Source organism: Gossypium hirsutum, chromosome A07, assembly GCF_007990345.1.
Source record: "Gossypium hirsutum isolate 1008001.06 chromosome A07, Gossypium_hirsutum_v2.1, whole genome shotgun sequence".
NCBI classification, from domain to species: Eukaryota; Viridiplantae; Streptophyta; class Magnoliopsida; order Malvales; family Malvaceae; genus Gossypium; species Gossypium hirsutum.
In genome coordinates, this window is record NC_053430.1 from 38,669,761 (window position 1) to 38,741,849 (window position 72,089).

Below are 72,089 nucleotides of genomic sequence, written 5' to 3' on the forward strand. Positions count from 1 at the left end.
ATGTTTGTCAAACATCTTTTCCTAGGTGATTTTCATGAAAAACCCCAAAAGGGACCTTTTTGCAAAAGTTGTAAAATGTGAGGTAGAAATGTGAAAATAATGGAAAATGTGGGCTACCATAAGAGAGAAAAATTTTCGGCTAGGCTTGGGTAAGATAGAAACTGCATGTGTTTCATTATATGAGCCTAGGGACTAAATCGTAAAAATGTTAAAGGTTAGGGCAAAACGGTCATTCGGACGGGGTAATTTAGACTTGAGATATATAATGTGAAGTGTTAATGATTTAATTTTATTGTTATAGACCCCGAGGAACAAATTTCGGAGGTCGATCGAGGAAAACGAAAGGTTTCGAAATAACCGAAACACAACACCGAAACGAATACCAAGTAAGTTCGGATAACTCAAAGTAAACTCCTAATATGGCTAAATATATGATTTATTAATGAATGATGATTGCATTTATTGATGGCATGAGATTTCATGAAATGCATTCCTAATAATGGTACGTTGAAAAATTGTCTCGGTTGAGGTTAAAAAAGGGAATTCGATGGATAAACCATGTTTTACATGTGTAATGAGATCCTAGATGTGTTGCAGTAAGGATTTAGCCCGGACGGGTAATCCGTCGATCTCAATTATGAAAAGGATCTAGCCCGGATGGGTGTTCCTTAGATGAATGAGCCTCTTGAAGAATATATGTGCATTATGGATTTAGCTCGGACGAGTAATCCTATCAGGGTCTAAAATTTAGCCTGGACTGGTAATTCAAATCCAAGCTCATTAAAGGTGTTTGCCGCGATAAGGGATTTAGCCTGGACTGGTAATCCCGACATCACCTTATGAGTTTACGATATGGGGGATTTAGCCTGAACTGGTAATCCTGCCATAAGACATGAGGTTCGCGAAAGTGCACACCTGAAATGATCATCCTTATGAATTGACGGTTAATGGATATTCCATCGAGATTTCCTAGACACTCAACGGGATTAACATGAAATACAAGTAAAAAATGAAATGTTGAATGATGAACTCATCTAAGATAAATTACATGGTGCTTTGTTATGTGACTAACTCATTGGTTGAGTGCATGTAATAAGGAACCATTTCATACTTGTTGGTTTCCTTATCTATTATGGATGTATGCTAATTACTTGGTAAGTTTACTTTTCGGTTATTTGAGCTTACTAAGCATGTAAATGCTTACTCCTCTCTTTTCCCTGCTTTTCAGAGCTCAATGACTCGTAAGGATTGGAAAACGGTTGAAGAGCCAGCATACTATCAAATAGACCAGCTGTGGTATGAAGACATTTCTATTTTGTTCAATGGCATGTATAGGACCTTTGAGTATTTTGTTATATGTGTCATTTGATTTGCCAAATGTAGGCATGTAAAGATATACCTATCTTTTTGTATATGGCCATGGGAATTGGCTTATTTTGAAGTAAGCAATGACCTACAATTCTATGTATGTTTATATACATATGTGATAGTTTGTTTATAATTGGCAATGAGTCACAAGAACGAGCCAATTTTGAATGTGTTATAGTCACATGGAAAACCATAAATACAATATGGAAAATAATATAGCATGGATGAAACCAATGATATGAGGTTTCCATGCAATAAGTTTTGCCAAGATCATTTATAAGAGTATAATCACGTTTTGCCTTGTATTTGCTAACTATTAAGTAATAGTGGTGAAAAGGGTGACCAAAGGCTTTGAAAATAGCCTATTAGGGTCCACATAGTTGAACACACGGGCGTGTGCCATGGCCGTGTTTTAAAGTCAGTGTTATACACGGGCAAGTCACACGGACATGTGCTATGGTCGTGTTTAAAAGACAGTATTGAACATGGGTAGACCACACGGGCATGTGCCATGGCCATGTTTTAAATCCAGTGTTGCACACGGACTAAGGGCACGGGCGTGTCCCAAGCCACACAGGCATGTAGAGTCTTGAAGCATGAATTTTCCAAGTTTTTCTTAAATTCTCGGTTTAGACTCGAACCATTTCTAATGTATTTTTTGGGCCTCGTGAACCTATTCAAAGGACATAATGCATGTGAACAAAAATTTTCAAGTTAAAAGAAATTTATGGTCTGGTTTTATATGTCTATGCTTGAGTTAAGTCTGGTAGCACCTCGAACCCTGTCCCGACGTCGAATACAGGCGAAGGGTGTTACAAGGTGTGTCAGTGTAAGACCTGTCTGGGACATGGCATCGACACAGATAAGTGAGAGCCAGTGTAACACCTGTCTGGGACATGGCATCGACTTAGATATGAGAGTCAGTATAAGACCATGTTTGGAACATAGCATCGGCTTCGTACCTTTTGTCTTAGGCTTAGTGATTATCCTGTAGTATTCCAAATGGTTCAACAGGAAATTTATAGTTTATGTCAAAATGATAGAGCTTATGACCATGTTGTGAGTGGTACAGGTACTTATATGAAATTGATGATATGTGAACTCTATTCTTGTTATACAAATAGTGAGGAATGAACATGAATAAGTTGTGTTATGAACATTTACTCTTTTGTACGAGTTATGATATATTGGGAGTAGGATCACATGTGGTAACATGGTTGTTATTTCAATATTTACATGCAACTTACTATGCTTTGTGCTTACCCTTTTCCTTTCCATTTTCTTGTAGTGCCACCAAATTAGCCCGTGGATCAAATAACGTCAGAGGCATCGCTCACATTATCATTCGAAGGTTTTAGTATAGTTAGTTTTATTATCTTGAGAATGGAATGTAAAGGGATTGAGTCCTTTTGTTATGTGTCATATTGTTAAGTTAGCCAATTGTGTTGGCTTGGGACAAAAACCTTTTTTTTTTATGGCCATGGTTAATGGCTAATATTCATTATTGATAATTGCACATGATGATGCTTCCATGGATGAACAAAATGTATGAATGATCAAGTGCATGTTTGGTTTGTTAGAGTGTCATGAGGTTTGCATTTGAATGTCATGTTGTGGTTGATTGAGTCTTATATTGTTGTGTGGATAGGGATATTTGTTGTTGTGTAGGTTGGTACAAATAAGGGTGGCAAAAAGGCTTGGTAGATAGCCATGTTTTTCTCCACATGGGTAGACACACGAGCATGTGTCTAGGTCATGTACGACACACGATCAGCCCTATGGGTGTGTTCTCCAGCCGTATGTCCCATGCACCTTAAAATTTCAAGTCAATATGCATGGTAGTAAACACACGGGCAGAGACACAATCGTGTGTCTCAGCCGTGTGGAGGACATGACCTCTGGGCATAGGCATGTGCCCAGGCCATGTGAAGTCTGCACCTTAAATGTGGAATTAAATTCACCACACGACCTAGCATACGGGCGTGTGCCTTGGCCGTGTGCCCCTAAATGGTTGCTGACGTCAGAAATAGAATGTCAAGGTTTTTGGACATGGCTGAAACACGGGCGTATCATGGTCGTGTGAAAACCCCTGTAGGTTTGAATTATGAATTAATTTCACATGAGGTAGGGACACTGGCGTGTCCCGATGTGTTTAGGCTGTGTGAACTGCATGGGCCTTCAACACGACCATGTCAAGAAGGCCACACGGGCGTGTCGCCCCTTCCACATGGGTGTGTGCCTCTATTTCAAAAGTCTTTTTCTAGAGTTCTTTAAAGGACCCGGTTTGGTTCCAAATCGTCCTTAAAGCTTGTTTTGGGCCTCGTAGGCCCATAATAAAAAATCCTAGACAAGGTTTGAATAGTTTTAAATTTGATCAAGTTTTTATGATTTGTAAATGTTGGAATGCATGTGTTTAAGTTAGTAATGCCTCGTACTCACTTCCGACCTCGGACTCGGGTAAGGGGTGTTACATAAATAAAGTTAATTTCACATTTCACTATTATGTCTTTTTTATTTTCTGTCTTTTATAGTTTGCATGCATAGCGAAATTGTGACAAGCAAATATTAGTTCATTAATTGTGCAAAGTTCAAACTGAAGATAATTAGCATTGTAAAGAATATTTACATTGTGAGAAAGACAACTTACTTCAGTAGATGATCTAAATAAGTTCGTAATCCCGTAAAAGAATTAAAGTGAGCATTTGATTAAAATACTGAAAAGTATTATTATGTTGTCTACCATTCCAATTGAGGAGATGACTAGTCTTGGCTATCAGAGTAGTTGACTCCATGAGTAGAAACATAGTTGTATTCATTGGTAGAATGATACATTGGATTAGACCCAAGATGAATTAGTTCTGAATCCATTCGTGATTTAATTCACTTGTGATGTTCTTGGTGTGATTTACCTAAATCCCTAGTTAGCCACTGACCATACGTATGTAACTCATGTTCTTTGATATAAGTGGAGGCTTATGCTCTAAAGATGACCGAGCCCATAGCTGGTATATTGAGTACATGACTTGTGTATGGCATGGTTTTACTAGCAACAGTGGAATTCATAGCTCAATTAAAGAGTTAATGATATCCTCTCATTGGCATTGTGTGGATTGATAAATATGGAACGTGGCCACAGGTTGCTTGTTCTTGAATGATCAATTTTTCATATTCAGTAGTTAACAATGATCATATTAATCATTAAAAAGACACAATGGTGACAATGAGATAAAATAGGATTGTATTGAGTGAGCGGATTTAACTCAAAGGAATCAAGGATATCATATGAGGGTAACACACATATGACGAGGTCATTGGACAAAGAAATTGGAAGAATTGCTTTCATAAAGAGTACACAGTAAGGACTTTTCAAACATGGTACTTCTTGTGCACTGACTCCATGATTAAGTAATTGCGAATTATCAGAACGATGCGTCTGGACATAATTGCAGTCACTAGAGCCTAATTGTATATGTCCAATTGGTCCCTCCGCTATCTCAACAAAACCTCGATCTGACTACATTTGAATCAGAAGAAAATTCTACGACTTTGGGAATAATTTAATTGAATCGATTTATTCGGTGTTGAATTAAATTAGGTGGTCGTGATAATTGTTCAATTAGAGAGTTTGATTAAAGAATTTTCTTGAAAAATTAATTTGGAAAATCTAAGTGATTTTTGGAAAAATTAATTTTGATCAAGTAAAATTAAATTAATAAAATCAATTAAAATTAATATGATATTTTTAGAAGTTAATTTTCAAGTCAGACAATTGGGCCAATGGGTAATTGAACTTGAAAATTAGACTTGATATTGTAATTTGGGCCCAGGAGCACAAAGCCCAGACGAAGACCCAAACACTGGTCGGATCAGCTCTAGTATGTGAAATCGGGACTATAGTCCAACTAATGGCTAGATCAGACCGGTTGGATCGTCATTGACCCAGACCGAGTCTGCAATAGCCGAACTGGCTCGGAGTGCCGTAAGGGTGTCGCACCTACATCACCGGACACGGCGGTGTCGGTGGCTGCGACGACGGCATCCTGATGGCCGGCGGCAGTTGGTCATTGGTGGTTGAGCAATGAAAGAGTTACACTCATACTAGGACTCTACTAAAGAATTTGATTTCAGATTAATTATACCCAAAATAATATTATTTCCATAGTTTAATATTAAATTAAATTTAATATTAAAGTGGTTATCTTAATATTAAATTTAATTTAATGTTTATCTTGTAAATAAAAATTCTATTATTTTAATAAGATTTAATATTAAATTTAATCTAATATTTATCTTGATAAATATTATATTAATTTAATATTAAAATGATTAAGTTTAATCATAGTTGAACTCTCTAAGCTCTCCCTATATAAAGAGGGCCTTGGGTCATTATTTACACACATTTGAAATTCAAGAGAAAGTTGTAGAGAAAAAATTCTCTAAAGAGATTGTTTTAGAAAATTTCTAGAGATATTTTTTTGATTTACAACTTGACCCAAAAATTTAGAGAAATTGCAAAATTACCCCACTGGTAATTTTTGTGAATAATTTTCTGATTCAAATTGAGCCCACACTCGATAGATGTGAGCTTGAGGATAGCAAAGAATACTACTCAGTTAAAGCGCTCATCATAGACGAATTGAAAATGTACAATTTTGATTAAGTGTTTATTATTTTAGATATCACAATCAATATCTTGTTTTGAAAAAAAATTAAAACTCTGGTTTTTCCCAAAATTTATTTTTCATTGTGTTTTTTTATCTTGTTTTTCCAATACTCTGTAAAGTAAAGCCCTTGTGACAAATACAAAAAAAGCCTTTGCAGCTATTTAAATGAATGAATGCCTTCATGGCAAATTTTTAATGAATGGCATGTAAGGAATTAGCAAAGAATGATATGAAGAGTCCTCTAAAGGCAAAGTAAAGATGGGGCTTTAAAGGTATGGTAAGAGTAAGAGATAACATATGGGACTAGTAGGAAGAACTAATTTTTCAGCGAACTTTGAAAGAAGGGAACCGTATGTAAATGAATTGGCAAACCTTGCATAGTAACAAGAAATGAACAATGATGCTAAAGTGCACTAGAATAGGTAGCGGATCCGGGATATGTGTTATTGGCATGCATAATAGTATCTTAAAGAAAGGAAGATCTAGGCGAACTCTGTGTGAAGTAATGGGCGTAGTCTACCTTGCCCAAAGATAATGGTAAAATCAGGACGTATGAAATAAGATTTTAAGTTTGCTAATAAAGGAAAACGAAGTGGTTAAGGACTATGTAAAGATAGGATTTTAACAATGGACATTGAAAGTGATGGGGTTGTAAGTATAATATGCTCAAAGGAAAGAAACTGTCATTTGAGTTTGGATCTCAAATCTAGAGCCTAGTAGAGCGACGGCTTAATGAATATGAAAGGAAGATAAGTCCTTAAATACATTAAGAGGGAGACAAAGGTCTAAAATATAAAATAGTAATGTAACACCCCAAACCCGGCCCAGACGTTATTGCCAGATCTGACGTGTCACATGGACTTACGACTTAGTATGCATTCGTTGGTTTAAGTGATTGGGGTGGTATTCGTAAAAACAGCGGTTGAATGAAAAGCCGGTTTATCAATATTTAGGCTATCCATTTGTTGTGCTTGCTGAGTCCTGGAAAACGTTTATTAATTTTGAAAACCCGCGCAGCCTAACACTAGTAGTTTCGACATAGTATAAATATAATTAGAAAATAAAACCATAGCGGAAAAATAAATTTAAATAGCGGCCTTATTACAACTTAAAACCCAAAATTAAATCAGAATATAAAATAATAAAAATAAACTAACTTAGAAAAACCAACTTTGCAGATGATGTGGCCACTCCGAATCCCTCACAGCTCCAAGCCCGCTACGGTTGGGGATTTCCTGCAGAGATGAAAATAAAGGGTGAGTTTGGTAAACTCAGTGTGTAACATAACCCAACCATAGCCCAAAACAAATCAAACCTCAGAGTCAGACTTATCTGGGCCTTGGCCCAGTACAGAAATCAGAATGAAACCCATAGGTCCATAGCAGATATAGAACAAATATATCATGAATGCAGAAATCCCAACCCAGAGCCATCCATAACACCCCCGTACCAGCCTTACACCATGTGGGGAGACTACCGACCCACCCAACCGCTACACACCACAGAAATTGCAGCAAGGCTACCAGATATTGTGACAAAGTCACCAGATACAGATATTGTGGCTAGGCCACCAAAACAGATATATATGTGTGGCGAAGCCACCAGATTGCAGCGAGGCTGCCAGATATTGTGACGAAGTCACCAGAACAGGTATATGTGGCGAGGCCACCAGATTGCAACGAGGCTGCCAGAATGCTTCCTCCATCAATATAAACCCATGTCCCATGCAATAGAAATAATATGTCATGGCATACGTATATAGAAACAGAACATCATGCTTTTCAGAAAAAATATAACCCTAGGGGTAAAATCGTAATTTTGCATGCATAAGGGTATTTCAGTAATTATTACCTATTGCTAAGGTTTCATGCTCATTCTAATGTTTACCAAGTAATTAGAAGTACTTACCTCGTCTTTTTACCAAAGTGAGCCCGTTGGCCCATTGGCCCGTTTTCGGCCCATTAAGCCTACCGTTGTGTATGAAAATGCACACTCTGCACTCTAATCATCCAAATGCACCATATTCATTAACAACTATCTCACAAGCACTCACACGCTCGCGAGTTCACAAAATACCAACGTTTCGGTATTTCGGCTTTTACCGATTCAGTCTAAGGGAGGGTGTCGTTTACACACCTGGTTGATGACGATTGATGATGATATCTCCCACGCGATAATCCTACAATCGATCACTAACACATTAGATTTACGAATTAACGATAACTAACATAAATCCACGTCAATTAACCCAATCATCACACAAGTTAGTCATTTACGCACGAGGGGCAAAATAGTCATTTAACACCCTAGGGGCAAAATGGTAATTTTACCCCGCAAGGGTATCTCGGTAATTGTACCCTGCAGGGGTATTTCGATATTTCTACCCTACAAGGGTATTTCGGTAATTCTACCCAACAGGGGTATTTCAATAATTCTACCCTACAGGGGTATTTCGGTAATTCTACTTTACAAGGGTATTTCGATAATTCTACAACTTATCCACTTGGGCCTACGGACCCCTTGGGACCACATGGCCCATTTCAGTCCATCGCGGCCCGAAATAGCCATCCTACTGCTAGAGTAATGAGAAATACACACCTGTTAGGAGACTGCAGTTAATCCGCGCTCCAAACACTCTTAGCTGATGCCCAACCCAAATGAACACGTCACAAAGTGAAAGGGATTAGCCAAGAAGGGTATGCCTACTCTCCTCATGGTTTGCTCTATTTAAAGCCAGCTCTCCATCTACTCTTATGTTAGCTTCCCGATGTGGGATCCCTCCATCACCAGAGTTTAAAACCAACACTAACTCTTGCCGTCCCAACATAGCAAAATAATCAACCTTTGCGTGCCAAGGGATTCGAACCAAATTCCTCTCACATGCCAACTCACGCCACCACCACTAGGCCATTAACTCATTTGTGTCATAAATCCAACACATTAAACTTTAAAGCGCACCTACTTGCTTCCAGATTTATTGAAATGAAAAACCAAAATATATTGCAAGAGCCAGGACTTGAACCTTGGACCCCTTACTTCCTCTATGGCATCACTTCCTTGTCCCCTAAGTGGTGCCACCTTGCCACTACACCACACTCCTTTTTATGTCATCTTTTACCCCTTTACTCTTAAAAGCCCAAACACCAATTGCATCACCTGTTCATTAAATTAAAATTCCGAAGACTACCACGGATTTAACTTAAGTTTGGGCCTTCCAAAGGCCCACTAACCTACTAAAATATATATATTAACCAACTAGAACACATACAAATTTTAAAAATCACAAAAACACAGAAAACCCTAAAATTGGGGCGTTACAAGTAATTTCAGTCTGTTAAAAAGAATCTTAGTGAAGTAACCACCAGAAAAACTAATGAAAAGTCAAATGATACATGAAAAACATGTAAAGCATCTATCACACTTTTTTATAATGAATCAAGTATTTAAGGTTAAACTCACAAGTTCTTTTGAACTTATGAAGGTTATTTTATGTTTCAGGTTGCAAAGAAGTACGCGCGAGGAGAGACGACGCCAGAGCTACGCCAAAAGGAAGCGGCACGATGGACTATTATGCATACAGAGGAAGTTAAATGGCATGTTCAAGTTTGAGCACAAGTTTATTAAGTAGTATTCCAATATGTGAATAGTAGGCCGAGAGATAAAATAAAAGTTAATGGAAATTTTATTATCGTGAATTGTAAATATAACCATACAATGTACACTCATAAGAAACTCTATCACATTCATAGATAGAAATTTTACAAAGGAAAAAAGCTTAAGTTACATCTTTTATAGGACGTAACACCCAATACTCAGATCTGGTTCATTGGGTTGGTTGGAGGGCGTTATAGGTTTAGCATCAGAGCCTAGTTTAGCCGATTTTTAGACCAAGAGTGAAGACGAAAGGACCCTGTATGCACAATGTGCCATGCTTGGCTTAGTCTCTTAGGTATTATGGCCAACTCTGCCTCTAAGCAGAGCTGATGAAAATGCATTGAAATGACCAAAAAGGAGCCGTTGAGGTTAGATCACTAAACAACAATGGTGAGCATGTTGGAAAAAAATGTGACCTTTCAAGTCCAATGGTAACCAGAGACCCCAGAAAGCTAAAGATCAATGCTAAAATGAGGTCTTGATGGAGGTTTCCTTCATGGACCAACGACAAGTTCATGTTCAGCAATCATGATGTCGTTTTTTGCACCACATCATGTTGTGGTCCACCATAGGGATCCCATATAATCTTATAAAGAGTCTTTTCTGGTCACGAGATGCTAATGGATGATCCTTATAATATTGAATAGTAAGGATTTTAAGTGATTCACACCAGAACCTGAACCCACATTTTGGTCAAGAAACTTGAAGGAGCAAAAGGATAAGGCTTTGAGTGATGTTGCCTCAATGGCATCTGGAAGGTTGCCTGGTTCCAAGACAGGGACCTTACTTTTGAGAAAAATATCCCCGATATTTGAAGGAATCATTTGAGACTAGAATGAAAGAAGTGATGCTTCATTTAGCATGAAGGTGATCTCCTCTTAAGGGGAAGTTCACGCCATTTCGTAGGAATGATAGGAAAACAGAAGGAAAAAACTTGAAATAGAGAATGGAAAAAGGTAACAGGATTTTGACTAAGACTGGTAAGGGCATCAATAAAAGTGTTTAGCATGCCTATTTTATAGAAGGAGTCAGCCTTGCAAGAGAAACTTGTCCAGTGAAAACCATTTGACTTCCCCAAATAAAGTAATGAAATTTGTTATAAGAAATAAATGTTGGAAATAACATAAATAAATACATGAAAACGTATTTGAGAAGTTAAGTTTCAGATGACGACTTATATTCTTTAATGGGAGTTTAACAATTGTCCAAGGAAACCACGTGATATTTGCACTAAAGTGCTTGGCCGCCAAATGTTTATATTTATCTCAAAAGTAAATAAATGGCATTTCTACGGAGATTTTGAGGCATATGAAAGTAAGAAGGAAATCTTGAAAACTTAATTTAGGAAGTTGTGTTGTTTTGATGAAGGGTTGTTGTGTACAACCATTTTACTCAAGTCATTGAATCCTTAGAAGGATGAAAATTTTGAGGACGAAATATCCTAAGTGCGGGAGAGTTGTAACATCTTGCCCGACGAAGTCCTGACTATTTAATTATTGATTATAAAAGTAAGGCTTAGGGGTAAGTTTCAAGTGCCCAACATTAGGATTCGATTAAGTGTAGGGACTTTCTGAGTATGCCAGTGATTCCATGATCTGGCGGATTCTAAGAGAAAAGAAAGGAACCTATGGAGAACTCTGATAAAACAGCGTATGAAGTCTTCTGAAGGAACGATAAGTATGGTGAACTCTAGAAAGTACATCGTATAAGATATTTTGAAAGAACAAATGTAGCAGCCTGGTTTTAGCTAAATTAGAACAGTGGTTTTGGAACCACAAATCTGAGGTTAAAAAATTATTTTAATATTATTTTTTGGTGTTTACAGCATGTGATTATATATGTGTGAAAGTTTCATGAAATAATTTTAGCGTTTAATAGCTTAATTTGAGAAAATGGCTTAATTACATAAAATGCAAAGTTGATGTTCTAATTGTTTAAGTGTTTAATTGTTATGATTCAATAATGGTGAAGTCCTTATGTTGTGAATAAACCATGGATAATGAAAATTGACATGAATAGCCATTCATTAAATAATTTATGATGTTTTAAACAAAGGTTAAAATAGCAATAATAGAATTAATGTGTAATTAAGTAAAAACAAAATCAAATATGGTTCCATTATCATCTTTTATGGCCAAATGAAGCAAAGAAGAAGTTAAAATAGGGCTTTGAAATTTCGGCACTTCTCTAGCTTGATTGAGGTATATTTCGCGCTCGATTTTTTATGATTTTTACGTTTCTGTGATCGTTGCTTCGAGTACTAGCTAGCCCGTGTCTTAATTTCTAAAATTGTTAAAATTTTTAAGAAATTCCATTGATGAATCCATGAGTCTTTGATACTTGATGATGAAAAATTGATATTTGTTGATAGAATTATCACATTTTGTTAAATGATTTTTGGTAAAAATATTATTTAAGGATTAAATTGTGAAAAGTACAAATATGTGGTTGAAATGTAAAATAAATGTGAAATATGGGTTGCTATGGAGCCCATAGAAATTCGGCTAGCTTGGGTTTGAATTTAATTGTGTGAATTTGTGATTGTTGAAAAAAGGACTAAATTGTAAAAGTTTAGGGCCAAAGTGCAAATTGGCTAAATTATGTGTTTGTGGATAATATTGTTTGAATTGGTGATTAAATAGATTAATTTTGAATACATATAGATCCTGAAAGAAAGAAATCAAATCTAGATCGGGGGAAATCAAAAGTTGTCAAATAATCGATCCAGTCCATCTATTCAGACTACGAGGTAAGTTTATACGCAAATAAATGTCTTTAAATTGAATTATATATGTGTATTATGATTGAACTGCTATGAATGTTGAACGAGCAACTATGAGCAAGAATCGATAGAGTTACGATATTCGAAAGTCTCGTATGAACCTTAGGAATAGCATAGGATACAAATGTCATAACATTAGGATCATCGAGACGAGATTACATGTAAGACCATGTTTGGGACATTGGCATTGTATTAAGATTATGTGTAAGACCATGTCTGGGACATTGGCATCATTATACGATTACGTGTAAGACCGTGTCTAAAACATTGGCATCGTTAATCGATTACATGTAAGACCCTTTCTAGGACAGTGGCATCGATATGTGATAACATGTAAGACCATATCTGGGATATGGCATTGTACGAGCTTATTGATTTCTGAGTATCCTTAACAATTTCAAATGGTTCAACGGGCAAAGCCAAGTCGAGAAAGATTATATGAAAGAGTTAAGTGACTCAGGTACGTATGAGATTCATATGAGTATTGAAAAGAGAAGTAATTGATGAGCTTACATGTGAATGTGAATAAGTATTCATTGAGAAAGGTTTGTGAAACTTGTATGTGGTTAGTTATTCTTAGCATATTTGAATTGATATATAAATTTTCATATGATGGTTTAATTGTATATAGCTTACTAAGCTTTTGAAGGTTACTTTATGTGTTCTTTCCCTATTTTATAGATTATCAGAGCTAGCTCGGACATCGGGGATCATCGGGAACCATCATCACACTATCGACTACTTTTTGGTACTTTTGAAGTTTTGTATATATGGTATATGGCATGTATAGGCTAATGGGATAATGATATGTTTTGAGATATGATATAGCCATGAGATTTGGCTTACTTTTGATGTAAATGTTGGTGGGGATTTGGCCATTTAAGTTGGCTTAAGTTATGTGTTTGATAAGTTATTTATGTGATGTATATAATGTTCTAAGTGTTGGCTTGTTTGGAATGGTTGTATGGATGCTCTTTTGGATAGTTATATGTTATGGTGTCATTGCTTGGAAGTTGGTATATTTTGGTATGATTTGAGGATGATGAATTGATAAGTTTGGGAAGCATAATTTGGTTGATAAAAAGGTAGGAAAATTCATTTAGGAGTTATGTGTGTTTGATGATTGTGGCATGTTGATTTGGTATGTTTTGAATATTGAATTTAGTAGTTGAATTGATTGATGATAGATGGCATGAAATGTGTGCGAATTGGCATGTTTTGGTTGCCTTTATATATGTTAAAATACCATTTTGATGGCTAGAAAGGGTGGCAAACTGGCTTTGCAAATGGCCTATTTTTATCCACACGAGCAGAGACACGGGCGTATGTCTCAGCCATGTGCAACATGTTACACGGTCGTGTGTCCCTCGGGGTACCCTTTCGAATTAAGGTAGTATACCCTACAGGTTTGACACGACCTAGACTCACGGGCGTGCCTACTGGCTGTGTATGAGGCACACGGGCTGGCACATGGGCATGTGGCCAAGTCAGTAACCCTCCAGTTTTCCCACGGCCATGGCACACGGGCGTGTCCTCGGTCATGTGGTGAAGTCAGTATTATGCCTTGTTTTCACACGGCTTGTGACACCGGCATGTCTGGTGATCTTGTGAGGCACACGGCCTGTTCACACGGGCGTGTAACCCTTAAATGTATGAAAATTTTCTAAGTTTCCTAAAGTTTACAAATGTTATCAGTTTAGTCCCGAAGCACTTCTAAGCATGTTTTAAGGTCTCATAAAACCTTATAAGGGACATTGTGATAATGTTTGATTGATAATTATATGATAATGAATTTGTGAATGATTTATGTTGTGATTGATTGGTAATGCCTCGTAACCTTATTCCGGCATTGGATATGGGTTAGGGGTGTTACAACAAAGTTTATTGCTAACGCTGAAGAAAGGTAAGTATGACGAATCAAGGAGAATTGACAAGAATGTATATATATAAATAGAGCGCATAGTTATAAAGAAATATGGCTAACAAAGCAGTGTTCACCCAAAAGCCCATTAGGATGTATAAAATGGGTGGACTCCAAAAGGAAAATAAGTGTATAGGGACTCCATGTCAGATAACTATGAGTAGGGAAATAAAGCTTATGGCTATGTAATATGATTCTTAGGATATGAGTCCACGCCATAGTACACATTGTAACCAATGTGGTCCCATACTAGTTAATTTGCGATGTAAGCTGGTTGGAAACTGATTAAGCGTGAACTAGAAGGGTTAAAGGCTAAAGGAATAACCAGATGAGTTTTTTAGAAGTGGCAGATTTTGGATAAGAAAATTTAGCATTGATGTGACGTTTCCCAAGTTCCCATAAGAACTTGAGTTAATTTAAAAGGACACTCAAGCTAAGTTAAGGGAGAGTTATCTTCTTTCTTAAGAACTAATGCTAAAAGTAGATGGAAACATTTCTATTAGATGAGTCTAAAACCCCAATTTTTGTTAGTGATTTTCTTCCCATCAAGATACGTTTCATGACTTTGCTGGTCAAGGGAACACAGATATGTAAATATGCTTGGAAAGAAAAAAATAGGGCTTAGTGATATGCCTAGGTTTTAAAGTGATGATAAAGGTTTGAATGGCTGCTGGCGGTAGATCAGGGTTTTTTTCTTTGAATATATGCTTAGGTTTTCGAAAGTTTTATACACCTTTTGGATAAATTTAAACCATTGGGTGAGAAAATGAGACTTTGGGCTACTGCTTTGTGGTCTCTGATTAATGCTCTGATGACAGGCAGTAGTGGACCTGATGGTGATGACTAGGGTTTAGAGTCATTGATACTTTGTTTGTGACTAAATGAAAAGAAATTAGTCCCCAAAAATAGTGAGGTGGATATTTTATAAATTGTAAGTGGAAAATAGAAAGAAAAAAACTAATTTGGTAGCTAGCTTGGAATTTCGTAAGCTCATAAACTCATAGTGACCAAAATGTAAATGGAACTGAACATGAATGTCTAAATTTCAAAGTTTTTTGGTGCTTAAAGTGAAAATTTTTGTTAGGGTAAACTACAAAAATAGTTACTTTTATTTACCTCAGGTTATATTTTAGTCACTTATGTTTGAAATGTTACGTTTTAGTCACTTACGTTATATTTTTGTTACAAAGTGGTCATTCTGCCATTAAGCTCCATTACCTCCCTAACGGTAATCCTACGTGGCAATCTAAATGGATTTGAAATGACAACTTGGATGTCCAATTGGGATTAAAATAATATTTTAATTAATTAATTAAATTTTGGGGAAAGGTAAAAAGGAGTAGACTTTCCCTCAAATTAATCTCTTTCGATTCCTAATCCAAATCCAAAGAAAATATTCCCACCTTTCCTCACCATCACATTCTTCCCACACAAATTCCCCCAAATCAATCAAATTCACTTGTTCCATATCTCCAATCTGTCTCTCCCTTTTCTCTTTTGTATTGTTTTATTCACTTTCTACACCAAACATCTTTCGTTTCTAACATAACTAAATTATTGTCGGGGAAAATGATATCCTGGCGGTAACCGGGTGCAGAGAACCTAGTCTCCTCTAAAAATTATAATGCTTGGAATTTTGCTAATTATCGTTTGTTAGAAGAGATTCATCTTCCCTCACTTGACTGTTCAACCCCAATCCGACTATCTCCCTACCCTACTTGTTCTACTCCTCTTAGGTTTCTCTTTTCTCCATTTTTCTTCATTACTTATGAACTTTAAAATGGCATGGAATTCAATACTAGTTGTAAACCTCATGTTAGATTAGATCATCTTTCAAGTGGGCAAAAGTTCGAAGGAAGGATTTTTCTAACATTGTTGTACTAAAAGAAATGATTTTTTTTAGAACTTTTGTAGTCTTGTTTCCAGTTTGTTATTTGTTTAGCATTATATTTTACTATTATGTTTAGCAATAGACTAAATGGTTGGCAATCTACCAAGGCCCCTAGTTTCTCCTTCAAGTTAGGCTATGTTGAATTTCTTACTATTCTTGAAACCTGCTCATTGACCTTTCTAAATGCTTCTGCGGTTTTGAATTCATTAAATCATTTGGGAATTCAAATAGGATTGGTTTATCAAATTATTCTTTCTCTTTTGCTTTCTAAGTCATTCATTTACCACTGTCTCATATCGATCATCATCTAACTCTGACTTAATTTTATTATTTTCTGCAAGTAAGCAATTCTTTGGTTCGATATGGATGCTCGATGGCCTGGCAAAGGGTGTGACATACTAAGGTAATCCACTAGGAATTTTGGTTGCTTATGATGAATATGGACTTATTTGTCATTGTTGTTGGAAAACTACCTTTTAAATGTGATTTATTTAGAAACATCTCAAAGACGCTTAACTCATTTGATGTGGTGCAAAACAAATAGCTTTTGCTATTATGACTTTGCCTAATCAAAAGATCTTCTAATGTTGTGTAGTTGCTGAATTTAATTATCCCTTTTGTTGTGTTCAGTATATTTTAGAGGATTACCTTAGTATACCTATATTAAATGTGTTATTAAAAAAAATAAATAGCTGAAATATGTGGGGGCTTTTTACTATTAGTTCCTATGAATTTAGTTCATGTAGTTTAATATGGTTATGTTTAGTTTTAATATTTTTACAATTTTTGAAATTTGCTTTTCCAAGTGGCTTGAATATCCATTTCTTCTTATATACAATGAGCTTAGTTCTATTTGTTGGCTATCCCGAAGTTTCCATGTGGCAATCTTTGCATCCTTATGCTATCGATACATCACAAGAATCGTTGTTTTCATGGCTTTCTACACCAAAGGAGATGTCTACCATTATTGTTGTAATTTAATCAAAAAATACAACTTTTTTGAGCTCTTTTGAGTTTTTTTCCCTTATAATTGTTTCATTTTCCATGGTAAAACAAACAATTTTGGTTTCAGTTTTTTTATTGGTGATTCCAAGCCATTGTTGCAGCTTTTGCTACGGACCAGAATGGTTACGATGTCACTTTTATCACTCATTTGACACATCAGGTGCTCCTTTTTTCTCATTCGAGGTCTTACTTACCAATTAATTAAAAGTTGCACTTTTATTTTTTTTATTTATTTTGGTTGTAAAATTAGCAAAAACAATAACCTTTGATTTACTTTCTTGTAAAATCTAAGTTCACATTTGGCAGAAAAGAATGAAATTTTTGTTCCAATTTATTTGCCACCTATTCTTCTAGTAATGGTACTAAGACAAGTTTAGTTCGGTTACTTCCTTTTCATTTACATGTTATATATTTTTCTGTGAATTCATATTATTATTTTGTCAGGTTTACTAATATTAGAATTTTCGAAACAAAAAATATTATTGCAAAAGAACAAAGAAAAAATTGATGTTTTTGGTAGTTGAAAGGCTATTCGGTGATGATTGATAAACCTCAAAAGTAACATATTTTTAATCCCATGCTTGTCACATTTTTGAATCATTTATCATAAGATTTAGTGAATCTGATGCTCCTAATCCTTTAATTTCATGTTTTATATCTAGATGAGCATATGAAAGGGAAAAGTGCGAGAAAAAGGCCAAAAACGGACAAAATAGGTTTATTCCAGTGCTGTACACGACCCAGACACTTCCACACGGGTAATCCACAAGCCCGTGTTAGACACACAGTCAGACCACACACCCGTGTGTAATGGCCATGTCGACTTAAAACCATATCAGAATTGTACACGGCTTGAGCACCACACGGGCGTGCCACACGGCTGTGTCCCTATCAAGACCTATTTTAATTCTACTCAGAAAAGGCTAATTTTGGGATATTTTGGGCATTCCAAAGTCTATTTAAACACAAGAGAAGAGGATCAAAGGGGACACAGAGAGGAGAAGGCAGGGAATACTCAAAGACAGCCAACGGAATCAGCTCAGAAGCAGGATCTACTTCAACCTGATGATCTCTATTCAATTTCCTTAGAAGTTCTTTGGGTTTTTTATGTTTTGCTGTTTTCCCAATTTTGAGATGTTTTTCCTAATTGTTACAAACTAAACTTCCTAAATACCTAAGGGAGATGAAACCTAAGACAGATCTTATTACTATTTAAATCATATGATAAATACTTGTTCTTATTCTTAATTATGAGTTTTAATCCTTGCTTTAATATTCCAGGATATTAATTTAGGTTTTGATGTGCTTATTTAGTGGAGCAAAAGTCTATGTTTAAGAGTAGATCTTCCATAATTAAGCAGAGTTGCATGCAATCCTAGAGATAAGATGACATAAATCAGCTGGATTAGATTCAAATCTAATAAGGGAGTCCATAAATCGAGTTAATGCGACAATAGGGGTTTTAATTAGAAAGAGATTTCGATTAATCAACCTAGAGTCAATTATTTTTAGTCTCGAGAGAGATATTAACATAAGCTAGGGATTCCTACGAATTAAGTCAAGCGAATAAATCGTCTAATTCAAAGTAATAAGTGAAGTCTAGACGGATTCTTCGGTATTGTCTTCTCCATCAGTTTTCCAAAAGTATTTTCCAACTTCAATCTCTATCATGTTCTTAGTTAATTAGATAGTTAATCTTAGTTTAAAAACATCTCTTTAATTCTAAGGCTAGATTATAAAAAGATAGTAATTACTAGTACTTTTAGTCCTTGTGGATACAATATTTTCGTAACTATACTACTGTTCGATAGGTGCGCTTACCTTAGTCAAATTTTTAGTTAGTTTAGTGACCATCAAGTTTTTGGCACCGTTGCCGGGGACTAAGATATTAGGAACACTTAATTTTTATTACTTTAACCATTTTTATTTTTATTACAATTTAATTTTTTTATTTTAATTACTATTTTTTCTTTTATTTGCTTTCGGCAAGTTTTAATAGTTTATGACTAGAAGAAACCCGTCAGGATCTCTACTTTTTGACAGCAAATTTGAAAGCACAGCTCATAGAAATCATAAAGAGGTAAGACGAAGTCTACGATATATAGAGGAAGAGCACGAGGACGATACCAATAACACCGAGGAGATGGCTGAAAATCAAAATAATCCGCTACCTCCTGTGGTTGCCACAAATCTAGTGAATCAGAATCCTGCTCCTCGTACTATGTATGACTATGCTAAACCCAATTTAATAAATGCTGAATCGAGTATAGTTAGACCTACTATTGCTGCAAATAATTTTGAACTGAAGCCTAACACGATTCAAATGATACAACAGCTTGTTCAGTTTGATGGTTTGCAGGGCGAGGATCCAAACACTCATTTAGCAAATTTTCTGGAATTCTACGACACCTTTAAGATCAATGGCATTTATGACGATGCCATTCGCCTTCGATTATTTCCCTTTTCATTAGGGAATAAGGCTAAATAATGGTTGAACTCATTACCACGAGGGTTAATCACTACTTGGGAACAAATGACCGAAAAATTTTTGCTTAAATATTTTTCGCCAACTAAAAAGGCGAAGTTGAGGAATAATATTTCTTCTTTTGTGCAGATGGATTTAGAAACACTTTATGATTCATGGGACAGATACAAGGATTTACTGAGAATGTGCCCTCACCATGGGTTACCTCTTTGGCTACAGGTTCAAACTTTCCACAACGATTTGAATCCCTCAACTAGACAAATGATCAACGTAGCTGGTGGTGGAACCATCAATAATAAGACACCTGAAGAGGCTTATGAGTTCATAGAAGAGATGTCACTGAATAATTATCAGTGGCGAGTCATGAGGACAAAACCGAAAAAAGTAGTCGACATTTTTAACGTCGACTCGGTTACTATGCTTTCAAATCAGGTAGAACTTTTGAGTAGAAAGATTGATGATTTATTTGGTTCTACGCAGGTACATCCAGTAATGCAGTGCGATGCAAGTGGAGGTGGAACGAACAATTCGAAATACCTACCCTACGGTCCAACATGGAGAACGAGCAAATAAATTATATGGGTAATAATCCTCGACCTAAAAATAATCCTTACAGTAACACTTACAACGCAGCGTGGAGGAACCACCCAAATTTCTCATGGGGAGGCCAAGGGAATCAAAGACCACCACCCCCTCCAGGCTTCCAACAACAACCTTAACAGCAAGATAAAAAGCCAAACCTTGAAGAGCTTTGTCATTTCAGTAGGGGAAACTCATTTTCAAAAAACTGAAACAGCACTTAAAAATCAACAAGCATCGATTCAAGGGCTAAGAATCAAATAGGACAGTTGGCTAAGATGATTTCAGAAAGACCACCAAGGAGTCTGCCTAGTTACACCGTACCCAATCCAAAAGAGCCTGTGAAAGCAGTTACACTAAGGAGTGGGAAAGTATTAGCTGAATCTAAAAAGAAGCTGCCACAAGAAGCTGATAGGAAAGAGGATGAGGAGGTAAAACCTGAAATAAGTGAAAAACCAGTGCTGAGGGAATATAAACCACCAATCTCGTATTCAGTAAAGTTGAAGAAAGACCGCATGGAAGCACAATTCGGTGAATTTCTTGAACTTTTTAAATAGTTGCATATTAACTTACCTTTTGTTGAAGCTATCTCGCAGATGCCTACATATGCAAAATTTTTGAATGAGCTTCTAACAAATAAAAGGAAATTTGAAGAGTTTTCTACAGTAGAACTCAACGAGGAGTGCTCGGCCATACTCCAAAATAAACTACCAACCAAACTAAAAGATCCAGGAAGTTTTACTATTCCCTGCTTAATTGGTAGTTTAAATGTTGAAAAGGCACTAGCTGATTTAGGCACTAGCATTAATTTGATGCCTTACAAAATGTTCAAGCAACTTGGCCTTGGGGAACCAAAACCCACTAAGATGAGTATTCAACTAGCTGATAGATATGTTAAATATTCTAGGGGAATTATTGAAGATGTACTCCTAAAAGTAGATAAATTCATATTCCCTGTTGATTTTGTTGTGCTTGACATGGATAAGGATGTTGAGGTGCCTTTAATTTTAGGTCACCCATTTTTAGCCACTGCTAGGGCTGTTATTAATGTGGGTGACGGTAAACTTGTGCTTAAGGTAGGTGACGAAGACATTATTTTTAAAATTTATGATGCCATAAGATTTTCTAGAGAACAAGATGACTCATGTTATTTTATTGATTCTATTGATCATGCTACTCAAGATTCTATACATGAAATTATTCATAAGGACATGTTGGAACTGTGCCTTGCCCAATGAGAGGAGGAAAATGATGATGATTCTGCGTTAGGTAAGGCAAAAGTCGAATTAAATTCTAATGAGTCTTCACTGAGATAGAAGAGCTATGAGGTTATTGAGGTAAACAAGGAATTAAAATTAAAACCCTCTGTTGAAGAACCTCTTAAATTGGAATTGAAGCAATTACCAAATCACCAAGAATATGCGTTTCTTGGAAATAACTCCACATTACCAGTAATTATTGCTTCAGATTTACAGTTAACCAAAAAGGACTAGTTACTTCAAGTGTTGAAGGAGCATAAAAGAGCTATAGCTTGGAAAATTTTTGACATAAGATGGATCAGTCCTTCTTTCTGCACACATAAAATTTTAATGGAAGATGAATATAAACCTTGCGTGCAAACTCAAAGACGACTGAATCCTAACATGAAAGAAGTCATAAAAGCTAAGGTAATTAAACTTCTAGATGCAGGAATTATTTATCCTATTTCTGACAGTTCTTAGGTAAGTCCTGTAACGGTTGTCACTAAGAAAAGAGGCATGACTGTTGTGGCTAATGAGAAGAATGAATTGATCCCAACATGAACAGTCACAGGATGAAGAGTTTGCATTGACTATATGAAATTGAACGATGCCACAAGAAAATATCAATTTCCCTTACCATTCATTGATCAGATGTCGGAAAGATTATCTGGGCATATGTATTGTTGCTTCCTAAATGGACTCTCTGGTTACTTCCAAATCCCAATAGCTCCTGAGGACCAAGAGAAAACTACATTTACATGTTCGTACGGTATGTTTGATTATCGAATGCCTTTTGGATTATGTAATACCCCTGCTACTTTCCAGCGATGCATGTTGGACATTTTTGATGAACCCGTAGAAGACATTATAGAGGTATTTATGAATGAATTCTCGGTATTTGATAACTCCTTCCATCTTTTCCTTAAAAATTTAAAACGAGTTCTAATAAGATGTGAGGAAACGAACCTTGTACTGAATTGGGAAAAATGTCACTTCATGGTTCGTGAAGGGATTGTGTTAGGCCACAAAATTTCTAGCAAGGGGATCGAGGTTGACAAAGCAAAAGTTGAAACTATTGAAAGATTGCCTCCCCCTAGTTCAGTTAAGGCTATTCGAAGTTTTTTAGGTCATGCTGGATTTTATAGAAGATTTATCAAGGATTTTTCTAAAATAGCTAAACCTTTAACGAATTTACTAGAAAAAGATGTGTCTTTCAATTTCAATTAGGAATGTTTAGAAGCATTTAATACTCTTAAGGATAAATTAATTAATGCTCCAATTGTAGTTGCACCTGATTGGAATTTACCCTTTGAACTAATGTGTGATGCAAGTGATTTTGCAGTAGGTATGGTTCTTGGACAGCTAAAAGACAAGCATTTTCAACCGATCTATTATGCTAGTAAGACATTGACAGCCGCACAAGAAAATTAGACAACGACTGAGAAAGAATTGTTGGATGTGGTTTTTGCATTTGATAAATTTAGACCATATTTAATATTATCTAAAGTTGTTGTTTACACTGACCATTCAGCTCTTCGATACCTCCTTACTAAAACAGATGCAAAGCCTCAACTAGTAAGATGGAAATTATTGTTACAGGAGTTCGATTTAGAAATTCAAGATAAGAAGGGAGCGGAGAATCTTGCAGCAGATCATCTATCCAGATTAGAAAACCCACATTTTAAGGAGCTTGATGAACATGAGATAAATCACTCGTTCCTTGAAGAACAACTTTTTGCTATATCTGACTCCGAGGAACCCTAGTTTGCAGACATTGCGAATTATTTAGCTGCAATGTTACACCAAAAGGGTTGACATATCAGCAAAAGAAGCAATTCTTTACTGATGTTAAAACTACTTTTCGGAGGATCCTTTTCTTTTCCGTATATGTGTAGATCAAGTCATCAGAAGATGCGTTACAAAGTCAGAAGCAATTAATATTTTGGAACAGTGCCACTCAGGACCGACTGGATGACATTACAGTGGGACTAGGACCACACATAAAGTACTCGAATCAGGTTTTTATTGGCCCACACTATTTAAGGACGCCAACAGGTATGTTACTTCTTGTGATAAATGCCAACGAACAGGTAATATCTCTAAACATAACGAAATGCCTCAAACGTGCATGCTTTCATGTGAAATATTTTATGTATGGACTATTGATTTTATGGGACCATTCCCCAACTCATTTGGAATAAATACATCTTAATAGCCGTTGATTATATGTCCAAATGGGTGGAAGGCCAAGCTTTACCTACCAATGATGTTAGAATGGTGGTGAGGTTCCTTAAGAAGCTTTTCTCTCGATTTGGAACACCTAGAGAAATTATCAGTGATAGGGGTACTCATTTCTGCAATGCTCAATTTGATAAAACCCCTAAGAAATATGGAATTTACCACAAAACAGCTACCCCTTACCATCCTCAAACTAGTGGACAAGTCGGAGTCGCAAACTGAGAGCTTAAACGTATCCTAAAAAAGACTGTAAAGTCAAATAGAAAGGATTGGGTAATGAAAGTAGATGATACTTTATGGGCCGATAGAACTGCTTTCTAGGACCCCATAGGAAAATCTCCTTACAGACTTGTTTATGAGAAAAGTTGTCATTTACCATTTGAACTAGAACATAAAGCATTTTGGGCTATAAAATTCCTAAACTTTAATCCCAAACTTGCAGGTGAGAAGAGATTGATGCAGCTGAACGAGTTAGATGAATGGCAAGCTAATGCGTATGAGAACTCGCGATTATATAAGGAAGCAACGAAGCACTGCCATGATGCTTGTTTAAAGCAACACAAGCAATTTGAAGCTAGAGATCTTGTCCTGCTATACAACTCAAGGCTTAAATTGTTTCCTGGGAAGCTAAAATCACGATGGTCAGGTCCTTTCATAGTCCAAACCATTTTTCCATATGGCACAGTAGAGGTAAGTCATCCAACCCAAGGTACTTTCAAGGTAAACGGACGTCATCTTAAACCTTATAACGGTGAGGATTTTAAAGATAATGAAGAGGAACTACAGCTCTGTGAACCTGCCTAAATATAGGACAAGGTAAATTCGAGCTTAGACTTTAAATAAGCGCTCCTCGGGAGGCAACCCGAGCACTAACTCCACTAAATAAGTTTATTTTTCTTTCATTCTTTTTTCATAGTTTAAATGCAGGTATTTTTGACACATACGGCCTAACACACGGGCATGTCCTAGGTCGTGTGCTCACCACGGGTTGGAAACATGAGCATGCTTTGAGCCGTGAAAACTATTACAACCTTTATATTGATATTCGACAGTGGTAAACACGGCTTGGACACACGGGCGTGTCCATGGCCATGTTAAAATAGGACAAACATTTTCCTGAGATAGGATGACACACGGGCTGCGATAATGAGCCACGGCCGTGCGATATGGCCGTTCAAACCACACGGCTATGGGACACGGGCGTGTCTCAGACCGTGGTCAAACTGCACTTAAATTTTCCAACAATTGGCAGAGGCACGAAATGCGACAAATCACCACGGCCGTGCGATGCGGCCGTGTAACCCACACGGTCATGAAACACGAGTGTGCCTGAGGCCGTGTGGGAACCTGAGCACACACTTTGAAAATTTTTAAATCAGAATGGAAAGCGGGCATATCCCACGGCCATGCTCAAAAGCCGTGGACAATTCTGATTACAGAACACGGGCGTGGGAGAAGTGAATGAGAGAGCACACGGCCGTATGATGCGGCCATGTGTTCCACATGGCCTGGACACACGAGTATGTCCACAGGCCGTGGACGATATTGACTTAAAATTTCACAAAAAACATAGGCTAAGAGCGAGACACATGGGCATAAGCCACGGCCGTGTGGTCAAAAAAGGGGTCTACACAATCGTCGCCCCCTTTTTATTTAAAACCCTAACCCTAATTTCCCCTCATTCCTATTTAAACTCCACTATTAACCCATCACACCCTCTTTCACTATTTATCCTTCCTACTCCAGCCACCATCTTCCGACGAGCCACTGGCAACCAACACCCCCACTCCCATTTCCGTCCTCTTTCTTCCTTTCCCTTTCTCCCTCTTTGCTCACCCCCACAGCCCATGACCCCCTATCTTCCCTTGCTCACACAACCACCCATCCTCTAAACCAGACTCCCACCATTTAGCAACAATAAACCATCGCGACCACCACCGACCACCACTATCGGTTTCCTCTTTTGCACCTCTAATTCCTTTACATTATTTTACTTTTGAGTCCATTTATTTTACTTTGTTTTTCTTTTCCTTTTCTTTTTATTTTTATTTTAATTTCATGTTCTAAAAGACTTATATTAGTATATTTTGAATTTCATGTTTATATGGCTGTTTCTTTATAAGTAACCATAACAATCCCTTCGATATAACTCCCTAAAACATTACTGGTGATATCGCAGTTTCAAAAGGTTCAGTCGATTGGTGCTACTCAGGAATATACAAACAATCCTATGGGGAAAGATAATCCATGACCGCCATGTCCTACTTGACCACGACCATAGCCACCACGACACCGACCACCACGACAACCTCTTCGCTTGGCACTGTGATTGTGGAACCCAACCTCTATCACCACCTTCACCTCTGCCTAGTTCCACATGCATATTAGTTCCAATGTCTATAAACCCGCTTTCGCTACTCTAAGGACTACATCCAAATTCAGGGCAGTTTCACTTCTCCCCCTCTTTTATGATATTATGCTTATATTGTTATTACCTATCTTTGTACATTGAGTACAATGTACATCTTAAGTGTGGGGAGGCTATGATATTATGATTATTAGAAAATCTCTGAATTATATCTTGTTCTCAAATAATTTTCTCATATTACTATTAGAATGAATTTTGATTGATTTATGATTTTTATTGATATGTTTTGAATTAAAACATAGGCAATTATGCATTGATTATTTAAACTTGAGGACAATAGAGAATCAAGCATGATAAGTTGCAATTTTGAGAATTAAAATTGCTAGGTTGTTTCCCTGAATCTAGGTAATATCTTAAAGTTTTGAATTTATAGGATTGACATCAAATCCCCATAATTTTTGTGAGATTTTGAGCCGTTTATAGCATATATATTTCTTTCTCACTTTTATTGATGGTTATGAGTGAGTCAATGTTGATTTGTTATTCTAGAACTTGATTCGATTATACATGTCGAGACCACACCTTTGATTTGATATACTGAGATGATAAAGGCACTTAGGTTTTAACCCACTTACCCCATAAAAAGCCTTCCCACATAATTGACCCTTAGTGAACCCCTTTGAGCCTTAATCATTGTTTCTTGATTTTCCCCTTAATGATAACCCACAACTTAACCCTTTTTGACTCGTTAAGAATTTCTCCCTTTTTATTGACTCTATTTTTATCGAGATTTGATTTGATTAATTACCTAACTATGTTCGTCCATTTCAGTTGCTGAATTATTCCTTATTATGTACTTTCCATTATTATTCTTATTCTTAAAAAAATGTATATTTATATTCATATAATTACATATTGTTATAAATAGCTTGGATAAGTTAAAGTTATTATTTTGAGAAAAAGCTCATTGCATTAGTTTTGGATAGTTTTAATTCTAGCACTTGTTTGTAATTCAGTAATTAGCCTTATTTTTCTAAGTTTGGTAATTTATTAAATTAATCTTGATTCTAACCCTCTTTTTCATCCTTTATCCACACCTTTAACCCAAGCCCCATTACAACCCTATTAAAGACCTCTTGATTTGTGTATCATCTCATTTATAGTGATGGAGATTTGATTTTCATACAAGCCTAAGGTAATAACTTTTCATGTTTGACTATTGAGTGCTTAATTATTGAACCTTAAACACTTTGAGTGATTTGAGTGAATCTTCAGTGAAAATGTCAACCCTTGTCGATTTGGAATTAAAGGTAATTATTTGGATAAAGGGGGATACCTATGATCTTATGATTAAAATGCTCAACTTGGATCGTTTGAAACTTTAATGTTCTTTCAGTTGAGCTCTCAATGTATGATTACTTTTGGATTACTTCGTAATAGTTTTTAAGAGAATTATAAGTTGAGAAGAATTTATTTTAATTGTGAGAGGAGGATTTTGCTTGAGGATAAGCAAATGCTTAAGTGTGGGGATATTTGATAAACCTCAAAAGTAACATATTTTTAATCCCATGCTTGGCATATTTTCAGATGATTTATCATAACATTTAATGAATTTGATGCTCCTAATCCTTTAATTTCATGTTTTATATCCAGATGAGCATAGGAAAGCAAAAAGTGTGAGAAAAAGGCCAAAAACGGACAAAATAGGTTTATTTCAGTGCTGCACACGGCCTAGACACTTCCGCACGGGTAATCCACACGTCCGTGTTAGACACACGGTTAGACCACATGCCCGTGTGTAATGGCCGTGTCGACTTAAAACCATATCAAAATTGCACACGACTTGAGCACCACCACACAAGCGTACCACACGGCCGTGTCCCTATTGAGACATATTTTCATTCTACTTGGGAAAGGCTAATTTTGGGCTTTCCAAAGTCTATTTAAACACAAGAGAAGAGGATCAAAGGGGACATGGAGAGGAGAACGCAGGGAATACTTGAAGACAGCCAACGGAATCAGCTCGGAAGCAGGATCTACTTTAACCTGAAGATCTCCATTCAATTTCCTTATAAGTTCTTTGAGTTTCTTTATGTTTTGTTGTTTTCCCAATTTTGAGATGTTTTTCCTAATTGTTATGAACTAAACTCCCTAAATACCTAAGGGAGATGAAACCTAAGACAGATCTTATTACTATTTGAATCATATGATAAATACTTGTTTTTATTCTTAATTATGAGTTTTAATCCTTGCTTTAATATTCCAGGATATTAATTTAGGTATTGATGTGCTTATTTAGTGGAGCAAAAGTCCCTGTTTCAGAGTAGATCTTCCATAATTAAGCGGAGTTGCATGTAATCCTAGAGATAGGACGACATAAATCTATCAAGTTAGAGTCTAATCTAACAAGGGAGTCCATAAATCGAGTTAATGCGACAATAGGGGTTTTAATTAGAAAGAGATTTCGATTAATCAACCAAGAGTTAGTTGTTTTTAATCTCGAGAGAGATATTAACATAAGCTAGGGATTCCTACGAATTAAGTCAAGTGAATAAATCATCTAATTCAGAAGTAATAAGTGAAGTTTAGGTAGATTCTTCCTTGAGTATTGTTTTCTCCATCGGTTTTCCAAAAGTATTTTCCAAATTTAATCTCTGTCGTGTTCTTAGTTAATTAGATAGTTAATCTTAGTTTAAAAACATCTCTTTAATTCTTAGGCTAGATAATAAAAAGATAGTAATTACTAGTACTTTTAGTCCTTGTGGATACAATATTTTCAGTCTCACCATAATACTACTGTTCGATAGGTGCGCTTGCCTTAGTCGAATTTTTAGTTAGTTTAGCAACCATAAATGATCCATGCTTAGAGGTTGTTTTTATTGGGATAAATTTATTTGTTTTGGTATTTCTTTTGGATGAAAAAGAAGAAAAATATTAAGTTAAACTTGTTTTGCTTGATAATTTTATCTGTCATCTCATCGAGTGTTGATCTTTTTGATCTATAATGTTTACCATTTTACTCCCCTTAGAGTATGTGAAGTGAGAATTGAAAACAATGTTTGAAGCTACATCGATTAGTTAGATATTCTAACTTTTGTACCTCTAAAAGTTCGAAAGCATTTATTATATTGCAGTTAAAGCAATTTTGTGTAACTTGTACCTATAATCAAGTGAAACCACTTATTTTATTTTTTTAACTATTTGATTCCTTTGATGCAATCATTTGATAGCATTAACCATTTGATGTAGTTTCCTTTTGATAGTCCTTGAAAATGTTTTTATCTCTAAATAGGAAATGGAGTGAAGAGAATTGGAAAAATAATTTATTTCAGAAGTTTTTATCTCTAGATAGGAAATGTTTTTAATCATTTCTCAAGTAGCTAAGACTACAAAAGTTTATTCCAAATAATCATTTCAATAGTTTAACATTTCAAAAAAACATATTGTTTACAGACCCTAAACTAAGACAAAATGTATTGTCCTATCTATTGTTATCATGGTACAACGCCCGTACGGGTTGGGTCGTGTGGTCACACACACCCCGTGTGGCTTGTGACATGCCCGTATCCTTAACCTGTGTAACTCTCTGTTTGTGACGTCAGCAAAATAATTTGAACCACACGGCCAGGCCACACACCCGTGTGCTAGGCCGTGTCCTCCACACGGCTGAGACATATGGCCGTGTCTCTGCCCGTGTGACTAACACTTAGGCTATTTTCCAAGCCTTTTTGTTGGTTTAATCCTTCACATGCTTAAACACTTCATAGACACATACTATAAATTCAATTTTATGGTTTCATATCCGTTATTAAAACTCAAAATAATATTCGTATGATTACATACATATGAATCACATACTCGTATAATATCTAGTCTAAACACACCCATTCATATTCTTTGGCTTTACCATTTTAACCACTCTCTATACTCTTACACCATGTTCAATAACATACCATTTACTCTCAATGAAAATAGCAAGCATACATATCATGATATAATCTAATCATAGTAATCAAGCCAAATCATATAACCATTTCAGAGGGTAATATCACATAACTTGGATAATTAGGCTTACAAGTTATAACCATCATAAGCCAAATCTCATGGCTATATACAATGTACTAATATAAGCCAACATCTTGGCCAAAACATAAGAGCACATATCAATAATTAAGTCCTTAGACATGCCATTCACTTGAAGACATTAAGATTTATCAATACTCTAAAGGTGGTAGCTTGATAGTGTGTTGCTGCCTCTGACGATCTCCAACCCTAAGCTAACCTATCAACATAACGAAATGGAAAAAAGGGAGTAAGCTTTATATCTTATTAAGTCCATATGAAAATAATAAGCAATTTCATCAACATGTTCTCATGGTAACACAATTGAAATTGCACACAATTCCACTATTTGCTCAAATTCCAGTCAAGCTGTCTATTCAAGTCATAGTCACTAAATTATTAATATATTGAGATACGCAACTCCAAATTAAGATCTGTTAATTTTTCATAAAACTGCACTCACATATCTTCTTATAATAAAATTTTCATAATTTTTGGATTAGCCAATAAGTACAGTTTATTCTTTAAAGACTCCCTTGTTCTACTGTTTGACAGCTTCTACCTTTCCTTATTGAAGATTTATTATCTCTTAGTACAGGATTCGAATGATGTTCTCATCTATTTCTCTTGAAATTATACTCATTAAAAATTTAGTCATATAAATTCTAACCCATAATTATTTTTGTACAATTTTTAGTGATTTTCCAAATTTGAGTCAGGGGAGTCCAAAAGCACTTTGACTCTGTCTCACAAAAGTTTAAATATCTCATAATATGAAACTCTTTTTCTTGCATCGTTTCTTCTATGTGAAACTAGATTCAATAAGATTTAATCTCATTTCTTATTCAATCTCTAATTTAATTTCCAAAATTTTTGGTGGATTTTAAAAGTCACACAAATGTTGCTGTCCAACACTGTTTTAGTGCAATATTATGACGACTATCATAGGATGACATAATAACATGATCACCAAGATTATTCATCATTCAAGCATTCTAGCTCATTAATCAAATATTCATATATATATATACATGAATATACCTTTTCATCATATATCATCTTGTAACAAAGCATTACTCATGAGTATAACATACGTACCTATACATATCCGTAGCATATCGAATAACTTTACCTTCATTACCATGCCCATCTTGGGACTTTCATCGCATCATTCATTATAATACCTGTTGAACACTGGGAATACTATTGGATACACAGAAACTTGCACATAAGTGCCACATAAACATTTGTTGCCAAAGCTACGTTATGACATGTTATACATCCATAATGAACTCGGACCTATCAACGAGCTCTGATGTTACATGTATCGCATCCATTATGAACTCGGACCACTCAACGAGCTCGGATGCCACATATATCACGAACTTGGACCACTCAACAAGTTCGTATTCTCACATATATCACGAACTCGAACCGCTCAACGAGCTCGGATTTCTTAATTCCTAGTGACATGTCACTTGTATCCTAAACTATTCCTAAGGTTCAAACAGGATTTTCCTCATTGCACATAGCATCTTCATCATACTTGTTCGTATCGTCGTGGATAACGATCGTAATATCATACATGCTTACAAATTCACCATTCTCATATTCATGAAATAATCATGGCATTGTTCATAATAACATTTAGGCATTTGTCACATAATACAATCATCATACCAACTATATAAATATTCACCACATAATATTAACACATGAATTTAAGTTCAAGCATAAACAATGATATTATTGCATTATTATTGACATACGAACTTACCTCGAAAGCGAGCACGGCTATTTATTCCGATTTAGTCCACAATCTCATTCTTTTGCAATCCATGCCCGAATCTCATGTTCCTTGATCTATAATATCACATTTAGCTTACTAATTATAACATTATTCATATGGGTCCAAAAATTATACTTTTATAAATTTGCATTTTGACCCCTAAACTTTCACATAGTTATACTTTTACCCCAATACTTGTAAAATGATTTCATTCAATTTATTTGTACTTTAAGCCTAGCCGAATCATTTTCATAACTATAGAAGTCCCCAATTTCCACTAAAACACACTGTTATGACAAATTTTATAACTTTTACAATCTAGTCCTTTTAAGCATTTTCATCGAAAATCACTTAGCAAAAGTCGTTTATTTGACATCCAACATTCATTTTCTACCATTATACATAAAAACACATGCATATCACTCATGGGTAAATTTTTAAACATGAACCCTAGCTCAAAATAATGGTAGAAATAGATAGATCTTATTACGAGGATTTCAAAAACGTAAAAATCATTAAAAACGGGGCTAGAACGGACTTACATTCAAGCTTGGAAGCTTGAAAAACCCTAGCTATGTCTTCTTCATGCAAGTTTCAACCATGGGGTAGAAGATGGACAAAAATTGGCTTTTAATTTTGTTTTTAATTCATTTTAATTACTGAAAAACCAAAATGCTCCTAACTTTAAAATATTCTATTTCACCTATTTCATTTTCATTTTTGTCCAAAAAATTAACCAATGCCCTAATTACCATTTAAGGACCTCAAATTTAAATTTTCAAATCAATTTGTCACCTTTAACATGTAGAACTCAACTTTTGCACTTTTTACAAGTTAGTCCTTTTGACTAAATTGAGTGCCTAAACGTCAAAATTTTCAAACGAAATTTTAGCGAAATCATCCCATGAAATTTTAGATCATAAAAATGTAATAAAAATAAATATTATTGTGTCAGATTTGTGGTCCTGAAACCACTGTTCCGACTAGGCACTAATTCGGGATGTTACACTTGAAGTGTTATCCATTGAAGTGGTTTGGTTCAAAATTTGCAGGCTTGATGATTGGTTTGTCATTTGGTTTCCCACAACAATCCCTTTTCAAGTCCTTGTATTATGGCCTGGTTTTCCACATTTGGTGTAGTTATCTTGCTGTCTTGTCTTGCTTAGTTTTGGTCCACTTTTTCTTTCTTTATCAACTTCCTTCCTCCTTGTTTGTTTGGGTATTCCTAGAGGCCTTCTAATCATGGGAGGAAGAATGGGTTCAATGTCCCTCACATGTTCCCATTGCATAGGACCTATACAAAAAAATTTAAATATGTCAAACACATTGTACAATGAAGTAAATGTCATAAAGGTTTAGGGTTTTAGCGCTATTACCTTTTACAGGGTTAATCAAGTGGCTATAAATATTCAACTGGGTAGTGATAGAATAGCATGTATTAGCATAAGCTTCAGGACTCACACCAAGTAGTTTCTTGCAAGAAATAACATGCTTACATGGAATTCTTGACAAGTCCCATTTTCTGCATGAATAGGAATAGTTAACAAGGTCAACAACTTGCTTGTTGCCTAATCCACAATCTACCTCATACTTATTCTCATTTCCAACATATACTTGCCATACACTACAAACAAAGTAACATTTTAAAGTTAAAACTTTTGCATCCAAGTAACAAAATTCAGCTAAGTAAAAAAAAAAGTTAACTGAACTTACTTATTGGACTAACTAACAATTTTAGACAACTTTTGTATCCTTGGACATAAAGGTCTAGGATGCTTTTCAGCAACCTCCCTCATGGAAGCCAACCTAGTCATGAATTTGCTTCTAATTATTTCCAACATCATTATTATAGGTTTATCTCTAGATTCTAAAATGACCTACAAGGAGAGAAAGTCCTTAAATAACTCCAACAACAATTATATAACATGAAATGATAAACAATCAGATTAAAAAATAAATTTTAACCTTGTTGAAACATTCATTGTTGTTGTACAGTAGCATATCAAACTTGCATCTGGTTGAGAGTTGGGCTCTTGACCAAGTCATTGGATCCTTATTACACAGCCAAGCCTTAGCAGATTCTGACAGTGACCTCATTTCAAACATTACTTATTCAAATTGTCTTGGAAAAGTTACTTTAGCAACTTTTCAGTAAGTAAGATGCATCGTTTGGCCTCTAAATCCTTCCATGTTTTTGAAATTGTTGTAAATATGTCTGGCACAGTTTCTTGCTTTAGCATTAGGGTTAGGCTCTGCGAAATAGTTAAACAATATGATAAACAACAGTTTTTATATAAACAATGTAGGGAACAATACAATTTGAGCTACCTTTTGTTTGTCAGACATAAAGCATACATTGTAGGAGTTGTTGATCTCCAAATCCCTTTGCAATAGCTTGAGGAACCAAAACCATGACTATTTATTTTCACTCTCAACTGCAGCAAAGGCCACTAGATATATACAATCATTGGCGTCAACCCCAATAATAGTAAGCAAATGTCTTGCATAATATCCCTTCACCCAACACTCATCTAACCCTATAATTCTCCTACAACTTGTTAACCAAACTGATTTGCATGCTTTAATACATATATAAGGCCTCTAAAATAGGCTACAATCTAATTTACAAATGGTTGTTGTACCAGGGCCCTCATACATCTAGTCTGAGACACTATTATTTCAAAATACACCCTAATATCATTCTATAAAGATGTTAAGAAATAATTGGGATCAACTTGAAATTTGTGTAAATAGTTTCTAGCCATCTACTTTGAAGTAATATTCCTATTTCTCATTAATTTGCCACACTTATGGTGGTTGACTAAGGTCTTAATTTGCCAACTTCCATCCATTGGATCCTTGGGACTTAATTTGGATGCCCACAATGTCCATGGAGAACCAGGTACATATATTGTTTTCACCCTAAGCTTGTCATTCCTTGTTAGTTTGGTTACCACCCTATTTATCCTCACATACTCTCTGATTGCATCTTTTAAAATGTCTTTATTTGGGAAAACCAAACCTTTTACCAATATAGGTTTCCTCATATCAGTTTGAAGATTGAACAGTGGGTACTTTTCTTTTCCATCTTCAACAGAATCCAAGTCATTTTTTAAATCCTTATTACTGTTACTATCAAAATCATCTCCTAAACCCTAAAAAATTAAGCTTAGTAAGTGGTCTAACTTTTTCTGTATCATTTCACCTACTAGTACGACCTTTGGTTCATCTACATTATCACCATAACACTCAAAAGAGTTAGAATAAGAAGCATCTGACTCATAGGCTTTATATGAACTATCATCTGAGTTAGATGCTTCTCCTCCAAAATCTCCCCCTAAAGTATTTTGTTCAACATCAAACCCTAAACTAGAAAAGGAGAATGAAACAGTATATTAGTACCAACAAATTAATCCACAACAATTCAGACCTGAAAACAACATTATGTCAACTCCAGTTCAAATTTAAACAATACCACTAATGAATTCATGAACATTTTAGGACATTCAGATAGCAATCAATATTCACGTTTGGATAATATTAAAATATACGATCTAGACATCAAAACAACAACCATTATTCACATTTTGACAAACATAAATATGTGCATTAAGAGACATTATGACAGCACCTATAAATTACATTTGGCCAACATAAATATGCACATTAAGAGATATTTTGACAGCAACTATAAATTACATTAAGACCGTATAAATGTAGAAATAATGCAACAAACAACATTGGTAGTAGCTCTATGGTCAGTAATGTTAACATAATTACACACAATCAAGCTGGAAAATTTCAAGTATAAGGGATATACGAGCAACATATAAAATGATACAACTTAGGACATTTAATCAAAATTTTCACCATTTATTTCCTCGAAGAACAACCAGTCCTTACCAAGTTTATTTGAACCTTACCTTACAATCATAGAGATCGCACATTAACAAGGAAAAGTCTTATGCAATGTATTACAAGTTATATATCATTAAACATAACTTATGTAGTAGGAAAAACACATCGAGTACGTCAGTCTAAAAGTTATGAACACAAAATTCTATCATAGTGATAAACTAAAAGAATGTGAAATTTACTCTCTATGCACACTCAAAATTGACCGAATATTACTAGAAGACAAGTTTTAAAATCATTCGTAAGTAATTAAACAATTAAAGGCCCTAAGTTTGATATCACTTAAATTAAATCCGTAAAAAAATTATCACATTTGTTAACAAATCAACCTATCAACTTTGAGCCAAAGTAGGAAAATTTAACCCAAAAAATGGTGAATTGGTCTCTATCAAAGCTAGATAAAATCTACCAAATCTAAAACCCAAACTAACTCACACAAATCTGCTTCCCATGTCAGTGACCAGACCAAGTATACCATCCTTTGATCTTGTCCAACTTTTACCTCTATACTTTTGAAGAACCCTGCATTTTTTTAATCTTATTTACACCATTAAAGGGCAAGGAATAATTTCAAAAATGACCCTCTATCCTAGAAAACCCACTTACAAAGTTGAAAACAGAATAAGAGGAAAAAGGGAACTCAAATGGTGAGATTGTAGAAAAAGTTGAAAAACTCAAAAGTAAAAAACAAATTTAAAAAAAGATTTTTTTTCTTTCCTTTTAGATTGTAAAGTATCTAAAAGTCCAGGCATTACTAACCAAATAGAAAATTACAACAAGCGGGTAACTAGTAAATAATTTTGTTTATCAATAATAAGACAGCTTTGATAGCAAAAATAAGATTAAGGATTTTGTCAAGAAACAAACCTTCAGAGATCTAGATGACAGATTAAGTATTCAGACCACATGAATACTTACTAAAGATTTGATCTTTTGGGTTCTTCTTAAGGGTTTCTTCTTTTGTGAAGAAAATATCAAAAAGGAAGAAAGGATGGATGTAAATGAAGAAAATATGAAGGTTTTTAATTTAAGGTTATAGTTTTAGAGTCAAACTACTTAATCAGTAAGAGAGACAGAAGGATGCAAAGAAGATGTACTTGACCCTCTATGTTGAATAAAAAATCCAATCGATTGATGAAGCACTTAGTTTGATTTCTATTGCTTCAATTCAACAAAGATGACCATTTTTTCAGTTAAATGAAAAAGAAAACTAAAAAAAAGAAAAGAAAAATGAGAGGAAGGGTTTTTCTTTTCCAGTTTAAAAAATGTAATTAATTTAAAATTTTTATTTAATTAAAATTTTATTTTAATCTCAGTTGGACATCCAAGTTGTCATTTGAAATCTATTTGAACTGTTACGTAAGAACTTAACGATATAGTGACTACTTCGTAACAAAATGATGATTTAAATGATTAAAACGTAACATTTAAAATATAAAATGAACTAAAAAAACCACTACTTTTGTAAAAAACCACTATTTTTGTAGTGTATCCTGAAAGTTAAAAAAGAAATAAAATTTGCCGTTCGAAGTCGACATCAAAATAAAGTAGGAAAAAGAACCGAGAGGTTTAACAAAAAGACCTGTACTATAACCTGAAATTGTAAAGACTAGAAAGAACGAACAGAGCTTTTCGCTTGAAACCCGGCAATGGTTTCTTTGTCGACTTGGTGTCGATACTTGGTTCACAAGATCGAGTACTCCTTCACTCTCGGCTGGAAGGTCGCATCTTCTTTGTCTTATCTCTTTCACATTTAGTATTGATTTTTGCTCTTTGATTTTGAATTTTCATTTTTAGGTTTCTTTTTTTCTCCAATGTATATGCTAAAATCCTATGATTTTGGAGCATTGGGTATGGTTTATTTCCTTGTTTTGATGATTTGCCACGGAGTTTGAGTTCTTCTGATGGTTATTTCATTGGGTAAATATAGAGACTTTTCCTTTTTGGGGTTTGGGTAGTTACCTGATGTTTTCTTTTTGTTCTTTTCTAATGCATTAACTTTGTTTCTTAGGGTTTTCAGAATGCGTGATTTCGTCATCATAGTGTTTCTGATTTCGGAATTCCATGATCCATATTTACCTCAATGTTCTGTGCTTTCTCTTTTACATAACAAAAGTAATTGCATCTACCAAAATTCTTATGAAGTGTGTGAAAATTCATCGAGTAGAATGATATGAACTCTGTATATTAATTGTTATTGATATATAAATGCGTTGTTTTTCTCCTATTCCCTAGACAAAATATTGAAAGCTGCGTTTCGAATCTAGGTTTAATTTTTGCAAAGACTATAATGGATTTACATACACTATGGAATGCTTTATATTCATAGTCTCGATGCAAGTATGATTGTTGAAGCCTTTGATGGAAAAAAAAAAGAAAAAAAAGATGAGTCTAAATGAGACCATCAGTGTGGGGTTTGTGAAAAGGTGGAAGATCATATATTGAATATTGTAACTAATAGAATAATTTGGGTAAAGGGTGGAAAATTAAATCAGATTTTCAGTCCATGATGAAGATAATGGCGGGAAATCACTCTTGATTCCTTTTCAGTTTGTGCCACACTTTGGCCAAAGCTGGGGTCATTCTGTTGTGGTGGTTTACCAATGGTTCAAGGATAAGCTTGCAACAGAAAATTTCATTACATTAAGAAAACCCTGTATTAGAGGATTAGATGGCTTAGGATTTTGGCCATTTTTCATACAAGTAAATCTTTAACTCAAAAAATTTGTAAATTTTGAGGAGGATTAGAGGAATATTTCAAACTAGTGTAAAGGTTCATCAGCTATGTTTTGAAAATCTCCATGCTTAATCATGATGTAGAGATATTAATGTTGATAATGGAGGTTTTTAAAGTTTTAGGAGGCTTCTGTGTTTATTCATGCTTCCATTTTATTCTGATGCATAAATTTCACTGGTTTCTGAAATTGCAGAATTTTGTGTGGGTTTTTCTTGCAAGTGTTCTTTATACTATTCTGACAGGAAACTTGATGTGAAACAGAGCTATAAGAGAGGGCAAATCAGTGACCGGGAATTACAAGATGCAGTTTGGAAAAATGTGTTTCAGGGAAAATTGACTTACTTACACTGGAGTAAAGGAGAGGCAATGGCCCCAACTATTGGAGAACAAGGGGGTACTCTTCTCGTACGGAAGATTCCATCTGCAGACCCAGGGTAATGCTGCTGCTGCTGCCTCTCTCTCTCTCTCTCTCTCTCTCTCTCTCTCTCTCTCTCCCTGCCTCCTAAATTGAGTTCATGTTTATGGTTTTGTTGGAGTAAAGGGGGTTTTTTCTTTTCATTTTGTGCCGCATTTCAGAGTTGTTCTTGGTACAGTTTCCTAAAGATTCACTTCTTTATGATAACAAATGTGCAAGTTCTTACACCCCCTGAGAAAAAAACTTATGGTTTCTTAACTCTGGTTTGAGTTGGTCCATTGCAAATTGTAATGAATCCATTTTAGTGTCTGTACATCTAGCCTCTGTGAAGGTTATGCTGTTCATTTAAGTTTAATTTATACTATTCCTTCTGAACATTAGTTTAGTACGTATATGTGAAGATAAGCAGAGGTAAAAAACATGTTAACTTGGCATCCTCATGAGTTTGATGATCCAATCAATGTTCTCCAAACAGAATCTTGTTATCTTTTTATTCCTTTCCTTCCTTTTGTGTTCAATAAATCTTGCATATTTACTCTTCTGGTTTGGATATGATTTAGAGAGTTCCTAACTTTATGCTTGACATCTGGACAGTCGAGTTTTTGTTGGGGATGTCATTGTCATGAAGGACCCTGACGATTCTGATAACTATCTGGTCAGAAGATTGGCTGCCACTGAAGGATATGAAATGGTGTCTAAGGATGAAAAAGATGAGCCATTTGTTCTTGAAAAGGACCAGTGCTGGGTATTGGCTGACAATGAAAAATTGAAGCCCAAGGTATTAAATGTTAGTAATACAACCAAAACAAGTTCCAATTGCTATTGTTGTACAAATCAATAAAACAGAAACAGTAATCTAGTTCATAAATTTGACTCTAAAGACTGCTTGTTAGCTGCCACATGCTTATTTCTTCTACTATTCTAATTAATGAATAACTAACATTAATTTAACTTTTTATACATTGCTGTGAAGAATCTGATCCATGTTCTCCACTATTCTGTCTTCTTTTGTTTTTTTTTTTTTCCTTCATTTGAGACTATAGGAAGCCAAGGATAGTCGGTTATTTGGTCCAGTTCCCATGACTGGCATAGTTGGCCGAGTTATGTATTGTCTGCGAACAGCTGTTGATCATGGTCCTGTTCAGAACAGGTAACTGCTCTATAGTAATTATTTAACTAAAACCATAGATTTCACATTAGGTAAAAGTTCTACTTTTTGATGATTGTGCTGAAAATTCCATGTTCCTCTAACAGTCATTACAGTATGCGAAAGGATTCTCCGGTGTTGGAAGTAGAGCTGGATGTCGATGGCATGGTGAAAAATCACAAATCCTAAACTGTTTACACTTTGAAAGTGTGCCTATTTGTCTTTATTACACCTTTTTCCCTCTGTGGGCATCTTTTCAGTTTAACATTGAAATTAAGGAGAGAATAAAGAAAAACAAAGAGGGCATTTAGGTTCATGTGTTATTCATGAGGATGGTAGTTTGTCCTTACAAGATGTAAAGCAATTGGGGGAATTTCATCATATTATCTTTCCATTTGAAAACCACGAAGGGCTGCCTGACTTATGTTGGATTTTGAGTTTGGATCATATTGAACAATTGCTTTTATAGTTTCTAGTTTGAAAGCTTTGCTGAACTTTTGTGGGAAAAAAGTTGGGACTTGGGTACATCATTATATTTGGTTGTTCAAAGTTGGAGTCATGGTGATCCTTTTTTTTTTTTTTTCTGATTCCCAGGTTCCTGCCCTCTTTGCGGCTTATTTTCTTTGGGGGAATCTAATCAAATATACTATAGCAATTTTAGGATATAATAAAAAGAAACAATTCCTATGTTGTACATCTAAGAACATGCCATTTGTCACTATAAATGTTTGTCATGAGTAATTATTTATTATATTTAAAAAATGTCATTAAAAAGCAATAGTTAACTCAATGAATAAAAGAATATGGTAAGAAACTTTATACATACATTTATGCATATGTATATATATTTATTGTTAAAATAAAAGCACTGACTATATATATATGCATATATAATTAGGCGGATATATACAATAAATTCTTTTGACCATATTTATGCCTGTATATTGTATATGCATATAAGAAACTATTAACCAGAATCAAAAAATTATTTTCATATATTGGGACTAGAATCGGGACGTAATTGTAGAAAAAAAAATATTTGGTTGTTCAAAGTTGGGACTAAAATCGTTAATTTATATCTATAAACCAGAATAAAAAAATATTTTCATATAAGAAACTATTAACCGGAATCGTTAATTTATGTATATATTTATACAATAAAAAAATTATTTTCATATATTGGGACTATAATCGGAACATAATTATAGGAAAAAAAATATTTGGTTAAATTAATTATTTAGAAATACAGTTCTTAAAAAAATCAAATTTTAAATCTAATTCTGGTATGTTTCATTATAATATATATATTTCATTAGTTACCATATTTATTTGTGAATAGATAATCCCTTAATTGTAGGCATAGCATAATATATTGTATAAATAGTATTATTTATTTATTCATTTTCCAGTCATTAAAATAGTTTTGAAGGGTGCATTTCTTAAAAAGTTAAAATTAAAACTTATATCACAATTACCTATTGGTGGATGCAAAATTAGGTGAATGATAAATTTAAGTGCTAAATTGTATATTTTCCATGTTAAAAGCATTTGACTTCTTAAAGTATTAAAAATACCACTATAAATATTGTGCATTATACATATAATGAATAATTGTTTTGAAATTTTTTTATATGATAAATAAAAAATATATTAACTTTAACGTCTACAATTAATAATATAATATCGACAGCATATGGCTATAAATACCTAACTTGCAAAAGATGAAGCCAAAAGTTAAGAATTGTTAAAAAAACAAAAAACAAAAAAAAACAAAGCGTCTACCCTATTTTCTTCTCTAATTTCATATCACCTTTTGTTACGCTAATATTTGAACCATACATTATTAATTTTTTTAACATAATTCCTTTACAAACAATGTTCATTAAAATAGTTTTGAATGACGTATTTTTCGGTTACTATTTCTACTTTTTAAATATGTATATTGCTTTACTTACAGGTTTTATTTATGGAAGGAAACAATTCTAGAAAATGGCAAAGACAAATGACAAACATACACCAATGGAATTAATCTATGAGCATGTTTAGTTGGCTGTAATACCAACGCATTACAGCTCAATTCAGTAGGCACATCACTAAACCATCACTAAACCATTATTTGGTTGGCTGTAATTGGTTTATTTGGTTGGCTGTAATAAGCTATTATAGCCCTATTCCATACGGGCTTATTCAGGGCAAAAATGTTGTTTACCATTCGGTGGTCTCCCCACAGAATGATGATTCAGGAAATAGGTGGGTAAGAAATTAGCTAAAGCTTTCAATTCTACCCTCACCATTATCCTTTCTTTCGCACGTCTGAAATCTTTTCCTTTCTTTTTCGTGCTTCTTCCTTCCACTGTAATATCAACAAATTCCCAACGTATCAATTTAAACATTTTTTAATCCCATTTTCTCCGAACCCCATCTGCATTTTCTCTTCTTCTTCAACTCTTTTTCTCTTCAATATATTGACAAAATTGGAAATTCTTGATAGCTTAATCCATTGAAAAAAGAAATGAAGCATTTTTCGGGTCGTCTCGCAGGATCCAAGAACTAGTAAGTTTTAATTCGGAACCAAATTTCAAATGCCCTAAATGTGTACAGTTTTAAGAGGAAAATGAAATGGGGATTTCAGATAAAACTCTCTTTCGCCTTCTATACGTTCACTATCTAATTAATTTCTAGGAAGGGTTTCTATTTTGCATTTTTGGGTTTTCTTCTTTTACTGGGTATTTTATTTTATTGTCTTGGTTCTGGTTTTAATGCCCTTTGGCTTGCTTAGAAACTCCGTTTGGTGTCTACTAACTTAAACTTACTATCATTTTGGATTCACATGATCTTTGTTTTAGTTTAGTGTATGGTATGGCGTCGAATTATGTAATTTTAGCTGAAGCTGTTAATGCTTTAATGGGCTTTGTGTGCTTAAAACAGTAATTTGTTCGCTGTAAATTATTGATTCTAAACTCTGTTGATCTTTCTAAGGTTTGATATGTATAATATTTTTTTACTATATGTTTCACATATACCATTGATTGAGTCTATAGAATTGATGTTTCATAGTATACATGTTTCCTGGTGTTGGAACCTTGGGTGTTCATTTATACCATTGATTGCATCTGATTTTTTTTTTTTTAATTTCCACCGGTCCAGTTAATTTCTTCTAAGAATGGCTGCAGCCAAAATGCAGAGAACAGAATATTAAAACAAGGGTATTTAGTTGCTTTTATTTTACCACTAACTCTACTTAATTTCATAATATCTAACCAAGGGCATTTAGTTACTTCTATTTTAGTTTGTGCAGTCCTTAGGTCTGATGTAGAGTTTTAACTTCATTTTTCCAAAGGTATTTAGTTACTATCCTTATCGGAAAGGGGCGTGGCTTGTGGAGTTTCTACATAATGGTCTTAATCTAAAGACCCTTATTCTAGATCTGGTATGAAGAATTCTCTAAGTGCTCTTATTCATTTATCGATAATAACATCAAAATTGCAGCATACAAACCAACTAACATTTCTTTTTAATTTTATGGAGTTTAGGCTGATGGTGAAGAAAGATTGAGGTCACTACTTATACTTTCTTGTTTATCATTTCATGTCAAGTAAAACAAAATTTTTAGAGTTGATGAAAGCAAATATGCGTTTGAAATGAAATGGTTAGAGAAGCTCATATTAAGAATGGTTAACCTGCTTGAAAAAGATGAATTGTGTATATTGAAAAAACTATTGAGGTTACCAATGAATTTAAAGAAAGGTGAAGTTTGGTTTTGTGTAGCACTTTTGAGAAATTAAATGCCATATGGTGTTATGGTTAGAATTGTTCATTGTCTACTATTTGTGTATTTGGTTTATGTAATAGGTTTGAATATTTTGTTGAATGTAGGGGTTTGATTTTGAGTAGCCCTTTTTGTTGGGTTCAGATAGAAGCAGCTCTTTGCATGATAATAGGATCATTATTTTGTGGTTTGGATTTTTCCTCTGTCATTGATATTCAACGTTTCACTCAATCATAAAAACATCATATTATGTTTGGCTTTTTGATCATTTTGTAATCATGGAACACCATTGATGTATAATAAGTCACATCGGAATGGTATCCCAAACCACAGAGTAACAACGCTAAAATCATTGTAATTCAGTGGAAGCTCATAACAAAGATTAATTGATTCTCGGCTGTGTGTTTGCTCTTCTTAGATTTTTTTGACTCGTAATAATCATTGATCTCAGGGGTGTTTGTATCATTTAGTATAATGTATTTTTTTTATTTATTTATGAGAAAACATAACATAGGAGTCACATAATCCTAAACCAAAACCCTTCTTGGAGGTTGTTCAAACAATTGTAAAAAGTCATCATTGCTACGAGTCATTTTTGCAAGATAATTCGTAACTGGATGTAAAATATTATGTTTGGATAATCCACGAGATAATTCGCGAGTTAAATGTATGAATATTATATTTGGATGTAAAATATAATTCTTGACTTTTTAGTTCAAAAGATAATTAAATTATTTGTTTCGCTAATTATATTTTAGCACATTAAATATGCATTGCAGTTTAAAAATAATAAAGTAGGTTATATATTATTTTTCTAATATTATATATTATGATCTTTATTAATTCATATTTTAAAAATAATTATATTAAGAATGTTATTAAATTATATATTATTTTATTAAATTGTATTTAATAATAATTATGTTAAAATATTATTTAATTATATCATTATTTTTATTAAATTATATTTAGTAATAATCTAATTAAAATTTAATAACAATAATCATCTAACTAAAAAAATTCTACTAAGGGTAAGTTGGTCATTTAAGTCCTTTTCCTTATACTATTACAACATTCATTCCATTCAACCAAACACAAGAATACTAATACAACTCTATTCCATTCCATTGAACCAAACAATTGAATTATTAATTACAGTTTTATTCTATTACAGTCATATTCCATTACATCTCTATTCCATTACAATCCTATTCTATTTACCCCAACCAAACACACCCTAAATGTTTCCACTAATGAATGATTTATTTAGATGCGTAATTTTCTTATAGGTTCCTTCATGAAATATTTTTTTGTTTGTTTTCACAAATTTTTCTTACATTATGATTTTGAGGAAGGAGAATCTTCCTCAAAAGATCAATTAAAGAGAATACATATTTTTTTAACGAAATAGAGAGTTATTTGAAAACTAGCAATGAAAATTCGTAGTCTATTAATTGTTTCAAGTACTCTTTTTTTTGGTCTAAAGTTTTATTTCTTACACCACGTTTCGTTCGGGTGAATGGAATATGATTGTAATAGATTAGAGTTGTAATGGAATAGAACTGTAATTAGTCATTCAATTGTTTGGTTCAATAGAACGGAATAGAGTTGTAATAGTATTCTTGTGTTTGGTTGAATAGAATAGATTTTGTAATAGCATAAGGAAAAAGACTTAAATGATCAAAGTACCCTCAACAGAATTATTGTTAGGTAGATAATTATTGTTATTGTTATTAAATTATTATTAAATATAATATAATAATAAATAATTTAATCATATTTTAACATAATTATTATTAAATATAATTTAATAAAATAATATATAATTTAATAATATTCTTAATTCAATTGTTTAGTTCAATTGAATGTAACATGAGTCGAACTAAACTGAATTATAACATGGATCCCAACAAAATAAAAATAAAACGTTAGGACCGCAACCAAATATAAAAAAGTATTTTTATTTTTTAATATAATTATGATCATCATTCTAATTTAATTTTCCCTTTTTTATTTTCTTTTTGTGGTAGGGGAAAAACCAACTACCCAATGTATTAGAAAGTCTAATTTTTTCATTCTCTATTTTACGAAAAAATATATATACAAAAACTAAGAAGTTAGCTTAACCCAAAACTTATAATATATGCACACATATACATTTAAAAAAGATTAAGGATTATAAAAATCCTATTATGTATATTTACATATGCATTCATAACTTTACACTATAAATGCAGCGTAGCATTGCATATAGCAATTGTATGAATAAGAAGTAATTGTTCCCTTCCGTTCCCTTGCTTTGCTGCTTTAGTCTGCTCAGTCCAACATGTTCTTGTAATATATACACATATATGCATGTATTAGAAAATGTAATTATAAACATCCCTTATTGTCCGCCAAATAGTAGTCACCCATCATCAAGAAGACATGTTCTCCCTTAGTCACTCCCACTGTACCATGATTTTCAATGCATTCAACTTTACCTGCAATTCTACAAAATCAAACAATAAAATAATATTTTATTATGCCCTAGGTAGCGAACCTTACAAATTACTCATAGAAAACTTGAGACATGTTTTCCAATGAAACCAACGATATCGCGAACCCACAGCTAGTTCAAGGACCCTGCAATTGATTCGTGAACCACAACCTAGTGAACTTCAGACTTTTACATCAGCATTCTTAAAACATATAGCTAAATTTGTCCCATCATAAAAGGATTATGTAAACAGCTCACATTGGTTGCACTCTTCTTCTCACCCTCCCTTAGTAGAATCTCTGATTTCTCTCCACAAAACCATAATTTCCTCCCAACCTTCAAACTCATTCCCTTCATTCTACCTTCATCTTTTTGCTCTATTCACCTCACTGGTTAACATATTTCAATCTATCTAAATTTCTCTAATTATGCAGCCATTTCTTCATAACCGAAACAAACCTACCCATTTCCATGTTCAAACTCCGACTTCAAACAATAGTTGTCTCTTGATAGAAGATAAACCTGTAGGCTTTGTGCAAGTTATAATTAAGATAATAAAATGTCCAAATAACTCCAACCAGAAAATTTTGGAACAAATAGCATTGATCAATAAGTCACTGATGAGGTATATATTGAAAAATATTAGAATAATTACAACAAAGATGAAGAATACCTTTCCTTTTTATTGAGGAAAACTACAATAGTGAATGCTTTCCTCTACTCCATCACAAACTTTCCACATGTTTTGATAAAGAACCTCAGTGAAAAACGGTGTAAAGGGGGCCATAACCTTACATGAATTAGAAGAACCTAAAACCTAATTGCATATTTCTAAGCATGTAAATAAGCTGTGACTTTTGCTGAACATATGATAGCAGGATAAAAGCGATGATTTGCCACTACGAAAATGAAAAAAATAGTACATGCATTACAAAGAGTAGAGAGAGCCATATGACAGTCTTATTCTCCAATATGACCTTTTAGTCTCTTACGATTGAATCTCACATATATATAAAAGCATGCCCTAGAAAGAATCTCACTTAGGACACAAGGAAAGACAAGAGGGCAACTATATTATATGATGCCTCATTTCTACAATTAAAAGTTCATTTTAGAAGTTATGAGGAAGATAGGGGAAAGGATATGGACTAATAGTTGCTAAATTATTAGTTTTGTATAGCCTGAACCTGGACTTTATATTGTTCATTACTATGTTCTTTTGGGTCAGAGACATTACCATGCTTACCATCAAAGACATGACACTCTAAAAGGCACCAAGAAAATGTGTTCCATAAAATAAATAAACCAACATATATATTCATAGTCTAACTCCCATATCATTGGCATTATTTCCGGTTAAAGTTACAGAAATTAAAAATAAAAAATAAGATATGATGTCAAGCAAAAATTAAAAGATAATATATAGTTGAATACATGCCATCCTTGATCAAGAAATAGTTTTTCCTTCGCAAGCAAAGTTGACGTAGCATAAATACTCAAAAGTGCATAGCCTCGACTCTGAAAATAAAAATGTCAACAAAGAGGCATTGATTTTCAACTAATTACCAGTGTATGTTTGTATAAACCAACATCAATTCATCCAAGCTCCCCATTTTCGCCTTTTTTAATTCCATGATTGCAAATAACTAAAAGGTATTGACTGCAATATGTGTTAATCTCTAAGTTCAAAATTTATTGCATTTCAACCAAAGAGAAAAATGGGTGCTCTGTAAAAAAATTTCAGTCAAAGATAGAGAGAGGAGAAAAATGGATGTTTTGTAAAGGGAACATTCCAACCTAGCTAAACATCTTTTAAGTTTTAATCTAACATCAAAAGAATTTAAAACAATACAAAATGTCTATAGGTTAAAAAAATGGCTGCAAACAACTTACTAGAAAATAACTAATTCACTCACAAAATTAAGCCAACTCATAATAGATGAAAATAAGAGAGTAGGATGGTTTCACCTCTAAATATCTTATCATTTTTTGCCCAAACACATCATCCAATTGAACCTATTGACAAATACCATAAATTGTAAATTCAATGTTCTTTTCAAACTTGATAAACACAGAAGGGAAGCCATTCAAGAAAGGAACACCAGCAAGAAGCCGCAACCAAAAAAAAAGAGGAGGTAAAGATGTTGGGTTTTCAAAAAAGTACAAAACCTGCTCATACAAGAAAACTATCGTTGTTGAAAAAGTTCTAGATGTCCGACCAACGATAGAGTAGCTTGAAACATCATCTCCCCCAAAAGACAGTGATTGGAGAGTTGAGTTGTAACTTATTTCTTAGAAAATTTAAAGAAAACCCATTACCAGAAACCCTTTCTAAAAAAAAATTTGATGATTGCAAGAACAGAAACGGAACGAAATTAAACTTGAAAAGAAAAATCTGCTAACCTGAAAATGCATTGTTGTGATGAAAGAAGCAACTTTGAACGCATTTGCAAAGAAAGTGTGAAGGAGATTTTATGAAGAATTTTCTTTATTTCTATTCGGTGATGGTTGAAATGGCTATTCAAAGCCATCACCATTGAATACGTATTACGCATTTGAGGGAATAGAAATGCTTTAAGTGATTCGACCGAATGAAGAAACCGTGAACCAAACAACAACATTACTATTCATCTAAGAATAGGGAGGGACTGGCTATGCCATTTCCCCCAATCAAACATGGCCTTAGATATTACCAGGTCAATATTCGAATTTACTATTTTTTTATTTTTTTATTAAAGCAAATTTTACATTGAAAGAAAATAGTACTATTTTTTTATTTTTTTATTAAAGCAAATTTTACATTGAAAGAAAATAGATAATAATTTTGAAACAAAATTGAACTGTGACATCTTATACTTGACTCAGTTGTTGGATCTGAATATAAAATATCACATTTCGTTGTTGAAATAATTTACTTTTCTAACTTACATTTTTTTTCGAAATAGAAATTTAATGATAAAATTATTTTATAAAAATTTTGGTAGCATTTCTGCCTATTATACGTAAACACCCCTACAAAATTTATATTTCACAATATATCCACATTCAAATCTTCTCCCAAAATCAATTCCCAACACTTCAATTTCTCAAAACATACCAATAAACTAGATTTCTACGCTTTACTATTTTATCAAAGCATTAGTTATAACGTACTAGTAAATAAAACATAATGAAAATATTTAAATTCAGTTTACAACATAGTATTATATATATACAAGCCTAGGTACATGCCATTTATATAAACTATAAAGTAAACTTTTCACCAACATTGTTTGAGTTGATCTTCAATTCTTCAGATGCTACTAGAATGACCTATCGAACACGAAAAAATAGACAACCATACGTTGAGCAATTTTTATGCATAGTGGTGGCAATATCATATAAATCATTACATAAGTATTGAACATAAATTAATTGATAGAAATAAATTTAAACATGATTATAAATATCATTAATAACACCACAATAAAAGAAAATTCTAATATTAATAAAAGTTAATATTACGATATTGACAAATCGAATAAAAAAATAAGTTTTTTAATCAAATTCAAAATCGTATAATTAATTTAATTCACACAATATGAAAATTCAAGTAAGTTCAACTTTTGTTTTTGCTTTTCTTTCTATTTAGACCCCGCACTAAGGTTTAGACTCATAACTAGATACATAAATCTGCCACCGCGAATTGTTCAGCAACGATAGCTATCAAAGTAGTCCACGATCCTTTGAGAATTGGGTCTGCCCACAACCCTCTAGGAATTCAGGAGCTCTGAATCCTCTAATATAAAGACTTTATGTCATGCCAACTATATTCGATTTATAGTCTAATTTAGTGAAACGGGGTAAAAATCAAATTTCATGATCCATTTCAATTCCATTTTCATATAATTCTCAATTCAATTTCGTTTCATGTTCAAATCACATATTGCCTAATGTAAAATTAGGCTTCCAATTCAAAACATATTGTAACACCTTGAAAATTTTTACAGTAAGATATTATCCTTAATATAATAAAATAAGAAAATAAAGTGACGAGAAGAGGAAAATTGAGTTATGTCACTGGGAAGTATATTATGACATATTGATTCAAGAAAGGACTAAATTATAAAAGTGAGAAGTTTTGTGGCCCAAGAGTAGAGCTGATCATGGGCTGGGCGGCCCGGCCCGGCCAGGTCCGAAGGCCTTTCCGAAAAATGAGAGGGTTTGGGTAAAAATATAGGCCCGAAAAATAGGCTTGGGCAAAAAAATGAGGCCCATTTAGAAAACGGGCCGGGCCTCGGGTAAGAGTTTTTTGGCCCAGGCCCGACCAGGCCCAGCCCGAATTATATATTAATATATTTTTATTTTATTTTTAATCATTTTAAATTTTTAATATAACCATTTTTTTATTATATTGTCAATTTGTGCATTGTTTTAAGAATTGTTTTAGTATCATTTTTATTTGTTTTAATATTTATTTTTATGTTTTTAAATATATTTGATTTATTATATTTTTAAAATTTTTTATTTAATGAAATAAGCAAAAAAAATTTAATATGGGTCGGGCCGGGCCGGGCTTGGGTTAGCAATTTTATTTCGGGCCAGGCTTGGATAAATTTTTAGGTCCATATTTCGGACCGGGCCTGGGCCTAGTAGACTGGCCTAAAATTTTTTCTGGGCCAGGCCGGGCCCGAACCCGACCCGACCCGGCCCATGATCACCTCTACCAAAGAGTAAATACTCAAAATTTGAGGGATTAAAGTATAAATATGAAAAAGTTAAAGGACTAATAGTGCAAATATTTTAAGGGAGGAATGATTTAGAAACCAAGGAAAATTGATGAATTAGGACCAAATTGAATAGGTGAAGAATTATGAGGGACTAAATTGCAATTTTACCAAATTAAGTGATGACTCAAGAATGGAATTTTAAAAGATCACAAAGGGCAAAATGATCAATTGGAAGAGAGAGAAATCTAGAAAGTAATGATGATGTTGGTGATATTTTATAATTATTTAATTAGATAATTATTATTTATTTAATATTTTAATAAGATATTTTATTATTTTATTATTTTATTTAATCTATATATATGTGTGTGTGTGTGTGGAAAAAAAACACACACACTCCATCATTGTCCATGCATCCCACGTTAGGAAGAAAAGAAGAGAAGAAAGAAACTTTTCATTCTTTACAATTTAGTCATTACACTAAAAATTCACCATTTTCACCTAGAAATCAAAATATTTTTCATGGTTACCAAGAGAGAAAAATAATAAGTAGACTATGGAAAGCTAGAATATAAGTTAGGTTCAAGAAATAGAAAGTGGAGGAGAGAGAAAATCAAGTTAAAAATTGGAAACAATAAGTCAAGGTAAGAACATCAAGATTTCCATGTATTTTTAAGTTTGATATTATTGAGAAAGCATGGAAATGAAGCTAAAGTAGAGTTTTCTTATATATGGTTCTATGTTCTTGATATATTAGTAAAGAGAAATAAGAGAAAGTGGTGGGAAATATTGTAGAGAAAGGAAATAAGGGTGTTATAAACTTAATAGTTAACATTTTGCACTAAAACAGTTTTGTGCAGTAGCAGTAGTCTAATTTTCAGAAATCACCAAAAATTGTAGAAATCGAATTAAATATTTAAAAAAATATTAAATTAAATCTTATTAAGTCTAGTTTCTTATAGAAGAAACCGTGTAAGAATGGAATTGTGAATCATGAGATATAATAAATTTTGTTAGACAAGGTCAGAATGATTTCGGGTTCCCCTGTTCTGACTTTGGAAAATCATAAAAAATTTGAGAAAAATAATTAGCTTCTTAAAGTTATATGTTTAAAATCCAGAATGAGTCTATTTTCAATTGAAACAAATGAAAACATCATCCGAATCCTGTACAATGAGATAATTAATTTTTAGTAAAGAAGGGTCGGAATTGTCAGACAGTAGAATAAGGGTGACTTTAAAGAATAAACTGTACTTATTGGATAAACCAAAAATTCTAAAAATTTTATGGTAAGAATACACATAGTATTGTTTCATGGAAAATTATCGGATCTTAATTTCGAGTTCTTTATCTGAAGATATAAATAATTTAGTGACTATGACGCAAACGGACAGTTTTGAATATACATATAAGTAAATAGTGAAATTATTGATAATGTTACTTGTAGCATGTTATATAAATTAAGAATTTGGAATGGAGAGGAGGAGGAGAAAAATATGTATGAATATTCAGCTAGCATGGCTAATTTGCATGTTTTAGGCTCAGGGACTAAATTGAATAAAATTAAAACTTTATGAGAAATTTTGTAAAAATGTTAGAAATGACCAATTTGCATGAAATGGATTATTTTATTATTTAAAATTTCAAAATTTAATGAAATTATTAATTTAGTTCTAGATCGGGGAAAAACATGTTTTAAAGATTAAATTGAAAAGTGTTGAAATTATGGAAAATTCTGATTTTTATAGAATTCATGGGTTTTTATCAATTTGAATGAGAATAACAGCTGGAAATAAGGATTAAATTGCAAGAATTTTATTTTTTTGAGCCTAAGGATGAAATCGTCATCAATTAAAAGTTTAGGGATAATATGGTAATTTTATTTAGAGGATTAATTGAATGTATTAGAACATGAAATAAATGAAAAAAACGATCAAATTTATTTATAAAGATTCGGATGACTCGAATACGAGACTTGAATGTGGAAAAGAAAAGATATCGGATTAATGAAATTATAAACATGAACAAGCAACGAGGTAAGTTAGTGTAACTTGAATTGTATTTTTAAATGTATGAAATATCGATATAATGTACTACTTGATTTATGTTTATGAAGAAATGACAAGAGAATGATATTTATCAGACATGTAAATATGTGATTATCTTTGATACGTTGATACAAAGAAATTAAGTATATTGAGACGAGTAATAAATTCAAGTAAAGCATGTCGAGAAAAATAAGTACATTTAGGGGACAATATGTTTGATTTTAATTGGTTCCAAATATGAACGTTAGATGAAATAAAATATCTGATAAATAAATCAGTAACTCCGGTAATGTTCCGTAACTCTATTCCGATGATGGATTCGGGTTAGGGGTGTTACATTTAATGGTATCAGAGCTAAGGTTTAGTCGGTTTTTGGACCGAATATAACACATGTGAAGTCTAGAAATACATTACATAACCTGTGGTAGTGTGATATCTTCCGACTCTGATGATATTTGTATTACTATAATTCAATTTTATTTATTATTAATTGTTATATTTTAATTAAAATGCATGGTAAGTAAAATTAGGTAAGCAATTGAAATGATGATATTGATTTGAATGAAATTGATTCAAAAATGTTTATACCTATTGAAATTGAATGGAACAAATTGAAAATTAAAAGTTATTTAAATTACGTAATTGAATTATGAATTATGTGAATATTTGAAATGTATATTGATTGAAAAGTAATTAGTGATTTTAAATTTGATTGGACAATAAATAAAAAATATGGATTGAATAAAAATAAATTAAATTATGAATATGTGTAAATATGTGAATTGTGTATTGATAGAAAAGTGGTTGGAATTGAATCGAAGTATGATTATATGTGAATATCTAAAATATGTATCGGCATTGAATTGTATACTGATTAGAAAGTGGAAAAGTGAATTTGAATTGAATTGAATTGAATTGAATGGAATTATGATTAATTGAAATGTGTATTGGTTGGATATTGAAATATTGAAATATGAGAAATTGTGATTAAATTGAAAGCGAATTTGAAATAGAAAAATGATTTGAATACCCCATTAACTAGTCGGACTAAGTCGGATATAATTGGCATGCCATAGGATTTGGAAGTGTTCAGGCACTGAGTACCATACTGGTGTGTTTGGTTGGAATCGTATATCCGCCAAAGTCCGAGTCTTGTTAATAGGGGTAAACATGAATATTAAGTAAAATTGAAATAAGAATTAAATTCCCTATTAACTTGTCTGGCTAGTCGGATATAATTGTCATGCCATAGGATTGGAAGAGTACGAGATTTATCGGCTTTACCGATCAGGTACTTTATGTGCCGTATTTTAGGCACTTATGTGCTAGTTATTGTTACCGCTACTGCTACTGTTACCGATTCGGCACTTTGTGTGTCGAATATTGTTACTGTTATCGTTACCGATTCGACACTTTGTGTGTCGAATATTGTTATTGTTACCGTTACCGATTCGGCACTTTGTGTGTCGAATATTGTTATTGTTACCGTCACCGATTCGACACTTTGTGTGTCGAATATTGTTACTATTACCGTTACTGATTCAGCACTTTGTGTGTTGAATATTGTTACTGTTAGTATTACTGTTACTGCTACTGTTACTGATTACTGTTCTGGTACTATGTACTGTTTTAGGCACAATGTGTTGTACTGGTGTGTTTGGGTTGGAATCTGTGTATCCGTCAAAGTCCGGATTGTTAATAGGGTGAATAATTGAAATGAAAAAATTAAATAAATTTGATTGATCGTACTATTAAAAAAAATATGAGAAAGAAATTATGAGTTGAATTCTCAATTGAATTGAAATGTGAGATTTGAAGCTTGAACTTAAGGTTCATGAATTTGCTAAAATATCGAATTATTGATATTGAAATCAGTTGAATAAATGAAATGAGAAAATCGAATGAATTTGATCGATTGAACTATTGAAAGTATGAAAAAAAAGTGGAATTAAGAATTGAAATGTGAATTGAAATTGGGATATGAGATTGAAAGCTTGAACCAAAGGTTCATGAATTGATTAAAGATAGCATAGATGATATATGATGCCATTTGATGAAAGACTAGTGTTGAGATATGAAATTAAAGCATAAATTAACACATATGACTTATGTTGTTACATGTTTGATGTCTATTATTTATTATAGTTTTTATAATTTGAATTATGGTAATACCACTGAGTATAGACATACTCAGCATATGGTTGTATTAATATGATTCAAATTATTTATTATTATTAAATGTTAAATTTAAATTATGTATATAGGTAAGAGAAGTATGAGGTAGTGTTATTGTTGAATTGAATGGAAATTAAATTGAGTTGTGAATGAATTGAAAGTGAAATTGGAATTAGAAAGTAATATATGAAGTACATGATAAAGATTATTAGTGAAATTTGAAACATATTACATGTATTAAAGAAAGAAAAGATATAAACATACAGGTAAGATATAAACATATAGGTTATTAGCACAATGATTAAATTGTAAAGTATGTAAAAGCATTATGCTAAAAGTGTAAAAGTGATATGTGTGCATAATATAATTTGCCCAAGTAGATGAGATTAGATCTACTAAGATATTAGTGGTATACCATTAAGAGACTCTAGCGCATTATCCGATAATAGCACGTTGGTACTCACCAAGTGCTCTCTGATTAACAGTGCACAATAATACACTTCTATATCTGTTCCGTATATCCTAAGTGTTTTGTTTAGTCTATTGGGCCTCTTATAAAAAGGTAAGCAATTTTCCTTATAAGGTATGTTCGCAATATTGAATTAAAAATAAATTGTGAAATGAAAGGATAGGGAATGGATATAAAGGATAAACTAGATAAATATGTGCACAAAGGAGCTATAGAATTATGGAAATAATGAAGTTCATGATCAAAAGAAAATAAGAAAATTTCGAGGACGAATTTTTTTTTAAGGGGGAGAGAAATGTAACACCCTGAAAATTTCTACAATAAGATATTATCCTTAATTTAGTAAAATAAGGAAATAAAGTGACAAGAAGAGGAAAATTGAGTTATGTCATTGGAAAGTATATTATGACATACTGATTCAAGAAAGGACTAAATTGTAAAAGTGAGAAAAGTTTTGTGGCCTAAGAGTAAATACTCAAAATTTAAGGGATTAAAGTGTAAATATGAAAAAGTTGAAGGACTAATAGTGCAAACATTTTAAGGGAGGAATGATCTAGAAACCAAGGAAAATTGATGAATTAGGACCAAATTGAATAGGTGAAGAATTATGAGGGACTAAATTATAATTTTACCAAATTAAGTGATGACTCAAGAATGAAATTTTAAAAGATCACAAAGGGCAAAATGTTCAATTGGAAGAGAGAGAAATCTAGAAAGTAATGATGATGTTGGTGATATTTTATAATTATTTAATTAGATAATTATTATTTATTTAATATTTTAATATGATATTTTATTATTTTATTATTTTATTTAGTCTATATATGTGTGTGTGTGTGGAAAAAAAAAACTCACACACACTCCATCATTGTCCATGCATCCCAAGTTAAGAAGAAGAGAAGAGAAGAAAGAAACTTTTCATTCTTTACAATTTAGTCATTACACTAAAAATTCACCATTTTCACCAAGAAATCAAAATAATTTTCATGGTTACCAAGAGAGAAAATAATAAGGAGACTATGAGAAGCTAGAATATCAAGTTAGATTCAAGAAATAGAAGCTGGAGGAGAGAGAAAATAAACTTCTATTTTGGTAGTTTGTTGATTCGTTACTTTGGTTTTGTGGCATGTATATAGGATATTTGAAGTCGATGAGTTTTAAACTCTTGTTGGAATTGTAATGCGTTTAAAGTTGTTATATAGTGTGAAGTTTCATGTTTTCATGGTAGGTTTATATTATGGATGTGGTGAAGTTATTTGGAAATGTCGCATTAATTTTGTTTTGTGAAATGGTTGGCATTGAGATATAATGTTTGGTTATATGCTTAGTTAAGTTTTGATGAATGGTTGTACTATGGATTATATATGTGCAAATGTTTGGAAATGTTGTATAATTAGTGCAATGATAGAAGGTCATTATGGTTTAGGTTGAACATGATTTCAGTTGCTTTAGAAGTTGGTATAAATGAATGATTTTAGCATATATTATTTGGGACTTAGTTGATGATTGAATGAGGTTAACATGTTGATTATGTTTTGGGTTGAATATTTGTTGTTAATGTTTGAATTGAGGTGCCAATGAGAGTATATTAGTTAGACACTTAGGTTGATTTTGAATTGGTATATTTTTGACATGTTTCGACACATTTTGAATATGTTTGAATGTTGGTTAATGCATGGCTTGGAACCTAAGAAATGGTGTGTGAAATGGCTTGTGTTTGAAGGTATTTTTGCACACACGACCTATGACACGGTTTACCACACGACCGTATGCCTCACATGATTGTATGATACAACCATGTGCTCTGTTTAATTTTGGTGATTTTAGGTCCACATGGTCTCAGAGAATTACATGGTCGTGTGACCCTAAGTTACATGAGCACAAGTTGTTACATGGTTTGACCACACAACCATGTCTTTACTCTACATGGGCTGAGTCCTGTCACACGGCCGTGTAACACCTATTTCTAGTTTTTACCGTATTTTCATATTTTGATTCAATTTAATCCTTGATTGTTTCTCAATCACTTTTAATGCTCTACAGGCTTGATTTAAGTTCCGTTTTGGTTTGAATAATATGTTTATTGAATGAAATTATTGATTATTGATTTAAAAATAAAATTTTGAATTGAAATAAGCTATGTTTATTCTGTTAATTGTTGTAACTTCCCGTAGCTCTAATCTGGTGACGAAGACAGGTGAGGGGTGTTACAACTTCCATCAATCTCCTTTAATGACAACTTTCAATATACTTGATAAAATAAAAAATATTGGTACATATATGTAAAACAAGCTTCAAAGATTCAAAATCTATGAAAAAATTGAAGAAAAATAATATATTATGCTTGAATTTGAAGGAAAATGGTGAAAGAAAATTTCTTTTCTTCCCCTCTTAGTTTTTGTAAAAAGAAAGAAATGGTAAAATATTAAATAATATTAAATAATAAAATATTATTATTTAATAAAAATATTATTTAAAAGTCATCATGAAATCATTGATTTTTTTAAGCAATGGTAAAATTGTCATCAAATCCTTTCCATCAAAATAAAAAATAGAATACTTGCACTTTAATTCTTATATTTTCCCAACTTATTGAATTGAGTCCCTGAACTCGATATCGAAATTTTAACCTAATTGCATACTCCTACTAATAGTTCTTTATGTTTTCATATTTGACAGTTTCCTCTAAAAACAATCGTAATTTCTTATACTATTATTTATTTATAAATCACTTATTTAAGGACTTTTATCATAAATTTTTTTTTTGGTGTTACATGAATACATTTAACTAGAAATGTGATTAGATCAAAATATTGAATCAAGACAAATGCAGTACATCAAAGCCCTAAAAAAAGAAGAGGAGATATTCCCGTAAGTTTCTAAATTTGTATAAAGATGCACACCAAATCTAAATTGGACATTTTTTTGAAAGAATTTCCAGCTGGCATTAATATAAAAGAAGGTAAAAAACAAAATTCAAAGCAAATGCCAGGTGTTTTGCAGTCACCTGATAAAATTAATTATAAAACTAAAAATAAATAAATAATTTTTTTTTTCTCACAGCTTAAACAAATCAGAAAAAAAACCCTCTCAGCATCTAGTGATATTGAAGAGCCAGACCAGAAAAATCCCCATCTTGAAGAAAAGGAAGAACACTGAAAAGCTCAGATTAGGGAAGCCAAAAGGGAGAACAAATCCAAATCCTGCAACCAATATGTTGTGCGACAGCATTCCCACTCCCCATATGCAAGAACAAAAGCAGACCAAGGAAGCAGAAGAAAACAAAACAACTACTCTGCATAGAGATAATACCGATCTTCTTCTATAAGTTGATAAATCTGCCCCGGGCCATCCTCCACCCAAAAGGTATTTTCTTCATAATCCTTACCTGACCTTGCCAAGATTTTAGCAACAATATCCCATTGTCTTGGAGTAAACACAAAGTCACAATATTGAAAAATTTTCTCATGTGTCTAATACTCTGAATAATGGAATTGATAGGAGAGAGATCAAACTAGTTAGACAAGGCCTTTTTAATCACGGTAAGAGAATCCCCTTCCACAACCATCTTATCAAGTCTCAAATGTCGAGCAAAAGCCATGGATTGAAGACAGGCCAACGCCTCTTCAGCAAATGGAGTGAGACATTAACATTAAGGACGACACATGTACCAAAAACAGGTCCTTTCCCATTTCTTATTACAGACCCAGTATTGGATCTGTTGGTATTTTTTACAAAAACTTGCATCAAAATTGACCTTCAGGATAGGACCTTTAGGGGGTTTCCATCAATTCAATGTTTTTCCATAGGAGGATCCATCCTGCTCTGATGCATCGAGAGTTCCAATTAGTACCCCTTGAGAAAAGTAACCAATTCATCCACAATCTGTCTTTTTCCTTCATGTAAGAGTTTATTTCGAGAGAACCATAATGCTAATGTTGTAATTACAAATTTATGTTCTTTTGCCTTCCGTATAAGTCTGGAAGATACTGCCAAAAAGACTATTTACATCAGAGACCTGAGTTGCATCCTAGGCGAAATCCAACTTCCCAAAAACGTTATACACAAATGGACAGGCACAGATAGCGTGGATGACATCCTCCACCCCCACACCACAACGAGAACAAACTAGATTAGAAGCGACCCTTTTAATACAAAGATTATGCGTAGAGGGAATGTGACTTTTGAGAAATATCCAATTAGCAATTTTAATCTTTGAAGGCACCTGTAATTGCCAAATATTATTGTAAAGGGTTTTATCAGTAGGCTGTATTTCTTTACAATTATTACTCTGAAAAAGCATATACCCAGACTTGACAGTATAAAAACCCGTATTATCCCAGCTCCAAACCAGCCCATCATGACTCAGCTCACCTGCAAAAGGAATACAGAGAATATCCTCAGTAGTCTGTCATCAAAGTAGGTACTAATCAAATTATCATCCCATTGTCTTTGATTTGGTAAAATAAGATCAACAACCATTTGTAAACCACTAACTGGAGGTGCTTGGATTTTGCGAGGTTCTGCCCTTGATATCCAGTAATCCTCCCCAATACTCACATTATTCCCAGAATCAATTTACCATTTAAAACCTTTTTCCAAAAGACCCTGAGCACTCCATATGCTACACCAGACTAAGGAAGGTTGATTTCCTAACCTTGCTTTTAAAAAATCAGAATTGCAAAAATATTTAGCACACAACACTCTCGCCATAAGAGAGTTAGGGTTCATCAAAATGCGCCATCCATGCTTAACCAACATAGCAATATTAAACTTTGCAAGGTCTTTAAACCCCGTACCTCCATTGTTCTTCAAAATGCAAAGGTCCCTCCATGAGCACCAGTGCATCCCTCTTCGATCCTTATCCTTTTGCCACCAAAACTTACTAATAATTGATTCCATATTATGACATGAAGATTTGGGCAGTAAAAAACAAGACATGGCATAAATAGGAATAGCCTGTAAAATAGATATAATAAAAGCCTCTTTACCTCCTTATGATAATAGTTTCGAATCCTAACTCACAACACGCTTTTGAATTTTATCCTTAATATCCTAAAGGATCAATCTTTTATTTCTACCAACAAAAGGAGGAAACCCCAAATATTTTCAGGACAAAAGATACTTTGAAGATACAATTCCCTCGCGACCATTTCCTTAGCATTTTCGAAAGTATTACTGCTGAAAAATATGACCAATTTCTCATAATTGATGCCTTGACCCGAACAACTAGCAAACTCATTAATTATTCTTCTGATAGTGCGCACCGGTTCAACCATAGTTTGTCCAAAAATCAAACTATCATCCGTAAAGAATAGGTGAGTCAATGGTGGACCGCCTCTACACGCCTTGATTCCTCTCAAAGTCCCTTCATTATAGGCCCTTTTCAAATAGGGAGGAAAAACCCTCACTACATATAAAAAAAACATGGGGGTTAGAAGGATCCTCTTGGCGAAGGCTTCTAGATGGCCTAAAACAATCACCTTGTTTACCGTTAATGACAGTAGAGTAGCTAACACTTGTAATGCAATTCATAACTCGGGACACCCAATCATCTTAAAAACCCATCTTCTTGAACATTTTCCCAAAAAACCCCACACCACCCTATAATAGGGTTTGCTCATATTAAGCTTCAGAGCAAAAGGGCCTACTTTCTTGGTCCTATTATTTTTCAAACTATGGAACATCTCATAAGCAATAATAATATTATTAGAAATTAATCGCCCCAGGAAAAAAGGAAAAAAGCACTTTGAGCTTCGTCGACACATAAATGTAGAACATTTTGGAAATGGTTTGCAATTGTCTTAGAAACGATTTTATAGATTACATTACACAAACTAATAGGAAGGAAATGAGCCATAGAGTTGGGAGCATTACACTTTGGAATCAATACAATATTTTTAAAATTAATAACATTCATGGGAATTTCATTTTTGAGCAAAGTGTGACAATAGTCTATTATTTCAGACCCAATAATATGCCAAAACTTTTGGAAAAAAAGAGTTGGCATACCATCCTTTCTTGAAGCTTTGGTTGGATGCATTCATTTCGAAGCCATATAGATCTCTTCATCAGTAGAAGGTGATCGTAGCCAGGCATTCATCTCCTTAGTAATACAACAGGACACACTTTTAAGCAAACTATCACAGCTGCCGACACCTTGCGAAGAGAACAATTCAGCAAAATACCTCGTAGCCACACTTTCTAAATCCTCTTCATCATATAAATTCCTACCATCCGGATCCTTTAAAGATTTAATTCTATTAACACGACGCCTCTTGGATGCGAAATTTTGGAAAAAAGACGTATTGCGATCCCCTTCAATCAACAAGTTGACTCTGGCTTTCTGTTCCCAGTATCGCTTCGCCTTATCAGCCTTTCAGTTAATCTTAAGATTAATGACAACAATTTCCATTAAACATGATCATTGGACTGCAACTCATTAAGTTCCTTGAGTCTCCTTTTTAGGCTAGCTTCATTTGTTTTATTTGCATGTTTCAATTATGTTGCCTAAGACCATAATCCATCAACAATAGCTACAAGTTTCTCAAGTACTGACCATACTGGATGACTTCATAATCTTTCCACTTCTTGTTCACATGAATCCTCTATAATCCAATGGGCCTCGAATTTTCATTTCTAAGGGTGATACTCCGCGTGAAAATTCTCTGTGTTAACAAGGACTGGGTAATGATAAAAAATAGAATGTAAACGATTCATCACTGACATTAGGGAATTTTCGTATCCAGTTATCATTGGAAACCTTTTATCCAATATTTCTCTAATATTTGTTTCTTCCAAACGCCCCATTCATAGCCCAAATCATGCAAAAAAACAATTATTGAGGATCGGTAAAAAATTATCCATTTGCAGAATATTTCTCATGCAAAAAACAATCATTACAGAATTTTCATATCCAATTATCATTGGCGTAAAGAATTTCATTAAAGTCGCTAGCCACAAGCCAAGGAATATCGAGGTTGTGGTTCAAATGTTGTAAGAGGTTCCATGAATTGTATCGACGTTGTTCTTCCTAATCACCATAAAACCAAATAAAACTCTACAGCTTTGTATTAGATGTTGAGAAATGTGCCTATATTGTAGTAAACATGTAATTTTTTTTATTTATTTAAATGATTAATAAATAAATAAAGTTAATTTCACATTCCATTATTATATCTTTTGTACTTTCTGTTTTTATATTTTGCATGCATAACGAAATTTTGACAATCAAATATTAGCTCATTGATTGTCTAAAGTTTAAACTAAAGATAAGTAACATTGTAAAGAATGTTTACATTGTGAGTAAGACAACTTACTTCAGTATATAATCTAAATGAGTCTATAATCCCGTAAAAGAATCAAAGTGAGCATTTGATTCAAATACTAAGAAGTATTATTATGTCGTCTACAATTCTAATTGGGGAGATGGCTAATCTTGGCTATCGAAGCTGTTGACTCCACGAGTAGAGACATAGATGTATTCATTGGTAGAATGATACATTGGATTGGACCCAAGATGAATTAATTTTGAACCCATTTGTGAACTAATTCACTTGTGACGTTGTGATTTAACTAAATCCTAAGTTAGTCACTAACCATGCGTATGCAACTCATGTGCTTTGATATAAGTGGAGGCTTATGCTCTAAAGATGATTGAGCACATAGCCGGTATGTTGGGTACATGACTTGTGTATGACACAGATTTACTAGAAATAGTGAAATTCATAGTTCAATTAAAGAGTTAATGATATCCTCTCATTGGCATTGTGTAGATTGATAAATATGGAATGTCACCACATGTTGTTATTTCTCGAACGAGCAATTTATCACAATCATTTGTTGACAGTGACCATATTAATTATTAAGAAGACATAATGGTGACAATGAGATAAAATATGATTGTCTTGAGTGAATGAATTTAACTTAAAGGAATCAAGGATATAACACACATATGACGAGGTTATTGGATAAAGTAGTTGGATAAATTACTTTCGTAAAAAGTATACAATAAGGGGTTTTCAATCATGGTACTTATTGTGGACTGACTCCATGATTAAGTAATTACTAATTATCGGAACGATGCTTCTGGACATAATTGCAATCACTAGAGCCTAACTGTATATGTCCGGTTGGTTTCTTCGCTAGCTCAACAAAAGCTCAATCAGACTACATTTGAATCAGAAGAAAGTTCTACAATTTTGGGAATAATTTAATTGAGTCAATTTATTCGATATGGAATTAAATTAGGTGGTCGTGAGAATTGATCAACTAGAGAATTTGTCTATAGAATTTTCTTGAAAAATTAATTTGGAAAATCTAAGTGATTTTTGAAAAAAATTAATTTAGATAAAGTATAATTGAATTAATCAAATCAATTAAAATTAATATGATATTTTTAGAAGTTCATTTTCAAGTTAGACAATTGGCCCAATGAGTAATTGAACTTGAAAATTAGACCTCAGATCGTAAATTAGGCCTGGGAGCCTAAAATTGAGACCAAGACCCAAAAACTGGTCAAACTGGACCCGTATGTGAAACCGGACCAACAGTCCAACCGGTGGCTGCACTGAACTAGTTGGGTCGTCATTAACCTAGACTGAACTGACAGTAGTCGAACTAGCTCGGGGTGACGTAAGGGTGTCGCACCTGCATCACTAGACACGGTGATGCCAATGGCTGCGACAGCGGTGTCCCGATGGCTGGTGGCGATTGGTTGTCGGTAGTTGAGTAGTGGAAGAGTTACACTCCTATGGAACTCTACCAGATAATTTGATTTCAGATTAACTATTCCAAAAATAATAATATTTTAATAGTTTAATATTAAATTAAATTCAATACTTATCTTAATATTATTTTATTAATTTAATATTAAAGTGATTATCTTAATATTAAATTTAATTTAATGATTATCCTATAGATAATATTTATCTTGATAAATATTATATTAATTTAATATTAAAGTAATTAAGCTTAATCATAGTTGAGCTCTCTAAACACTCCATATATAAAGAGAGAGAGAGCCTTGGTTCATTATTTTCACACACTCTAATTCAAGAAAAAGTTTTAGAGAGAAAATTTTCTGAAGAGATTATTCTAGAAAATTTCTACAAATATTTTTCTGATTTACAAATTGTCCCAAAAGTTTATAGAAATTACAAAATTATCCTATTGGTAATTTTTGTGAAAATTTTGTAATTCGAAGCGAGCTCACACTCGACAGACGTGAGCTTGAGGATAATGAAGAATACTACTCAGTCGAAGAGCTCATCCTAGACAAATTAAAAAGGTACAATTTTTAGTAAGTGTTTATTATCTGCTGCGTTTTCCAAACCCTTTTTTTTTCCAATAATTGGTATCAGAATTAGATTGTGTTCTATCTATAAGTATAAATAGATAATCAAAACAATTTTCTCTTCTTCTTGAATGATTTGATTATGTAGAAAGTGACATTCTTTAGATCTTATCCATGTTTTGAGTTAGATATGAGAATGAATGCAATATTATATATTTTTTATATAATTTTTTTTGCCGAGGCTGTAGCTCTTAGGAAATAGATAATGGACTATTATCTCTATGTAGGGCTATTTTTTTTTAAATTCATATAATTCTTATGAGCCGGAAACGAACATAGGACTTAAATGTAATTTTTCCAAAAGGAGTTCATAACGAGTAAAAGATACGATGACGGTTGAAGACTCAAGGAATGTAATTTTATTTTTCCATTTATTTTCTAGAACTAGAACCATGAAAACCTTAGCTGGCAATTTTATTTTAATTACCTATCCTATCATATATCTGTTTTATAATTGTGTATAATATTATGTAATATTATAATTGTGATATATATATGAGATGATCCACAATTAATCAATTAAAAAATAAGAAGTGTGGTAATAAGAAAATACATGAGTTGTGTTGTATTGTTCGATCACTACTTTAGGTTATTCGATAACTGTGAGAAGTGTGGTAATGAAAAGGTGCATGTCTAGTATTGACTCTGGCTAGGAAATGCTTGGTTTTTAAGCGGTCAAATTTTGACTCACCTCCCTTTCTTGGGACCCTACTTGGTGCATGGTTCTCTTTCACTTTTTCAATTTTTCCCTTAAAAGAAAAACTATGGAGATTCAAAATTATTTGTTTTAAGATTGATTCTTATGAATTAATATTATAAAATTACCATGCATATATTGAAAGCATGTCATTTAGATTAGGTAAGAATGCCACTAGGACTATTGTATGATCATTCTTGAAATTTAGGATAAAAAATACCTTGTATGTTTTTAAAATATTGAGTGGGAGAAGGTCATTGAACAAGACGTACGGCTTCTATTGATGATCCTAAGTGATAGCATGATAAAGTTTCGAGTCGGTTCCTACCTTGGCCGCACCCCAAAGTAAACTTTGTCATATCGATTCACTAGATGAGATTTCCTTTTAAGGACAACTAGTCATGCATGACTTTCAGAGATATTGTCTCAAGATGACTTAAAAATGAAAGCATGTTCATGATGGGTGTTGAGTCAATTGTTACACACTCAAGATCATCTCTTATTAAATAGTTTTCCAAGAAATGATATTTAAGCTAGAGATAATGGCCAAACGTTAAACGATCATTAGTTTGTGTAGAGTCCTAAGAATTAAGATTCACGAACTGATTGGATGTAATCCATATTCTTGCTAATTAATCATGGGACCCTAAGGTGACATGGTTGATGGGTGTAAGAATAATCGTAGCAATAAAAAAATATTTTTTCAAGGTTTTAATACAAGATGCATGCATCATACTGCATTCTAGATATGTTGCTAAATTGAAAAGTATATGCTTAATGCAAAGATAGTAATTAGTGAAATCTTTATTTTTTCAGTTAATATATGTCTCATACTCCTTTTATTAGCATTCTTATCGAGAATAAATTAAATAGGGATAATTTTTTATTATAGAACTTGAACTTGCTGATAGGTCTCAGTTGTAAGAAATACAAATTTGTTCTTGACAAAATGTGCCCTCTTGAAGTTCAACCCAAAGCGAGAAATTGTTGGAGAGATTTTGACTCGATTGCTTGATGTTATATGTTAGCAAGCATGAGTAGTGTGTTGCAGAAGCAAGATTAGAATTGTCATACTGGCAAAGAGATCATGACAAATTTGGGAGATTTGTTTAGAGACCAAGTCACATTGGATCAACAATCTGCTACTACAAATTTGATGAATTCTCAGCAGAAACCCGGTACTCTAGTCAAAGAACATATGCTTAAGCTTATGAAATTCTTTGCAGAAACGGAGGATAATGGGCTACACTAGACATGAACACTCGAATTGAAATAGTGTTTAAATCCTTAACGAAAGAGTTTGCTGGTTTTAGGGCTGGTTACAACTTGTGGAACAAGACGCTTAACTTGACTCAGCTCATAAAGGAATTACAATCCTATGAGTTGATACTGAATGATGGTAAGCCGATTCTAGAGAAACCTGAGGCAACTTAGCTGTAGGCCCCTCATCCTCTAATAGGAAATAGAAAGCTAAGGGAAATAAAAAACCTACTAAGTCTTTGGTTTCACCTTGTATGGATAGGAATAAGGTTAATAAGTCAAAAGATCCTAAAAAGATCAAATGTTTTTTCTAGAACAGAAAAGGGCATTTCAAATCAAACTGGAAGGAGTATTTGGATTACCTAGCCAAAAAGAGAAAATGTATGGAACTCTTTGTGGTTGAAGCTTGCTTAGTGGAAGAATCAATTGACAACTAGGTTGTTAATTCTGGAGCCACTAACCATGTGTGTGTTTCTTTACAGGGGTTTAGCAAAATGAGAAGTCTGTGTGACAGGAGCCTCTCATTGTGGATAAAAGATGGGAGCTTTATTCATTTGAAGCAATGGGTGAAGTTATTTTACACTTTGATAATTTTAGGAAGATTGTTTTAGAGAACGTGCTTTATGAAAGAACGTGTTTTATGTACCTCATTTTAAGAGGAATTTAATTTCTATAGCATGTTTATTTTATAACGATTATACCGTGATATTCAATAAAGAGATTGCTATTCACAAAAATCGTCCTTTAATCTATAACGGATGGATAGAAAACAATCTCTACTTTATCAAACTAAATAACTACTCAATGCTTCAAACTAAAATAGTGAATTAAAAGCTTAAAACTTCTCACTATAATGAGGGGTACCTATGGCATTTAAGACTCAGTCGTATTAACCAAGAAAGAATCACTAGACTCGTGAAAGATGGTCCCTTAAGTATGCTTAAAGAAGTTGGTCTTCTATAATGCGAATCTTTCTTGGAAGGTAAAATGACTAAGAGGTCTTTTAATGTGAAAGGTACAAGAGCCAACCAACCTTTAGAATTTGTGCACACTGATGTATGTGGTACCATGAGCATCAGTGCCCAAGGAAGTTACGATTATTACACGAATTTTATCGATGACTATTCTTGATATGGATATGTGTATCTAACAAAAGTGAAACCTTTAATAAATTTCAAGAGTTTTTTGCGAAAGTGGAAAATTAATTAGGTTTATCAATAAAGAATCTTCAGTTTGACCAAGGTGGGGTATATTTGTTCGATGAGTTCTTAAGATACCTCATAGAGAATGAGATTTTATCCCAATTAACTGCGTCAGACACTCCACAACAGAATGATGTAGGTGAGAGAAGGAATAGGACCTTGCTTGACATGGTTCATTCAATGTTAAGCTATTCAAAACTTTCTTCTTCCTTCTAAGGATATGCGATACAAACGGCTTGCTATATTCTGAATAATGTGTTAACCAAGTCTTCTTGTAAGACACCTTATGAACTGTGGTATGGAAAAAAACCCGTTCTAGATCACTTTAGAATTTAGGGTTGTCCAGCACGTATTTTGGATAAAAATGCAAAGAAGTTGGATGCATGGATAGAATTTGCACGTATTCATTCTTGTAACTAGGAGTTTTAACAAACACGTCGAGGATATGAGAATGTGAAACATGACACATTTACTTCAGTAGGGCAAGTTGGAGATTATAGGGAAATGTGCCTATATTGTATTAAACATGTAACTATTTTCTATTTATTTGAACGATGAATAAATAACTAAGGTTAATTTCATATTTCATTATTATGTCTTTTATATTTTGCATGAAAAGTAAAATTGTGACAAGCAAATATTGGCTCATTGATTGTCTAAAGTTCAAACAAAAGATAAGTGGCATTGCAAAGAACGTTTACATTGCGAGAAAGACAACTTACTTTAGTAGGTAATCTAAATGAGTCTGTAATCTCGTAAGAGAATCAAAGTTTGCATTTAATTCAAATACTAGGAAGGATTATTATGTCGTTTACAATTCCAATTGAGGAGATAACTAGTCTTGGCTATCGGAGTAGTTGACTCTACGAGTAGATAAATAGATGTATTTATTAGTAGAATGATACATTGGACTGGACCCAAGATGAATTAATTCTAAATCCATTTGTGAATTAATTCACGTGTGACATTTATAGTGTAATTTACCTAAATCTTTAGTTAGTCACTGACTATGTGTATGCAACTTATTTGCTTTTATATAAGTGGAGGCTTATACTCTAAATATGATCGAGCCTAGAACTGGTATGTTGGGTATATGACTTGTGTATGACATGGATTTACTAGCAAAAGTGGAATTCATAGTTCAATTAAAGAGTTAATGATATCCTCTCAGTGGCATTGTGTGGATTGATAAATATGGAATGTGGCCACGGGTTTCTTGTTCTCGAATAAGCAATTTATCGTAGTCATTTGTTGACAGTTATCATATTAATCATTAAGAAGACACAATGGTGACAATAAGATAAAATAGGATTGTATTGAGTGAGCGAATTTAACTCAAAGGAATCAAGAATATCATATGAGGGTAACATACACTTGACGAGGTCATTGGATAGAGCAATTGGATGAATTGTTTTCGTAAAAAGTATACAATAAAGAGTTTTCAATCATGGTACTTTTTGTGGACAGACTCCATGATTAAGTAATTGTGAATTATCGGAATGATGCTTTGGACATAATTGCAATTATTAGAGTCTAATTATATATGTTCGATTGGTCCCTCTGTTAGCTTAACAAAACTTCGATCTGACTGCATTTGAATCTGAAGAAAATTTTACGACTTTGAGAATAATTTAATTGATCCGATTTATTCGATGTGGAATTAAATTAGGTGGTTATGAGAATTGTTCAACTAGAGAATTTGGCTATAGAATTTTCTTGAAAAATTAATTTGGAAAATCAAAGTGATTTTTAAAAAAATTTAATTTAGATAAAGTAAAATTAAATTAATCAAATCAATTCAAATTAATATGACATTTTTGGAAGTTCATTTTCAAGTTAGATAATTGGCCCAATGTGTAATTGAACTTGAAATTTCGACCTGAGATTGTAAATAAGGCCCTTGAGTGCAAAATCGAAATGTAGACCCAAAAATGGTCGAACCGGGCCTAGTATGTGAAACTGGGCTGACAGTCCAATCGATGGCTAGATTGGACCAGTTGGGTCGTCATTGACCCAGATCGAACCGATAGTAGCTGAATTGGCTTGGGGTGATGTAAGGGTGTCGCATCTGCATCACCGGACACAACGATGCCGATGGCTGCGACGGCGGTGTCTCAATGGCTGGCGGCAGTTGGTTGTCGGTAGTTGAGCAGTGGAAGAGGTACGCTCCTACTGGAACTTTACGAGAGAATTTGATTTCAAATTAACTATTCCCCAAAAATAATATTATTTTAATAGTTTAATATTAAATTAAATTTAATATTTACCTTAATATTATTTTATTAATTTAATATTAAAGTGATTATCTTAATATTAAATTTAATTTAATGGTTATCCTGCAGATAAAATTGTATTATTTTAATAAGATTTAATATTAATATTAATATACTATTTTTCTTGATAAATATTATATTAATTTAATATTAAAGTAATTAAGTTTAATCATAGTTAAAATCTCTAAGCTCCCATTATAAAAAAAGAGCATTGGTTCATTATTTTCACACTCTAATTCAAGATAAAATTGTAAAGAGAAAGTTCTCTAAAGATATTATTCTAGAAAATTTCTACAGATATTTTTCTGATTTACAAATTGACACAAAAGTTTATAGAAATTACAAAATTATCCTACTGGTAATTTTTGTGAAATTTTTTTTATTCGAAGTGACCTACACTCGGCAGACGTGAGCTTGATGATAGCGGAGGAAACTACTTAGTTGAAGCGCTCATCCTAGACGAATCGAAAAGATACAATTTTGATTAAGTGTTTATTACTTTAGATATCACAACCAAGATCTTGTTTTGGAAATTTTTTTAAAATTCTGATTTTTCCCTAAATTTATTTTCTGCTGTAATTTCCAAACCCGTTTGTTCCAACATTCGAATCCTCTTGTATCATAACATCAATATGTCGAGGGGAAAAACTTTTGAGGCTCACCAAATTATCAGATTTCCAACCCAATAAAAGCCCCTCTCTACTACCAAAAGCGGTAACCTCAATACCTTACTAAAATCCACATAATCTTCTCATTTTTTCGATACGGTGTGACACATGTTTAGCTCAGATGAGTAACATGATGTGTCATTATAAAGGTTTAGCTTGGTCAGGTAACTTGGCAGGTTTGTATATTAGGTTGGATGATCAACTAGTGTAGTGTAGATACATATGTATCTAAGTTCGTTTAGAAGGGTTCATCGGCCGAGACAATTTAAATGCTTTAAGAAATTGAAATGAGATGGAATGAACTTGACTTTCAAATTGTAAGTTTTTGAATGAATAGTGAAAGAAACATTTATTTGAATAATGCCATTGATATGTATGTGAATGAAAAATCCCTTGGCTGAGTATGAATTTGAAATTGTTACCAAATGTGACTTGAATTGGCACATTGAGCTCTTGTGGTATCATATGTTTTCAATTTTGAGTAAATGCTTATAATATTAATGATTTTGATTACCATGTCTAACCAAATATTGTGACAAACTTAATAACATAGTAATGTTGGTAAAATAAGGTAAGTTTTTTTTAATGCCTATGAACTTACTAAGCATCCTATATGCTTGCCTCGTTTATTTTCCCTTTTCCTTGTAGATTATCACCTTGCGAAACACGTCAAGTTGGATCATCTCGAAGCTCACACTATCACCAAATCAGTAATTATACAATC

At 33.3% G+C, this 72,089-nt stretch overlaps 1 protein-coding gene, 3 long non-coding RNA genes and 1 other non-coding gene across 8 annotated transcripts; 3 read left to right on the plus strand and 2 right to left on the minus strand.

The window, feature by feature from the left end:
• Nucleotides 1-19,866: 19,866 nt before the first annotated feature.
• Nucleotides 19,867-19,973, minus strand: LOC121204106 (small nucleolar RNA R71). The gene has a single exon (XR_005899034.1). It is a non-coding gene; the product is annotated as a small nucleolar RNA R71 (small nucleolar RNA).
• A 17,461-nt stretch (nucleotides 19,974-37,434) lies between these two features.
• Nucleotides 37,435-40,729, plus strand: LOC107952871 (uncharacterized). 2 transcript variants are annotated; one of them, XM_016888073.2, is made up of 5 exons: nucleotides 37,435-37,683; nucleotides 38,961-39,133; nucleotides 39,709-39,892; nucleotides 40,158-40,264; nucleotides 40,369-40,729. In XM_016888073.2, exons 1-5 carry the CDS (start codon nucleotides 37,612-37,614, stop codon nucleotides 40,448-40,450), a joined length of 618 nt encoding a protein of 205 aa, XP_016743562.1. In that variant the 5' UTR covers nucleotides 37,435-37,611; the 3' UTR covers nucleotides 40,451-40,729. The 2 variants fall into 2 exon arrangements, with proteins under 2 accessions (XP_016743562.1, XP_016743561.1); XM_016888072.2 differs by having other exon boundaries at nucleotides 37,473-37,683; nucleotides 39,709-39,901.
• Nucleotides 40,730-42,321: 1,592 nt separating this feature from the next.
• On the plus strand, nucleotides 42,322-44,423 carry LOC107952870 (uncharacterized). The gene is made up of 3 exons (XR_001698962.2): nucleotides 42,322-42,814; nucleotides 43,602-43,691; nucleotides 43,795-44,423. It is a non-coding gene; the product is annotated as an uncharacterized lncRNA (long non-coding RNA).
• Nucleotides 44,424-46,152: 1,729 nt separating this feature from the next.
• Nucleotides 46,153-49,170, minus strand: LOC107952869 (uncharacterized). Of its 3 annotated transcripts, none has more exons than XR_001698959.2 (2): nucleotides 48,913-49,170; nucleotides 46,153-48,525 (listed from the first exon to the last, which is right to left on the minus strand). It is a non-coding gene; the product is annotated as an uncharacterized lncRNA (long non-coding RNA). The 3 variants fall into 3 exon arrangements; XR_005930726.1 differs by having other exon boundaries at nucleotides 46,153-48,800; XR_005930727.1 differs by lacking the exon at nucleotides 48,913-49,170 and adding an exon at nucleotides 48,679-48,906.
• A 9,592-nt stretch (nucleotides 49,171-58,762) lies between these two features.
• LOC107952868 (uncharacterized) lies at nucleotides 58,763-60,252 on the plus strand. The gene is made up of 2 exons (XR_001698958.2): nucleotides 58,763-59,276; nucleotides 59,412-60,252. It is a non-coding gene; the product is annotated as an uncharacterized lncRNA (long non-coding RNA).
• Nucleotides 60,253-72,089: the final 11,837 nt, after the last annotated feature.

Coding starts and splice junctions, on each gene's coding strand:
- LOC107952871 (XM_016888072.2), top strand. CDS start 37,612: ATGGTTTCTTTGTCGACTTGGTGTCGATACTTGGTTCACAAGATCGAG. Junction 37,684..38,960: donor CCTTCACTCTCGGCTGGAAG/GTCGCATCTTCT, acceptor GATGTGAAACAG/AGCTATAAGAGAGGGCAAAT. Junction 39,902..40,157: donor TGAAGCCCAAGGTATTAAAT/GTTAGTAATACA, acceptor TTGAGACTATAG/GAAGCCAAGGATAGTCGGTT.